Source organism: Ammodytes marinus (genome assembly GCF_949987685.1).
Source record: "Ammodytes marinus genome assembly, chromosome: 20".
NCBI lineage: Eukaryota > Metazoa > Chordata > Actinopteri > Uranoscopiformes > Ammodytidae > Ammodytes > Ammodytes marinus.
The window spans coordinates 11604418-11676307 of NC_137224.1; the positions used below are offsets into that span (position 1 = coordinate 11604418).

Here is a 71890-nt window from a genome sequence, read left to right on the forward strand (position 1 = left end):
CATTTAAATATCTTTTAAACAGCCTCATGTTTCCTCTGATAATCATAAATGACCTTTAACAGCAAATGAGACCATCAGTGCAAAGAAAGACGTTTTTAAATAGTTTTTATTACTCCTTTTGGTCTGGTCGCACAGCCAGTCCGATTTTCGGTTCGCTCGTGCAAGATCTATGGTCACATATCCGTATTGGTCGCAGATTTCAGTGTGGCGCTGCAACGTGAATTGAGAAGCCTATCCCTCCAGGTGAGGGAAGGGGAGCGTGAGCCTTGTTTGATACAGTTATTTGTTGTCATAATGACTGATAACGGGGCTGAACCATCAAAGAAAAAAAAGAGAATGCAATGAAGAAAAGCTAAAAGGGAGAGTGATATAGGCTACAGGGGACGAGGGCGTTGCCAAGCAACGTGTATACAATTTCACGAGAGCGAAACTAGACTGCAGTGTTTACTCCTAAATGAATGAGCGGTTGGTACTAACACAAAGTTTGCTTTGCTTCACCATCATCAGATAACCATTATCTGAAATAGTAATTATTTACAACAACATAAACACATTACCTCATCGTGATCCATACTAACTGCCGTCTATCGTTCATTCGCTTTCTGTGAGGAGTCGGACACGGTCGGACACGTAATCTTTCAGCTCCGTGAGAGAGAGTAGTTAGGTGACACTGCTCAACTCATTGCAATCAGGTGTGTGTGGCAGTGACTGGCAGTTGATGCAGTGTCAAAACCACTCTCACGGAGCCGAAAAGAGTCCTCACACTTTCAACACACGGACATGCACTATATTGCTCCCTTCTCAGTTCACACTCACGCGCCTGGCACGCGCTTTGCGACAGCGGGCGTCGTAAAAATACTACCGCTTTTGTCCAAAGGGGACGCCAACGTGCCATGTTACTCGTAGTGGCTTTAAGAAAAATGTGATGTGATTTAAAATGCTGGGACTGACTGACTGATTATTTGTTTCACTCAACCTGGTGGACAACTCAATATCATTAAAGACATGATTCTTTCAAAATCCGATCTTAATCTATCAAACAGTTGTCTGGACCGAAATGTTTAATCCTGAGAGTGATCTTGACCTTTGATTTTTCATACTGTGATTAAAAACCAATAACCCTTTTCATAAGACTAACTCACACTAATTGTCACTTTTGTCTTTTATATGCACATGTAAGTCAGCAAAGTCAATATTGAAATGTAAAGGATACCTGCCAGTTAACAGACTAAAACGATCTGAACAGTACATAATTGTATGACATTATTATTTGATGCTTAAGGATCAGATAGTAAACCGACCGAAAAAGGCACATTTGTTACCAGGTGGTGACAGAGTTGGTGAGAGTTCCCTTTTGAGCAGCCAAGTATGTGAGAGGTCTGGGGGTTAGACGTTAACCTCTCCTTGACCCCATAAGAAGAGGATTTGGACTTTAAGTGAGGAATCTATGTGAAAGGTGAGAGCTTTTTTACTCTTTTTACTTTTTCCCTTTAAATATACAAGGGGCTGCTCTCACTCAATGTGTGTGTTTATGCTGGGACCATGGAGACATTATAGACTTTATGGGGCGTGAGTGGATGATCAGGCTCACTCAAAGTTTCCATCATCTCTCTTTAAACTAGCTCCTCTTCATCTTGGAGTGATGTCATTGCTGTCAAAATGTCAATGCAGAAATAAAACTGTGGTCCAGATGGTTTGCATGTTGAACTCTTTGCACACTATATATGTTTTAGTCTAAATAAACAAAGTGCCTGCAGAAGCTGTTCTTAAAAAACAAATATTGCTCTTAATTGATGACTATGGCAATCTAGGATGCATGTCCTTAATGCCTGAGGGTTTTCTGAAAAAATAGTACGAATTGTCAAGTCTACCAAAACCTTAATATCTAAGCCTGTGTAGCACATAGAAACATGAAATAAAATACATTTAAAAGTTAAGGTTCACAGGTTTCATTTAAACATGCTCCCTTAGCGCTTACAAACCAAAAAATATTTCTAAAAATCGTCAAAATTAGATGAATTAGAAAATTATTAAATATTGTTAATAAATAGATGCAATGTGTTGTGTGATTTTCGTCAGTAGTCTATAGTAGACCTTGATTCTGCGCACCAAACGCCACTAACTGTTCTGTCGCCGACATAGCCGGCGTATTTTTTTTAATTATTTTGTTTTATTTTTTTATTTTCTATTTTTTTGATTGACGTGATTTTCGGCAAACCACACAACTTTTGGGTGGTCACGTGGTCTTAAAAAAATCAACAAAACCCACCTCATGTGTATTTGAACCAATGACGGTGCATTCTATGCTGGGAATGCCATGAAAAATAGATAAAGTAATAATGCTGCGCGACGCAGCATCAGGCAGGAGAGCCAATGTGGCATCGCGCAGCAGCCGTCATCAATGGGTAGCTGCCAATTCATATCATTCCACGCATTTTAACTTTTATGGCTCCTGTCACTGTGGTGCAAACATTAAGAATTATTTATGTCTGCAAGATGTATGATTTCATGGTTGGACTGATTAATGTCAGTTCCTTTCCAGGGTTGTTTGATATTCTTTATGCGAGAGGGACTTCTGTCAACTACTACATGCTACAATATATTTGACTTGACTGCAGCTCATTAAAACATTTTGAAGCGTAGTTTTTTCAATGCACACACATTTATTTATGCTTTGCAGCCTTGGATGACTTTAAGAAGGGAACGTCATCATAGTCAACACCTTGACCTAAAACACTGCTGGATTAATTTCCTGTAAGGATATGAAGAAAAAGGAAGTTATTAGAAGTTATTTAGTCTATAAACCGCTTAAACTATACTGAGTCCGAAGTTCATCAGTCAATATCCAATCACACAAACTCCCTCTCTTTGCTTCTCTACTTCTCTCTTTGGTGCTAATGGACTTTAAGTGGCCAATTATTTAGTTAGTGTGTGTACACCCCGGGTGTCTCCTCCAATGAGTGGGGGAGGGTCTGGAGAACAGGAGCATTTATAGGCAGAAGGAGGGGCGCCTCTTACCAGAGTGTATATTAGACCCTCACAATCAGGATATTTTACCCACTTCAGATCATCATTACTTTAACCGCCTCAATCTCCAGCAGGGTCTAACACATTCTGGACTTCTTTCCACTATGTCGGGACAACTACTTCTTCGGAGTGTGGTGATCCTTTGGCTGGTGCAGACAGTGCACATGTTGGGTGAGTGAGGTGCAGAGGTGAAGGGCCCATAATGCTGGGAGTCGTAACATAACTGTGATTTCATCTCAATGTTTTACATTTATAATTAATTGGAAGTAATTTACATGCATATGTTTGGAGTGTATTTTGTAAGTTTATTAAAGAATATATCAACTTGTATGGCATGAATCCATATAAATTCAATATTGTCATTGTCTTGTGTAAAGGGAATGTTTTGTTAAAGCAAATTCAAACATGAAAGGCAACAAGAAATTAGACAATTAAGTAAAATGGGCCTATATATTTATTGTAATACTTTAAGAAATTGATCTGTATAAACATACATAATATGTATGTGACATACTGATTCAAACAAGAACTAAATTTGCTGAATATTTATCCCTAACTTTGCTTTGTTTTCCTCCTAAAACCAGAATCTGTCATTGCATTTAATTGCATGACAAGGCGAGCAAATCCTTAATCAAAGAATGTCTGTCTGAAGTCCATCATATTAATGTTGTTTCCTCAGTCAAAACCAATTTGTACTCTAGTATTGTATGCAACATTTTCTATCATTGTTTGTGACGATTTTACATTTGAAAAATAATTTGCACATCAAAAATAACCCTTTAATGTCATCTTAACCGTTTGATAGAGACCTATAAATAAAAATAATTTGGAGTATTGTTTTTATTATTGATCCAAGGAAAAAAAATGCAAGGGAAACTATTTTCCATTGTTTTTTTTCTAGTTGGGAACATTAATGGGTTAAAAGAACACAATCTACTCTTATAACGACAAGTTAATGATGTGAACAAAAAACACTTGAATGAATGATTCTACTCTCTGAATGAATTGGAGGATGTTGTTGTTTTTAATACGCATATGGTGTTGCATTTGGATATTCTCTATATTGACTCCCAAACTGTGTTAAAAATGTTGCAAGGCTGCATGTTCCAGTCTTGTGTGCTGTGTGTAGAGTCCTGAAGAGATGGAAAAAAAGATGAGACAGATGTCTTTCAAATGCTTTGGTTTGCCTGTCAAATTTTAAACGATCATGTGAAACAGGAATCTTAGCAATGCTTGCTCTATAGCTCTTACGTGTGCTCGGCATCTGCCAACCCTTCTTGTGATGATGAGAAGCGGCTATATATTTTTTCCTTTTTACCAGCAGCCTCAGTTCTGGAAAATCAAAGGCAGTTTGGCTTCAGTGGCAGCAGCCGTCTAAATTTAACATCCCCCTGTGAGAAGGGAAGAGAATAGTTTTACTGCTTGTAGACAGTCACTCCATTGACTTCTGGAGAGAGAAGGCTCACCTCCACCCAAAAATGTTTGAAACATGAGACTGGGTTGGATTTTTTAAAGCTGAGTTTGTAATTGAATGGCCTAATTTAGGGACTGTATGAAAATGATTGGGGAGTACGAGGGGGCTGAACGTTACTGTATGTTCACTTAAAATATAAAAATAAAAGTCGCCCCTTCTGAGCTTAAAAGGATTTCCTTTTGGCGCTCTTCTTGACTTGGAAAAAATACCCAACAGTTTTTTTTTTTTTTTAATAATTCGAACTGTTTTGGATTTTCTAATTCATACTTTAATATGTGTAAATAACAATAATCTAAACCATAACCACCACATTAGAATATAATTATAAATGACCGAATTATTGACACACAGCATAATGTTGACCATTACATTAATGACTATTACTGACTCTCCATTTTTATTTTTTAATGAAAAGCTTCTACAACAGTTACTGTAACTGAAGGAATGAGCATCTCTGTTACTGCTGATGGACCTTATATTCACCCAAACACCTGGCTTACAAATAAAGGAATTAAAAATAAAATAATTCTAATATATACAGTATACACATGAAACTATTTTTACATTTCCTCTGTGTTTTATTATCAGTGTGTGGACCCAAATTGTAGGAGAAAAGGGCAAATATAAAGGATTTCCAAATTTGTGGAAAAATAGTACTCTGACTTTTCAAATAATTAGTATCTTCGAATTCTCGACCTTTCCTGGCCATCCTTCTTCCCCTACTAATTTGTGTACATTCCCTGAACAAACAATAAGCGTATCTGTGACATTGAAAAAGCATTTTTCTTTTGGTGAAAATCAACAATTACTTTTATGGTCATGCTAATAAGGTTAGTTTACATTCTTTGGAGAAAAAGATTGATGCAGCCAGTGGATATGTCGCAAAGCTAAAAAAAAAATTATTTTACATTAAATGTGCTTTGTTTAAGGTTACGGTGCTGCAGCCGGGGTATCAAACGGACACTGGCCACAACCAAATGGTAAATCCATCACAACCCAAACAATTCCAGTCTCCATTAAACATATAATCAACTTTTGTATTTGTGGAAATTTCACACAAGAAAAAGCTATTATTCATGGTGATTTTTTTCTAGGAAGGAACAATGGTGGTATAGGAAGAATGCTGATGCCATCAAAAGGTATACTAAGAGCAACATTTCTCCCCTCCCCCCCCCCCATAGAGGCTCAGTCCTCAATAGCAGCAGACAACGGGTTCATATCCGGCCTCTGGTCATATTCCCCTCTCTGCCCCATTTAATCTCTGTTTCCCCGACTGTCTAATAAACCTCATTTAAAAAAATCTTTAAAAATAAAAAAGTGTTTCCAAACCATTATGTGCCAAATAAGAGCTTATTCTAACTTAAAAAAATCAACCATTTATCTAATCTTTGTTAGGCTATGGAGCAGCAGCTGGACCGAATAATGGAAGAGGAACAAAAGGCAAGTTCACTATACCTGTGTTCACTCTAATTAGTTAAATACCATGACTTATCTCTCTGTAAAAGTTTAGTTGAAGAGTGTAAATATTATGATGGATCTATTGGTTACGCTTCCATCTTGTTCTTGAAGGCTATGGAACAATTGATATTCAATTTAATGATTATTTGCTCTAATAATCTGTAATCTAAAACTGTGATCTTTGTTGCAGGATATGGTGTTCAAGCTGGACCGACCAATGGACAACAAATAAAAGGCAATGGTATGATCACCCACGTTTTATCATTGAAAACACATGCAGTCTCCCCCCTCTCTCTCTCTCGATCTCTCTCGATCTCACTCTCTCTCACACACACACACACACACACACACACACACACACACACACACACACACACACACACACACACACACACACACTCTGCTGGATCTCCTGGTTATGTTTTTCCATCTTGTTCTTTAAGGCTATGGAGCAGCAGCTGGTGTAAACAATGGACAAGGTGGCACACCACAGGGTATGTGTTCCAGCATGAACTTAAAGTAAATTCAGAAGTTTATTTTTTTTGTTGCTCCCTTTGATATAATGTTCATTACATGAACAACTGCAAAGTAGTAGTAAGAGCGTAATTGTCCTGCAGCATATTTACTTGGTGTTTAAACCTAGAATCCCTGTTTTCCACTCACTCTCCTCCAACCTCTCTTTGCATTGTTTCTAAACCAGGAGGAAATCCAGCCGTTTTACCCAATGGAAATGGAGCAAAATCTAATGGTAATTGTTACATGCATCTCCAGTTTGTATCCATTGTGTAATCAAATCAAATTCAATTGAAAGATTATTTGCTATAAGGAAGTCGCTCTGTGATCTTTGTTGCAGGATACGGTGCTCAAGCCGGACCAACCAATGGACAGCACATGAAAGGCAACGGTATGACTCTCGTCTTCTCATTGAAAACACATGCTCTCTCTCTCTTTATCTCTATCTCTCTATAATGATTATTTGCTATAATGAAGTTGCTCTGTGATCTTTGTTGCAGGATATGGTGCTCAAGCCGGACCAACCAATGGTCAGCACATGAAAGGCAATGGTAAGAATCACGTCTTCTCATTGAAAACACATGCTCTCTCTCTCTCTCTCTCTCTCTCTCTCTCTCTCTCTCGCTCTCTATCTCTATCTCTATCTCTCTATAATGATTATTTGCTATAATGAAGTTGCTCTGTGATCTTTGTTGCAGGATATGGTGCTCAAGCCGGACCAACCAATGGACAGCACATGAAGGGCAACGGTATGAATCTCGTCTTCTCATTGAAAACACATGCACTCTCTCTTCTCTAACACACACACACACACACACACACACACACACGCACACACACAAGCGCACGCACACTCTCTGATGGATCTTTTGGTTATGTTATTCCATCTTGTTCTTTAAGGCTATGGAGCATCAGCTGGTGCGACAAACGGAGGAGGTATCAAAGGTACATTTGCCTTCACTCACAGTATATCCTTTCAACAAACTCAACCACTGTACAGAGTGATAAGAACTACACTGGATGTTTTTTCATGTTTTTTTTCAAGGTTATGGAGCAGCAGCTGGTGTAACCAATGGACAAAGTGGTAAATGGTACATGCATCTAGCCTGGCATTTCCGGACCTGCCACTGGGCGCTGGCAAATTAAATTTGCTGCGCCTGTTGGTCTGGACACTCTCCATTGAAGCTTTTTCAAAAAGTCGGGAAATCCCGACTCACGTTTCAATTGGTTCTATCTAATATGGGCGAGCCAGAGCCCTATGTATGGTGCTCTGTGGCGGACGTAACCGAATGACGAAGTGCTGGGCATGCGCCGTCGAAGCCGTGATAGTAAACATCAAAGATGGCTGCGGAGATGTTGTTTGAGTTTGAGACTGCTTTGGCCTCGACACTTAGCGATATGGAAGACGGCACTCAAATCTTTCATTAACAAGTAAGAGGAATGTTCTGTTTTGCCTACCGACCACAGCAAAAGTTTAATTTAACAGTTTAACAACTGTTCGCTAAACGAACAGGGCTTAATACGTCACCTTGTTCATTGGTTGTAGTGCTATCCAATTGCGTGCAGTGGCATTTGAAATGCACGAGTAGGAGCCGCCCCTTGAGTTGGGAATTACTATTGATCGTGGCCAGACCCTCTATCGTTCAAGATATCAGGATCTGGATTTCCAGGCTAACATGCATCTCCAGTTTGCATCAATTGTGCAAACAATTCAACTTAATGATTATTTGCTATAATGAAGTCGCTCTGTGATCTTTGTTGCAGGATATGGTGCTCAAGCCGGACCAACCAATGGACAGCACGTGAAAGGCAATGGTAAGAATCATGTCTTCTCATTGAAAACACATGCTCTCTCTCTCTCTCGCTCTCGCTCTATCTCTCTCTCTCTCTCTCTCTAATGATTATTTGCTATAATGAAGTTGCTCTGTGATCTTTGTTGCAGGATATGGTGCTCAAGCCGGACCAACCAATGGACAGCACATGAAGGGCAACGGTATGAATCTCGTCTTCTCATTAAAAACACATGCACTCTCTCTTCTCTAACACACACACACACACACAAGCACACGCACACTCTCTGCTGGATCTTTTGGTTATGTTTTTCCATCTTGTTCTTTAAGGCTATGGAGCATCAGCTGGTGCGACAAACAGAGGAGGTATCAAAGGTACATTTGCCTTCACTCACAGTATATCTTTTCAACAAACTCAACCACTGTATAGAGTGATAAGAAATACAGTGGATGTTTTTTCATGTTTTTTTTCAAGGCTATGGAGCAGCAGCTGGTGTAACCAATGGACAAGGTGGCAAACCACAGGGTAGGTCACTAAACTAAGCTTAAAAAGTCAATGTTAAATTAAATTCAGAAGTTTCTTTTTTTGTTTCTCCCTTTTGATATAATGTTCATTACATGAACAACTGCAAAATAGCATTGAAAGAGGGTAATTGACATTTTCTGATGACTGTCCTGCAGCATAGTTTACTTGGTGTTAAAACACAGAATCCCTGATCTCCACTCACTCTCCTCCAACCTCTCTTTGCATTGTTTCTAAACTAGGGGGAAATCCAGCCGTTTTACTCAATGGAAATGGAGCAACATCTAATGGTAAATGGTATATGCATCTCCAGTTTGCATCAATTGTGCAAAAAATTCAACTTAATGATTATTTGCTATAATGAAGTCGCTCTGTGATCTTTGTTGCAGGATATGGTGCTCAAGCCGGACCAACCAATGGACAGCACATGAAAGGCAATGGTAAGAATCACCTTCTCATTGAAAACACATGCTCTCTCTCTCTCTCTCTCTCTCTCTCTCTCTCTCTCTCTCTCTCTCTCTCTCTCTATCTCTCTATAATGATTATTTGCTATAATGAAGTTGCTCTGTGATCTTTGTTGCAGGATATGGTGCTCAAGCCGGACCAACCAATGGACAGCACATGAAAGGCAACGGTATGACTCACATCCTCTCATTGAAAACACATGCACTAACTCTCCTTAATACACGCACACACACAAGCGCACGCACCCTCTCTGCTGGATCTTTTGGTTATGTTTTTCCATTTTGTTCTTTAAGGCTATGGAGCATCAGCTGGTGCGACAAACGGAGGAGGGATCAAAGGTACATTTGCCTTAACTTAAAGTATATCCTTTCAACAAACTCAACCACTTTACAGAAAGACAAGCATTGTGCTGGATGTTTTTGTCCATGTTTTTTTTAAGGCTATGGAGCAGCAGCTGGTGTAACCAATGGACAAGGTGGCAAACCACAGGGTATGTATTCAGCATGAACTAGAAAGATTTTTAAGTGACTGAAGTTTAATCGTAACGGCCTCCATTTAAGTTATATACTATGAGTTTAGGCATGTAAAGTGCCCACCAGGCATGCTCCACGCTTGAGACCAAACCCAGCAGTGACGTCATATTGTATTACAATGTGTTTCTTGCAAAAAGGTGTAAACCTCAGCTTCTTTTTGACACTCAACTAAAAGCAATGCTTAAAAAGTAGATGTTAAAGTACATTCAGAAGTGTCTTATTAGTTGTTCCCTTTATATACTTTTCTTTTTAAATTAACAACTGCAGTAGCATTTAAAGAGCCTAATTGTCATTTTCTGATGACTGTCCTACAGCATATTTTACTTGGTGTTTAAACCCAGAATCCCTGTTTTCAACTAACTCTCCTCCAACCTCTCTTTGCATTGTTTCTCATCCAGGAGGAAATCCAGCCGTTTTACCAAATAGATATGGAGCAAAATCTAATGTTAAATCTTGCATGCATCTCCAGTTTGCATCAATTGTGCAAACAATTCAAACTCAACTTAATTATTAATTGCTATAATGAAGTTGCTCTGTGATCTTTGTTGCAGGATATGGTGCTCAAGCCGGACCAACCAATGGACAGCACATGAAAGGCAATGGTAAGAATCACGTCTTCTCATTGAAAACACATGCACTCTCTCTCTCTAACACACACACCCACACAAGCGCACGCACACTCTCTGATGGATCTTTTGGTTATGTTTTTCCATCTTGTTCTTTAAGGCTATGGAGCATCAGCTGGTGCGACAAACGGAGGAGGTATCAAAGGTACATTTGCCTTCACTCACAGTATATCCTTTCAACAAACTCAACCACTGTATAGAGTGATAAGAAATACAGTGGATGTTTTTTCATGTTTTTTTTCAAGGCTATGGAGCAGCAGCTGGTGTAACCAATGGACAAGGTGGCAAACCACAGGGTAGGTCACTAAACTAAGCTTAAAAAGTCAATGTTAAATTAAATTCAGAAGTTTCTTTTTTTGTTTCTCCCTTTTGATATAATGTTCATTACATGAACAACTGCAAAATAGCATTGAAAGAGGGTAATTGACATTTTCTGATGACTGTCCTGCAGCATAGTTTACTTGGTGTTAAAACACAGAATCCCTGATCTCCACTCACTCTCCTCCAACCTCTCTTTGCATTGTTTCTAAACTAGGGGGAAATCCAGCCGTTTTACTCAATGGAAATGGAGCAACATCTAATGGTAAATGGTATATGCATCTCCAGTTTGCATCAATTGTGCAAAAAATTCAACGTAATAATTATTTGCTATAATGAAGTCGCTCTGTGATCTTTGTTGCAGGATATGGTGCTCAAGCCGGACCAACCAATGGACAGCACATGAAAGGCAATGGTAAGAATCACCTTCTCATTGAAAACACATGCACTCTCTCTCTCTCTCTCTCTCTCTCTCTCTCTCTCTCTCTCTCTCTCTCTCTCTCTCTCTCTATAATGATTATTTGCTATAATGAAGTCGCTCTGTGATCTTTGTTGCAGGATATGGTGCTCAAGCCGGACCAACCAATGGACAGCACATGAAAGGCAATGGTAAGAATCACCTTCTCATTGAAAACACATGCTCTCTCTCTCTCTCTCTCTCTCTCTCTCTCTCTCTCTCTCTCTCTCTCTCTCTCCGCTCGCTCTATCTCTATCTCTATCTCTCTATAATGATTATTTGCTATAATGAAGTCGCTCTGTGATCTTTGTTGCAGGATATGGTGCTCAAGCCGGACCAACCAATGGACAGCGCATGAAAGGCAACGGTATGACTCACGTCTTCTCATTGAAAACACATGCACTAACTCTCCTTAATACACGCACACACACAAGCGCACGCACCCTCTCTGCCGGATCTTTTGGTTATGTTTTTCCATCTTGTTCTTTAAGGCTATGGAGCATCAGCTGGTGCGACAAACGGAGGAGGGATCAAAGGTACATTTGCCTTAACTTAAAGTATATCCTTTCAACAAACGCAATCACTTTACAGAATGACAAGAATTGTACTGGATGTTTTTTGTTTTTTTACATTTTTTTTTTAAGGCTATGGAGCAGCAGCTGGTGTAACCAATGGACAAGGTGGCAAACCACAGGGTATGTGTTCCAGCATGAACTAGAAAGATTTTGAAGTGACTGAAGTTTAATCGTAACGGCCTCCATTTAAGTTATATACTATGAGTTTAGGCATGTAAAGTGCCCACCAGGCATGCTCCACGCTTGAGACCAAACCCAGCAGTGACGTCATATTGTATTACAATGTGTTTCTTGCAAAAAGGTGTAAACCTCAGCTTCTTTTTGACACTCAACTAAAAGCAATGCTTAAAAAGTAGATGTTAAAGTACATTCAGAAGTGTCTTATTGGTTCCCTTTATATACTTTTCTTTTTAAATTAACAACTGTAGTAGCATTTAAAGAGCCTAATTGTCATTTTCTGATGACTGTCCTGCAGCATATTTTACTTAGTGTTTAAACCCAGAATCCCTGTTTTCAACTAACTCTCCTCCAACCTCTCTTTGCATTGTTTCTCATCCAGGAGGAAATCCAGCCATTTTACCAAATAGATATGGAACAAAATCTAATGTTAAATCTTGCATGTATCTCCAGTTTGCATCAATTGTGCAAACAATTCAAACTCAACTTAATTATTAATTGTTATAATGAAGTTGCTCTGTGATCTTTGTTGCAGGATATGGTGCTCAAGCCGGACCAACCAATGGACAGCACATGAAAGGCAATGGTAAGAATCACGTCTTCTCATTGAAAACACATGATCTCTCTATAATGATTATTTGGTATAATGAAGTTGCTCTGTGATCTTTGTTGCAGGATATGGTGCTCAAGCCGGACCAACCAATGGACAGCACATGAAGGGCAACGGTATGAATCTCGTCTTCTCATTGAAAACACATGCACTCTCTCTTCTCTAACACACACACACACACACACACACACACACACACACACACACACAAGCACACACAAGCACACGCACACTCTCTGCTGGATCTTTTGGTTATGTTTTTCCATCTTGTTCTTTAAGGCTATGGAGCATCAGCTGGTGCGACAAAAACACATGCTCTCTCTCTCTCTCTCCCTCTCTCTCTCTCTTTATCTCTATCTCTCTATAATGATTATTTGCTATAATGAAGTTGCTCTGTGATCTTTGTTGCAGGATATGGTGCTCAAGCCGGACCAACCAATGGACAGCGCATGAAAGGCAACGGTATGAATCACGTCTTCTCATTGACAATACATGCACTCTCTTCTCTTCTTTCTGTGTCTCTCACACACACACTCTCTCTCTCTCTCTCTCTCTCTCTCTCTCTGTGTGTTGGATCTTTTGGTTATGTTTTTCCATCGTGTTATTTAAGGCTATGGTGCATCAGCTGGTGCGACAAACGGAGGAGGGGCGAAAGGTACCTTTTACATCCTTTCAACAAACAATCTAATGTACAAATAATCCACTTAATGATTTTTTGCTATATTGAAGTTCCTCTGTGATCTTTGTTGCAGGATATGGTGCTCAAGCTGGACCAACCAATGGACAGCGCATGAAAGGCAACGGTATGAATCTCGTCTTCTCATTGACAATACATGCACTCTCTTCTCTTCTTATTGTGTCTCTCTCTCACACACACACACACACACACGGCTCCAACTGTGTTTAATAAAACATTTCTTTATGTGGCAGGCTACGGTGCGCAAGCTGGTGGATACGGCGGACAAGGAACTAAAGGCAATGGTATTATGGATGTGATGATGAACTACATCAGAAAGATTAAATATTCCATTGTATATAAACTCCTTGGAAACAGCAGGGCTTAGCATTATACATTCAAAATAACATGCATCTACACTTGACAGCTCTACATTGTTTTCTAGGAAGATATTCATTGTGCAAATCGAGACTGAGTGTGTCATACAGATTGTGAAGCCTCCTGAAGCAAATGATAATTTGAGCTTTTGGGTTATGCAAATACATTTGACTTTACTCTTACTTGCTGGGATAATGGAAATAATCAGGTCTAAAAGTGGTCTCTTTAAACTCCAGGTTATGGATCTCCTGTTTCCGTAGCACCAAATGGAAACGGAGGCCATTCGAATGGTTAGTAAACTTTTTTGTGAAGACAAACTGTAGGCTTATTACAATTATCCTTGAAATATATAGCATGTGTTTGAGGTAATTTAACAGTGGTGCTGCATTTCCAAAAAGTCAGCAGACCAAATGAGCCTTTCTGAGTTTCTCTTATTGGCTTTTAGGTCATGGTACTGCAGCTGGTGTTGGGAATGGAGCTAAACCCAACGGTTAGCTACCATTTTAATTGAACATCATTTCTCTTTCACTTATTTGCTTCATATATAACATGATGAAGATTTTACATCAGAAATAAATGGCTTTAACTAATGTACTGTATAAGTGTACCAAGAATTGTTGAATGTCCATCACAGGTTGCCATACTCAGTAATGTCTCAAAATGACATGCAGCACAAAAACACCCTGAAAAAGGTCACTTAATAATCATGTCTAAAGTTAGACCAAGTTTTTTTTATATTATTTCTTCAAAACAAATGTGTGAAGATGGTGAACATTTTTGTGTTTGTTCATAGGAAATGGCGCTGCAGCTGCACATAATGGACATGGAACAAAAGGCAATGGTAGGTTACTTCCTACAGCATTCTTATGAAATGTACATGTAATAATTCAAACTGGTTGTGTAGGATGAAACAGCTATATATATATATATATATATATAAGTATAGATATCCATGTATGTACCCCAATTGATTTTTTCAAATGGGTAAAAACTGTCAGAATCCTGCCATGAATCACATTCTCATAAAAAGAAGGGAATTTGTTTCTTAAAAAAGCCTCTTCACCATCTGAACATGTAAATCCAATTGAAATGATTGATGGTTGATGGTGGCATAAAAAGGCGAAGGACCTTAAACTGAGTGAGTTCCTATACCTACTGTTCTGCATGTCTGTTTGTTATAGGCTACGGTACTGGATTTGGTGTACCTAATATAAATGGGGCTAAAACCAATGGTAATGTTTGTTTAAACCCCACATTAAATAAAAGCCCAATGTAAATGGAATAAAATCTTTGAATATTATAATCACTCTTTAGGTCAAGAAGCTGCAGCTGGCCCATCCAGTGGCAATGGGCAGCATGATAGTTACCTGTTCATCCATTTTGTTTACTTAACCTAAGCATGTCTCTGTATTTAACAGGGCAGGGGGGAGCTGGAAGTAAACCAATGAAAGGATATGGCCGACCATCTTATGGGGCAGGTAACTCATCTCCTGCCGACTTGTTCTCTCTGGGTCATCATAATGAATAACTCTGAAACAAAGTTGATGCTTATGTACGTCTGTGATTTAAGGTCCAGGTGTGGGGATGGGAGGCCCCAGAGGTATGGGGGTACCTCAGCTTGCCAGTAACCAAGGTGAGCGAAGGCCATGATTCAAGGTCAAGGTCAAGGTCAAATTTATTTATAAAGCACATTTACAAACAGCGGGTACTGCCCCAAAGTGCTGTACAGGTTAAATTATAATAAAATAATCCACATGTATTACAAATAATAAACCAAAAGAAAAACACATAAGAAAATTCCGAAGGCTAGTGCAAAAAAATGTGTCTTCAGCAGACATTTAAAATTTTCCAAAGAAGTGGCAGATCTGATGTATAAAGGAAGAGAATTCCACAACTTAGGTCCAGCTACAGCGAAGGCTCTGTCTCCCCTGCTCTTCAGCTTAGACCTGGGACAGTCTAGAATACATTGGTCAGAGGACCTCAATGCTCTGACAGGACTGTGCAGAGAGATCATCTCTGGCAGATAAGGTGGCGCTAGACCATTTAGACATTTAAAAACAAACAAGAGGATTTTAAAATCTATTCTAAAAACAACAGGCAGCCAATGAAGAGATGCCAGGACAGGAGTGATGTGATCATATTGTGATGCTCCTGAGAGCAAGCGTGCAGCTGCACTCTGAACCATCTGGAGGCGCTGAATTGAGGACTGGCTCAAACCAAAATTAAGTGAATTACAGTAGTCCAAGCGACTAATTACAAGAGCAAGGACTAGGGGAGAACGGGGTAATTTGTCACACGGGTTGGTTGTCACAATCGTTATATCTCGGAACCAGAAGGCGCTGTCTGTGAAATTTTGGTATGTAAATATCCAGAATTGGGATGAGAGGTCACCTACATAGTCTTCCTTGGAGTTAGACTGCTGAATTTGAGGTGAGACGACTGTTTGTGTTTTTCATGTCAAATTGAAAATATTTAGCTCCTCAGTATTTTTCTTCTAGGCTTTTACACAATGGGTTTATAACAAAACACTTGTTACCCATACAAAGTGTGAAGGGTAAACTATAGTTTAGATTGTGGTTAGCAAGCTAATTAGTTGTCAGATGGTTGTTGGCCTTGATGCTAGCAAGAAATTCAAGTTGGGGTTGGTCGTCAAATTTTTTGGGGGGTTGGTTGTCACATGTTATCTCAAGGCTGCAGCCAGAAAAGGAACCCAATAACAAAATAAATTGTCAAGCTGTATCCTCACTGACACCCCAGAGAAGGAAAGAATAGAGCAGGAAAAGGCAGCTAGCATGCAAAAGAAAAAGGACAACAAAATCAAAACAACCCAGTGCATCCCAAGCTAGACCAGCTGCCAAGGCTACAGTAAGTTATGTAGGCCTATTTGTCAACTTGACAATGCAATTAAACTTTCAAATTTAGTTCTACTTTCTTGCCTTCTTTTTAAGATTATTCCCATTAAGATAACATTGTGACAAACAACCCCATAGTGTTTGACAACCGACCCCTTGATGGGGTTGTTTGTCACAATGTGTAAGGGTGTCTTTGATGATTAATTTCTTCTTTATTACAATAAGATAGAAAAAGTGAGGGGTACACATTTCAAGCCAACACCTTAAGCTTCAATTTAATGTAGGAATGACTATTGAAAGATGTTTAGGTGATAAGCAATTCTCACTAGAGTAAAAAGTGTGCCTACTTACCCCGTTCTCCCCTACTGTCTGGAATTGGTCAGAGGGCAAGTAACACTTCACCTTCCCAAGAAGCCTAAGATGAAAAAAGCCAGCTCTAACCACTGTGCTTAGCTGCTTTTCCAGCTTAAAAGAGCTGTCAATAAAAACACCAAGGGTTTTTCCACAGGACTGAGAACGAGACGCTAGTGGACCAAGGGCACTACTGCAGAGACCGGGCTTGCCAAAAACAACAATCTCTGTTTTGTCTTCGTTCAAATTTAGAAAATTAAAAGACATCCAGTCCTTCACTTCCTGAAGACATTGATGTAACTTGTTTGGTGAATTGACACTAAGGGGAAGATACATTTGCACATCGTCTGCGAAACAATGGAACTGAATGCCATATTTTTTAAATATGGAACCCAAAGGCAGCAAGTACAACGCAAAAAGAATTGGTCCTAAAATTGAGCCCTGTGGCACACCGCAAGATAGGGGGGCACTTTTTGAACTGAAGGAATCAACGTTCACAACAAAAGACCGATCTGACAGATAAGATTTGAACCAATTGAGCACTGTACCTCGTAATCCCAGTACCAAGGTCACTCACTAAGATACCAGTAACAATGTCTTTATTCATTCTTCCAGGATACGGCAATAATGGTAATGGAGCTCAACCCATGGGAGGTGAGTCATACACAAGTCATGTCCATAATTGACATCACTTATGGGCTGCTGAATAAAACATAAATGCTATTTGTTGATATGTGTATTCTGTATGTATAGGCTACAATGGCAGAGCTGGTTTGGGTCTGGGACCTCGCTATGGAAATGGAGGGATGAAGGGACCAATGAAAGGTAGGAATTAGATATCTCTAAATCTGGTTATTTTCATGTTTTTAGATTACATGTTCCTCTATACAATCTTTTGGACAATTCCAGGCTCTAGTGCTGCAGCTGGTGTGCCCAATGGACATGGTGCAAATACCAATGGTAATCCTATAAATAATATCAAATACAGTATTATGATCAAGTCCTCTGTTAAAATAAGATAAAAGCATTGTGTTGTGAAACATAAAGGTGATGCTGGAGCCAGAGTTGCTAATGGTAATGGAGTCTTGCCAAATGGTGGATCAATATGCAAGATTTATTAATCCCATTGTATTTATTCCATTTACAGTAGCAGGTCATTTTTCTTTCTGTTAAGCCATCATGAAAACAAATCAAATATTTTGAATCTTACTGTTGGGTTTGTCGCCATATCCATTGAGAGTATTCCCATACCCTGAAATAAATAAATCAGTATCAAATCAAAATAGAAGTTATTGTTTCCAAACATTATGTTATTGCTTTTCTATCAGAAAGATTTATAAACCATTCCCTTTAAACAATGTAAATGATGTAACAACTGGAACTAGATGCTTAAAAAGGTGTACATAGTTGACAATTAATTAAATAAAAACTACATACAGTCATATGAAAAAGTTTGGGAACCCCTCTCAGCCGGCATTATAATTGACTCTGCTTTCACAAAAAAACATTTAAAAGTGGTATGTCTTTAATTTACCAGGAACAGCTAAGTACTGGGATGTTTTCCAAACAAAGATTTTTTTAAAAGCAGTATTTGGTTGTATGAAATAAAATAAAATGTGAAAAACTGGCCGTGCAAAAATATGGGTACCCTTGTGGTTTTGTTGATTTTAATGCCTGTAACAGCATGTAAAACTGATGACTTTAAACACAAAGTTGGTTGGATTATGTTGTTAAGCCTTGAACCTCATAGAAATGTCTGTTTAATCATGAGAACATTTATTTTAGGTGCCTAAATGCAAGTTGCACTTCTCTTTGACTCTCTGCTGAAGTGAGACATAATGGGATCATCAAAACAGCTCCCAAAAGATCTGAAAAACAAAGATTGTTCATTGTCATGGTTTAGGGGAAGGCTACAAGAAGCTTTCCCAAAGGTTTCAATTGTCAATTTCGACTGTAGGGAACGTTGTCAGGAAATGGAAGGACACAGGCATAGTGGCAGTTAAACCCAGGAATGGCAGACCAAGAAAAAAACAGGAGCGGCATAGGTGGAGGATTGTGAGAATGGTTGCACACAACCCACAGATCACCTCCAAAGACCTGCAAGAACATCTGGCTGCAGATTGTGTATCTGTACATCGTTCAACAATTCAGCGCAATTTGCACCAAAACATCTGCTTTTTATAAAGACCAAATAACTTAATTTTTGTCTCATCAGTCCAAAGCATTTTCTTCCAATATGAAGCTGGCTTGTATAAATTAGCTTTTGCATACTCCATGCAACTGTATCTGTGGCGTGGGCGCAGAAAGGGCTTCCTTCTCATCACCCGGCCATACAGATGTTTTGGTGCAAATTGCACTGAATTGTAGAACCATGTACAGATACACAATCTGCAGCCAGATGTTCTTGCAGGTCTTTGGAGGTGATCTTTGGGTTGTGTGCAACCATTCTCATAATCCGCCGCATATGCCGCTCTTGTACTTTTCTTGGTCTGCTAGACCTGGGTTTAACTGCAACTGTGCCTGTGTCCTTCCATTCCCTGACAACGTTCCTTACAGTAGAAATTGACAATTGAAACCTTTGGGAAAGCTTCTTGTAGCCTTCCCCTAAACCATGACAATGAATAATCTTTGTTTTTAAGATCTTTTGGGAGCTGTTTTGATGATCGCATTCTGTCTCACTTCAGCAGAGAGTCAAAGAGAAGTGGAACTTGCATTTAGGCACCTACAATACCTTTTATCATGATTAAACAGACCTTTATATGAGGTTCAAGGCTTAACAACATAATCCAACCAATTTTGTGTTTAAAGTCATCAGTTTTACATGCTGTTACATGCATTAAAATCAGCAAGACCACATGGGTTCCCATATTTTTGCACAGCCAGTTTTTCACATTTTATTTAATTTCATAAAACTAAATACTGCTTTTCAAAAAATCTTTGTTTGGAAAACATCCCAGTACTTAGCTGTTCCTGGTAAATTAAAGACATACCACTTTTATCTTTTTAGTGTGAAAGCAGAGTCAATTATAATGCCGGCTGAGAGGGGTTCCCAAACTTTTTTATATGACTGTATATGTGACCACATATTTACCTGGCTTTGCTGGTTTGCTGGCTCCAGCACTGGGGTTTCCATAACCTTAAAAGTTTAAACAGAATATTACGTACTTATTTAGTTTTACTGTGTTACAGGTTATGGAGCCAACAGAGGAGGAGCAATGAGACCCCAACCAGGTATTACTCATATTGTAATCATGTCACAAAATGTGATTCAAAACTATGATATGGATGTTTTTGTAATGGTTTGCTTAATCTGAAGGTTATGGAAATGGAGCTGTTCCCAATGGATATGGAACTAAACCCAATGGTAACTGATCAAATGTAATATTAAGGGGATACAAATGCTTTGTTTGTTTCAATGCAATGGTATATTTACGGTATATACCGTTATGTTTCATTTAAGGTTATGGAGCAACAGCCGGAGCTGGATCTAGAGCCGGAGCTGTTGTTTCCAAAGGCAATTCTGCAAAACCCAATGGTGACATCCTCTAAACCATTACACCTTTCATATCCAGTTATACTTTTTTAACCACTATTATATGGAAGATATTAAATGGCTATACTGTATTGAAACAGTCAATCAAAGAAATACAATGAAACGCAACACACATTGTTGTATGTATTTCAAAATATTTATTAAATTCAAAATTCTATATTTGAAGGGAAATTATTTAGCTTGTTATCTTTAGGTGGTTCCACCCCCAAGCTGTGATTGGACAGTTGCTTGTCATGTTGACATTGACAGTGAGTTTCCAATTCAAAAAGGAAAAATGGGCAGCTCCTTGTGAAAATGTAATTGTTGTATTAGCAGGTCTACACTGCTATCTGCTGGACAACACTGAAATATAAGACCACTTCACTTTGTTTTCTGTGTGGTGGTTTGATTTGAATTAGAAAATTCAGCAAATACAAAAAGAAAAGCCAATACCAAACACATACCATATGGTATAGTATTTCACTTTATATCTTTGTTAAATGTATATATTTTAGATCTTCAATAATTACCAGCTTTGCTTTCTTTTTCGTCTTTTCTCTTTCAAGGTCATGGAGCTGGAAATGGTGCTGCACTTGGTGGATACGAAGGTAAACTTAAAGGTTAAACCTATCTAGTGTCACATATATTTCTGAAATCCAAGAAAAAATATTCCATAAACTTGAAAATGAATTTGTCGAAGTTAATCTTGTGTTTTGATTTATCTGTAGCCTGAAACAAGTTTCTTGTACCTGCACTGACATTTATAAACAATTACTTGCAGGTTACGGAGGACCGAGCAGAGGCTCAGACCCTCAAACTACCGAAGTAGTGACGCCCAGCGAAGCTGCTAAAGCACTCGGAAATGGTAAGAATTCTACATAGGAAGAGAATAGCGATGTTATGTACACAGAAACTAAAGCAGAATAAAAAACAAAATGTTTTAAAAACGTGTGTTTATAAAAATATTTTCTTTCAGAGGCTATGTTGGACCTGTTGGTTTTTTGTCATACAAGTCTCTGTCATGTGTCATTCCATTCCATTGGATTTTGGTTTTACATCTCCGTCTGGTTCTCAGGTTATGGCATGATACCAAATGGGAAAGGCATTAAGGGTGCAGGTGCGTCCAATGGAAAGGGCCCAAAAGGCGCAGTTCTCCTTCCAGAGCAGCCGAGTGCAGCTCCAGAGGAGAGCCTTGCACCTCATCACGCATTTACTCAAGGGTCAGCACCTGTTACTCCTGAGCCCACGAGCGGTATCCTTGTCATGGTGACACAAAGCAAATATCAAAAGATGCCCTCGCCTGTGACGCAGGGAAAAAGCTACAAGCAGACAGCAGAGATCCCTCAGGCTACACCAGAACCTGCACCAGCACCAGAGAATCCTGAACCTGAACCCACACCCTTGGGCCCACAGGTTACGGCTCAGGAGGCAACAGTGGTTTCTCAGACTGACCCAGCACCAGTTCTTCCTCAAGGCAAGTACCCTCAACCTGACATTTGAATAGACATTGCGCTAGGTGAATGCTCCTCTTAAGAGGCACAGACCGATTAGTAGATAGAACCACACGCTGAACATATTTTATATTAAACAAACATTCTATAAGTCCTCATTGCTAATGTTATTGGTATTTAAAAAATAAAAATAAAATATATATATATACAAAATCTTTGTTGCCTATGAAACCACTGATCAATTTCGCCTGGTCTTCATAGTTAGTTAACGTCTTAAAAGCATGTCAATATAGTTATACTTTATAAAAATATATTATTACAAACATGCCAGCATCCCATTATCTGTTTTAAGTCTACACTTCTTATAGGCACAGCTTGATATGTTTTATAGATATTCGTAGGATGATACTGAGGGGAGGGGGAGTTCTGTGTTCCAGAAATTCTGTGTATAACTGCAAGGCCGTCTCCACGGTGGGAGGGGCGGGGTTGTGGGATGTAGCTGAAACCAGGGGGAATGCTTGGTTGAGGGAGAAAAAAGAATTGGGTTGTTGCCAGGTTTCAGTGAGCAGAATAACGTTAACTTGGTAAGCATCAGTATACACTTTACATTATATTCAGAATGTTTTGCACTGGTGTACAACAAAGTGCCAGAATGTCACTGAACTAGATCATTTTACTGTAAACAATTACCAATATTTGTGTTAAACATTTGAAAACATCATCTGACTAAATTCTGCTCAGCGAGAAATTCACTTCTGTGTATAGCTGATGGAATTACATTTCCATTTCAGATTCATTGATAGCAAAAGAAATATATGCCTGGGAGAAAAAAGGCAAACTTTATATCATGAGGTTTTGCTATTTCATGCTTTGAATGTATACACATTCTGTTAATGCATTTTAACTCAGATGTTGAGGAAAAAGGACTGGAAGAATCTGGAGGCTTTTCATGTTATTGTTCTTAGGGGTAATGATTTGGAAATGATATGTATAAGTAATACTGATCAAATATATTATATGACCTCTAGGGTATGTGACCGGAAGCGCTTTGCCTGAGCAAACAGATGCTTTGGCAGAGGTTGTATTCGGGGTGGACAGCACTGGTGAAGCGGACGCTGCCCCTGAGAGCAGCACATCTCTGAAAACCAAAGCTGTTCCTGAAACAGTGGCAGCTACAAGCACAGGCAGCATCACCCCTGAAGAAGCGCTGGCTGTGGGTGTGCCAGAGATTGCACCGGAAGAAGCAATCTTCAAAAGTCAGCCTAAGGCGGGACCTGACAGGCATGGGGTTAAAGGTCTCCCTACAGGAGAAACAACAGGTAAACTAAATCTTGATTTGGGTGTGTTTTTAGCTGGTGCTTATGGTTATAATAGTTTACATTACTTATATGTTTTACCTATTTATGTCTGATGTTTACATTAACATTAACGTTTCCGGAAATATGTAAAGTAAATTTCTTGCTAAGAGTTGTATAAGATTATATCACTTTTAAATATATGCACTAAGTAAGTGCGTTATTCTGCCCCTTGATATTTATTATCCTAATCGTTTTAACTAATGCATTCAATGCATGTCAAAAGTGTAACCCATTGATATTTTAACACTTAAAGGAGAGGTTGTACCTGGAACATTTCCAACAAAGCCCTATTCAATCACCATGTCCATTTGATTTTCAGAGAGCGGAGGACAAGGTGCAAACTCCAAGGGACAGGGAGCTAAAGCTGCCAAACCTGGTAAAATAACATTTCTCTCTTTTCTTTGAACAACAGATAATCTGAGAGCTGAACTTCCAGTCTCTTACAACATTGGTGATTGCTCAGCTTTTAATGTAGCCCCATCATTACCTCATCATTTATGCAGTATTTGTCTTAATGATCATGATAATGAATACCTGAAAAAAAGAGTGCCATTCTAAATAAAGCATTATTGTAATGTTACTACTGATGCTAAAATGTCAATTGCTAAAATTTTACTAATGATTAAAGAGTGATTCATTTGTTGGTAATTAGTGTCTGCCTAATCTATTAGAACATAATAGCATCTAATGAGTCCAAATACATAAACAAGATTGTGTGTGTATGTGTGGTTCCACCCAATAAACTCCTTATTCCTATAACATTACACTAATACAAAGTCTGCTTGTATTGTGCCGGTAAACATGTTTAATTGGCATTTTAGACTGTGGACCATCAGGACTACCAAATGGACAATGGATGAAAATACCCAGACCAGGTAAACTGAGAGTATTACATGTTAACACCGATGATGTGTATGATCACCAGGGTGAAGGGAAGTTAAACTTAATGTTAACCCACCGATGAGCAGTTAATGAAAACTTAGAGCACACATTGTTTTGTCATTTAAGGTTATAATACAGGTGCTGGAGCATCCTCTGGCACAAACACAAAAGGTATTTGTACACCAGTATCTCTGTTCATGACATCACACAGTGTCTTATCACACATACAACAATACTTATTGTTTATCCTTTTCATTGTGATTCTTTAATTTGTTTTGAGGTTACGGAGCAGGAGCTGGTGTACCAAACGGATTTGGTGCCAGACCCAATGGTAAATCTCCTCTAGTCTTCATTCATTTTAGATGTTCATGTGAAGCATTTTGCAGATGATAAACGATTGACTGATTTGATAATTATGTAGAAGGAGAAATAACTGCAGCTCTGATCACGGTTATACGATGTCATTGTTTAGGATATGGTGCCAGTGCAGGGGTATATTCCAATGGAGGAGCAGCTCAGGGAAACAAACCAGGTAAAAAAAAGTCTGATATAGTGGCTTATTTGTTTATGAGCTGAATAAACATTTGACCTTTTTTCCTATTCTGATGTACCATCAAACTATTTAAAAATATCTACTGAGACATTTGGAAGAGGATGATGATCTCTGCTTCAGGCCAAGCAATAAATGGTTCATTTTAAGTTTTGTCTATCCAAAGGTTACGGAGCAGGAGCCTACGCTGTCCCTGGAGTTGGCAATGGATATGGAGCTGGTGAGATTTACTGTCAATATAAACACACAGTTGAGACTCTTTCATTTTTGTATTCTTTCGTTTACAAGGATTCAGATGTGATTTTCAAAATACCTTTTGGTTATTATGTGTGCAGGATTTGGATATCCTTATGCAAGGAATCATCAGCAACCTAGTGAGTGTCAAACCAATTTAACTCATATAAACATAGGACTAGTTACAATTTCAAATGTGATGATTGTTCTGTATGCCCCCAGGTTACGGACAAGGAGCATACCCAGGAGCTGGATATGGAAATGGAAATTCATATGGAGGTGCATTTTAAAAGGATAAGCTTTTAACATGGTCTTTAAAATTCAACTAACAACTATTGTGAGCTTTACTTAAATTCTTCCATTTGTTTCTCTGGAAATGCAGGTCTGGGTAGGGCAGGCAAGTCAAGACAAGGTAGGCTTTGCTGTTTACATACATCTGGAATATTATTATAGGCCTTTTAGCTCATCTTTTCAGAGCACTGAGGAAGTTTATGGTTATTTGTTTGCAGGATATGGAAATGGCTATGGTGCTGGTGTACAACCTGAACCTGCAAGTATGTATCCTTTTATATGAAATTGTATTTAATTTCAGAAAATCTCATTTGCTAGTTTTGTGTGTGTCAACATTTATCTTATTTTCCAGGTCTTGGCCAAGCAGCTTATGGTCAGATATCAGGTATGATATTGATGGTGGATGAGGGTACTGTTAAAGATTAATATAACATAAGGGTCAATTAGCCTATCAAGACATGGGGACTAAAACTATGAAAATAATCCATTATTGTCCAATTTACTGTTGATTCTGCAGGTGGTGCCAAACAGACTCCTTACAATGGAGCCCCAGTGGTTCCTGTTGGACTAGACGGTAAGATTATGGTCCAGGTTCTAAGTGTATTTGCATTCTCTTCAGTAATCTGAGGAGGTAATGTCAGAAACAGCCATGTTCTTAATACTATACAGCCATGGACAAAAGTGTTGGCACCCCTGGAATTCTGTCAGATAATGCACCTGCAATCGCTTTCTGTATCCAACAATACATTTTCTACACCTCTCCACTGGAATTTTGGACCATTCTTCCTTTGCCATCTGCTCCAGGTCGCTCAGGTTTGAAGGGTGCCTCCTCCGAACAGCTGTTTTCAGATCTCCCCACAGGTGTTCTATGGGATTCAGATCTGGACTCATTTCTGTTCACTTCAGAAATATCCAGCACTTTCTCTTAAATCCTTTCTGAGTGCTTTTTGAAGTATACTTTGGGTCATTGTCCTGCTTGAAGACCCATGACCTATGAGGGAGACCCATCTCTCTGACCTTGGGCCTTACATTGCTCTCCAAAATTATTTGATAGTCCTTGGATTTCATGATTTCATGCACACAGTCAAGGAGTCCTGTGCCAGAGGCAGCAAAGCATTCCCAAAACATATTTGAACCTCCACCATGTTCGATTGATGACTTTTACCAAATAAATTATATCCGATTTGGCTTTTTGTCTATTCGCTTTTGTGTTTGTTTTTTCATTGCAAACAAATTACATAAACATATTAATGCCAAAATATTTGTACTTGCAAACTTTTTCTGGAAGAAGCAGTGCATTGTCTGACAGAATTCCAGGGGTGCCAACACTTTTGTCTGTGACTGTACATGAAATTAGGGTATTCATCTCAAGGTGTATAGGTCAATAAGTCAAAATACACCAACATTTCCTGTGAACTTGTGCAGGAATGAGCCAATCTGAGCCCCAGTATGCGGGACTTGGTCCAAATGGAAAATTAGGCAGCATGTTTGGCGGTATGTATATCTTAATTTCTTGCAAATCTTTATTTATACAAGAAACATATTTTTTTTTATGCAACACACCAAAATTGTCTCCAATGTTTCAGGAATGGGCAGCTTGCCTTATGCAGGTCAGACTCAGGGAATGGGTGCAGAGAAGTCGAGCAAAAAGTATGGTGAGTGCTCGTTGGGTGGTATTCTATCACTACACTGTAATGTCGCTTGGAAAGGGGGTTTGGGTTTAAATTGGAAATTAATCATGTGCCTACTTACTTTATACTCTCGTCACCCATTGTTCACCTCAATTTAGGCATTGGTGGGTTGCAGTTTGGTGGACATCCCCTCAGTTCAGGCACTCCCGGAGCAGGAAATTATGGTATGTTGTTATTGCACTATTCAATATGAGCATGCATGGTCAGTTTTATGAGTCCATGTGTGTCCTAACTGTCTAATTTCTATCCAGGATATGGTGGAAGCCCATACGGACCTGCTGCTAACAGAAAATCAACTGGAAAATATGGTAAAAACAAGCAGTTATGTACAGTCCCCTCCATAAGTATCGGAACGGTGAGGCCAATTCCTTTATTTTTGCTGTAGACTGGAAACATTTGGGTTTGACACCAAAATATGAATATGAGACAATGGATCAACATTTAAGCTTTCATTTCCAGGTATTTACATCTGGATCTGATACACAACTGAGAAGATAGCATTATTTGTAAAGGAACACCACATTTTTAGGTGAGCAAAAGTATTGGAACAGAAATGTATTAAAGTACATTAAAGTGAATAAGACTTAATATTTTGTTGCAAATCCTTCACCTGCAATAACTGCATCAAGCCTGTGACCCATTGACATAACAAAACTTTTGCATTCTTCTTTTGTGATGCTTTTCCAGGCCTTTACCGCAGCCTCATTCAGTTGCTGTTTGTTTTGGGGGGTTACACCCTTCGGTCTCCTCTTTAGCAGGTAAAATGCATGCTCTATAGGGTTTAAGTCTGGAGATTGACTTGGCCAGTCTAAAACCTTCCATTTCTTGTCCCTGATTAACTCCTTTGTTGTTTTTGCATTTTTTTTGGGTCATTACCTTGCTGCATGATGAAGGATCTTCCAATCAGTTTGGTTGATTCTTTCTTTAAATTGGCAGACAGAATGTTTCTGTAGACTTCTAAGTTCATTTTGCTGCTGCCATCATGTGTTCCTGTGTTGTTGTCAAGATGAACCTTTACCAAAGTGATGGAAAGGCTAAAGTTTGGGGAAAGAAAGGATCTGCTCATGACCCCAAGCATACAAGCTCATCTGTGAAACATGTCATGGCTTGGGCTTGCATGGCTTCTTCTCGGATGGGCTCATTAATCTTCATTGATGATGTAACACATGATGGCAACAGCTAAATGAACTCAGAAGTTTACACAAACATTTTGTCTGCCAATTTAAAGAAAGATGCAACCAAACTGATTGGAAGATCCTTCATAATGCAGCAAGATAATGACCCAAAACACTGCAAAAACAACAAAGGAGTTAATCAGGGTCAAGAAATGGAAGGTTTTAGACTAGTCAAGTCAATCTCCAGACTTAATTGCTATAGAGCATGCATGTTACCTGCTAAAGAGGAGACTGAAGAGAGTAAACAAACGTCAACTGAATAAGGCTGCGGTGAAAGCCTGGAAAAGCATAAAAAAAGAAGGATTCAAAAGTTTTGTGATGTCAATGGGTCACAGGCTTGATGCAGTTATTGCAGGTGAAGGTTTTGCAACAAAATATTAAGTCATATTCACTTTAATTTATTTTAAGTCTATCTGTTCCAATACTTTTGCTCACCTTAAAATGTGGTGTTCCTTTACAAATAATGCTATCTTCTCAGTTGTGTATCAGATCCAGATGTGAATACCTGGAAATGAAAGCTGAAATGTTGATCTATTGTCCCATATTCATATTTTGGTGTCAAACCCAAATGTTTCCTGTCTAAAGCAAAAATAAAGGAATTGGCCTCACTGTTCCGATACTTATGGAGGGGACTGTATGTTGCATGTTGAATTAATGTGCAGTTCAATGAATATTGTTATAGTATGTTATGGTATTAAAGTGGGAAGCAAGCATATACTAATGCTGTCATGTTGATGCAAGCAAACAAAAGAGCTTAAGATATGTATGATAATATTGATTCAAAATCCCTGCAGGTGGTCTTGGTGCCGGCATGGGAGGAGATCTTGCCCCCGGAAATTATGGTCAGTGTGATGGGACAAAAAGCAGTTTGCTGTGTAATATGTGTTTTGACTATAGTACTTGAAATACAAACACTAATAGGCTAATTAAATGAAATCTAAAATCAACACTTGAATATGAAAATACTTCTGATGAGCATCCATTTAATGCTTTTTTCCCTCCATCTCTGATCAGGATACGGTGGGTTCCCCATTCATGGGCAGCCTCTTGGACACGGCAGTAACGGAAATATAGCTGGCAAATATGGTGAATAATAAGCTGTTAGCTCTTGCTTTGATTTGTCATTGTCCTGTAAAAGTTCACACCTTAACCTTTTTTTTATTTTATCCAAATTTTTCTCAATTTCCTTTACAGGTTATGGAAGAATGCCATATCAAGCTCAACCTGCTGGATTGGCCCCAGAGGCCGTATCTACTGGACAATATGGTAAAAAATGTAAAGGAAAAATACTCTATTCTTAGTTAGTTAGCTGCTGGCTTTAGCTTTATATTTATTGTACAAGAAACCTAATATAAGGCTTGAAAAAGGGAGAAACAGCTAACCTGTCTTGTTTGATTGATCTTGTGGTATTGATAATCGAATTCGAGGCTAGCTCAAAACGCAAGAAAGCAAATACCTGGTTTTCGAAGATATCTTTAAATGATCAGGCAATGAAAATATAAATTATGAATTTTTTATTGTAATAAAAAATGTTGCCCTTCAGATTTGAGTCAAAACCATAGGTTTTGTAGACAGGCATACTCACAACAGTGTGACAACAGCCTGTATGAATTTGTTATTTCTTTTTTATTTATTTATACATTCCTATTTTTTCTTCAGCTCCTGCTGCGTCATCGTATCAGCCCGAAGCTCTTGGACTTGGACAGAATGGAAAATCAACGGGCATTTACGGTGAGATTCAGCAAACATCACAGCTAACCTCCTAATGATTTTTTTTATTTTTATTGGTTTAATTTGTCATCTCTGTGTTTACCAACTGCTAAGGTGGTAGTGAAGTTCCCTTTGCACCACAAGCCTCTGGGAAATATGGTACAGTACATCCTTTTATCTGTTATTGTTGTCCCAATCAATCACTTCCTCTGCTTGTTTACTGATTTGACTCACGTCCATCTGTCAACAGTAAATCAGGGACAATACCAGTCACAGCCACTTGAAACTGCACCTGAAGGCAGATATGCTGGAGAATATGGTATTTTGTCATTTTTCCCTCTAATTATCAGACCAGATAGAAATGTATAAAGACATTTCAAATGAATGCTTTATATCTTAAACAGATACAGCTGGTGTACCTTACGAGCCCCTGCCTATTGAGCCAGATTCAGCTGGAAAATCCTACAGTATGTCAGAGAAAGAGTCACACCACGAATATACTGTTGAGCCAAATATCTCTTTGCTTCATGTTTTTTTAACTCCTGATTTGTTAGTGAATGGAGAGGCACCGACTCCAACTATTGCAGTCGAAGGCGAGGGGAAGTCCATTGATAGATACGGTAGGTAAAGTGTGTATTTCTGCATGCTTGTCTTTTGCGGCTCCATTGCATTTTGGTAACGTTAACTGTTTTTCACTTTCAGAAAATGAAGGCTATATAAATGGACAAGTGCAGCCAGAAGGTAAAACATGGGAGCACACAGTGCATTGACAATTAAAGAAAAACTGGTCCACAATTCACCTAATTTTGTTCCTGTATTTTCCCCATTTACTGCTCTCCCTCCTTAGTTGTTGCATTTCCTGCAGCTGCCACTCCCAGCCCCTCTTTCGCCTACCCCTCCGCTCCATCCTATCTGCATCTAGAGTCGGCCTTCACCCCTGATGTGGTGCCTGGAACGGATGTAGAGGACCTGCCCAACCCCGCAAGCACTGAAAGCCTCACCTTTGACTACGCACCTTCTACAGAAATGCAGGGCGTGGCTCGGGTGCCAGAGCAACCTGATGACTTGCCTCAACAGCAGCTGCCACGTCAGATACACATTCAGCAGCATCTCAAACTGCATTTTCACCAACAGGGAAAGTCCAGGGAAACTCCTAGCCTGTCCAAAGGTAACACAATATGCCCACCAGCACCTCCAAAGCAAACAAATTTACAAGTGCTATGAGGAACATTCTGATGATCATAAATTACATGTAACAGCAAACGAGACCATCAGTGCAAAGAATGCTATTTCTTTTTAGTTTGTCATGGGTACGCTCACCCAGGAGCAACAGCTGGCGTATTAAAACACTACCGCTTTTGTACAAAGGGGGTGGTAGAAACACAAACTGAAAGTTACTTGTAGCACCTTGTTTTGTAAAACTGTTGCATTCTTTCTATTCTTTGTCTCCAGAAGCAAAGAAAGGCAGGTTTGACTTAAGTGGCTTCTTTGGGAATAGTGGCTATCAAGGTAAGAGCACACGACTCAATCTTTAAAAAAAATATATATTTTCAGTGCTTAACTTTTTGCCTGCCATCCTACTCACCTCCTACTGCCTTGTTGTCTCCACACAGGTTAATCTTGCCGCAAATGCCAAGTATAATCTCTTCTTCCATTGTATAATATTTGCAGATTGTTTTCTAATTGTATATTATTTTTATTTTCTTCTGCCTGTTGAGTAGTCCTGATATGTTTTGTGTTTGTTTGTGCAGATAAAACATCTTTTAAAATTTTTTATTGGTCAGTTTTTCTGTTTATGTATATTTGTGTAGCCTATGCGTAACGCATTACCTCTTTTTTTGTCCTGCAGTTACTGTTCACTGTACATGCAAATAATTGATTGCTGGAGAAATGGTCTTTCTGCTGCATATGGTCAGTGTTTTTGACCTAATCAGTTTTTGCTAAAATAAAAAAAATCTGTCTAATTTATTTAGCATGGGAAAGGGTTTTTTACTACTTGTTGCAAGCATCTGTTTATGATTGTACAGTATTTGATTTAATAAAACCATCAATGAATACCATCACTGAAAATGTATTGCTCCGCTTATTAACTTGCGTTTCTATATTTTCAATTCACATATAGAATTATCAGCACCAGTGAATCTCTTTCATTGTTGTAATATGTCCACGCTTAAATTAAGGAAATAAGGATATATATCTACATGCAGCATTAAGTTAAGGTGTGACTCAGTTATGAACAATGACAAGGAGCAGCTGTGGGAGAGCACATGGCTTTTTGCATGGATTACCCCAGCTTAGGGATAAGACGCCTTTGCTGATTGGTCCTACTGAAAGCATGCCACTTTGCCAGCTCAACAGGTTGCTCGCCTGGAATTACAGTCCAATGATGGTGTTTCAAGTATCAGCATTTCTGGCTAGTCTTGGTCATAGCTATGCTGATTGCCGAATCCTGCTTGCGGCCTCGTTTAGGATGTAGATGGTGAAGAACTGGCGACTAAATGTGAGGGCGTTGGCTGCAGGAAATCGTGATGGGGTTGCTTCACAAAGGACAGCACCTGTTGGACTTCTCAAAGACCCCAACGCACCTTCAGTTCAACAAGTACGTCCTGACTGGTTACCGGCCGGTGTCCACAGCTCACGACTGCCTCAGGAGCCTCTTCTACCTGCACAATGAGCTGGGCAACATTTACTCCCATGGTAGGTGCAGAAATGAACTGTGCATTGCTCTTATTTCCCCCTCAGTTTCCCTCCAGTAGGTGTCATTCTGGACTAAACATAAAAAGGTCAAACATATTCAGTGGCAACTAATGATCTAAAAGGATTAAGCCATTGAGACATATCTTTGCAGGTAAATGCATAAGGCAAATTTTCCTCACTTTAAACCATACACGGGATATTCAAACTAAACTGGTCACAGATGTCCCCTACTCTCACTTATGGCTCGTTACAAGCAAACTTGTCAGAGGCGTGTAATGAGGATATGGGGTATTAGCTGTAATCTGCCCTGGGAATACCTGTGACCTGGAACTATCCCGCTGTTAACTAGGGTCAAAGGATACTTTTCGTCTAAAATAGTTATGTATAATTATGGGTTAAGCATCCTTGAGATAAACTTGTTTGCATTGATTGCAATGAGTTGCAGTATTACAGTATGTAAACATATTTAAATATGTGCTTGCTATGTTAAGACTCCAATTCTAACCTATGACGTAAACCATGCAAAGACAAGCAAAGGTGGAAATGTAACTGCATGAGCTAAAACCATGCAGCCTTGAACTTCCTTCCTGCTCCATTTTCTCTCTGGCTATCCCATAAGTTCATTAAGGCTAACACTCTTACTGAGGGCAAGTAAAGGGTATTGGCTTTAGAGCCCAAACGCTCATGTTTCCTTATGTCTGTAGAAAACAGCTGTTTCTTTCAAACCAATCACATACCATTACATTTCTCATTTTGTTTTGCATAAATTGGTATAATGCGCATTCTGAAAACAGATCATCCTCAACTTGGCATCAACTCTGCAAACCTTAAAGGTTCATTGCATAGATTCCATACAATGAACCAATAAGTTCTATACTATAGAATTTATTGGGATTCTTTAGAACTGACTTGGTACAAATGGAATATAATATTCATAAGTATGTTTTAAATAAAACATATTTTTTATTAACTATAAACTAAACTCTAATGTGCCTATTATACATAGGAGCGCGACGTGCCGCCATGTTGCTCCGCCATGGTTCTACAGTAGCACAGACCAGACAAACTTAATGGCCTTATGCATTTTCATAGCCAGAAATTCACTTGTTGGAAGACAAAGGAGAACTATAAGTAACTTAAAATATTTTCACCTCATCACTTGATATTGTGATAATAAGACTTGAGGCAATGTTGGAGGCCGCCGTAGCTTCTGTAAAGGGAGGACATTTAATATCTCATCACATGCCGCTAAACACATAATGGATATTAGATTTGGAGAAATAACTGTCTCCTACAATCAAATACTGAAGGGTAATCATTTAGCCTATATCTAGAGATAGACCGCTCCTGCGTGGGTTTCAAATATTTTTTAATTTTTTTTTCTTTACTTAATTTCAACTCATTTCTCTCATTCTATCCTCTCCTCTCCCTTTCAACTCCCAATCCTCCGCTCACCTTAGGAATCCCTTTTTTCCTTTTCTTGGTGCTTCTGCCTTTCAGTATCCCTTGGATGGAGGTGGACAGCATGTGGATCTGCATGGTGCACTACCTGGCCTGCCTCAGCCCCACAGTGGGCTCAGTGGTCTACCACGTGTTCATGAACCATGTTGGAGGAGAGCACGTATACGACACCTTGCTCTCCCTGGACATGTTGGGGGTCTGTCTAGTGAACACCCTGGGTAGGTCACTGATATGATGCTAATCGGTTAGGTCGTCTTCTCTCTGAATGCTTGGATTGGCTCAGTATGGAAGCCAATTATAGCTGTGCTTGCAATTATTCTTTAACGCTATTTCATCCTTGTTTTTTCATGAAACAAGGTCACTTCCTCCTGTTACTTATTGTCTCAAAAAACTAGCATTATCTCAAGAGAACGCAATAATTAACCCATTATCAAAAAAAGGTAGTTTCCTCTTATCATTTTATTGGAGTTCCTAATTTTTAATTTATCTTCTGATCTTGAATAAATAAATGCTAGTTTTTTCATGATAATGACTTTATTATTAAACGATCTTGAGCTAACAGAAAAACAAAAAAATTAATTGCAAACACAAAATGTTATGAGCTCAGAAGTCAGGTCTCATATCTGACTAACTGGTGTTAAATGTTGAACAAATTCAATATGTTACTCATGAAAAAGCAATCTTGAAGGAATCCTTTGTCATTTTGGAGAGAAAAAAGAAGCTCATTCTTGCCTGGATTCAGATGAGAAAACCAACACTACTTTCATATCTATGTGTTTAATATAAAGCTGGAGCCTGGAGATGGTTTACTTAGCATTAAAGACTGGAAACAGGGTGGAAATAAGATAGCCTGCTTCTGTCTAGGCTACCACCTTCTTGTTTATTTAATCCATACAAAAAAAAGTGTAAAAATAACTAATTGTGATTTTTTACGTGACTATTTCTTTTCATGTTTTATGCTGCCTATAGGGGTTGTAGCATGACTGTAATTGCACTTGAGACTTTTAAATGTGGAGTCAGTGATTCTAATTTAAGTCACTTTTTGTCAAAATCAGTGAAGATCTCTACATCGCCCACTACATGTCCGTACTCGGACGTCTGGTGTTTATATACAACCCAAGCTCCATAAACGGCCATGTATACAACGGGAGTTGGACCGAGACCAGGAACACTACTCCAACCAAACAGCTACAGGCAATGTTTGTGACGTTACTAACAACAATGCTATTGTCCAAGCTTTCTCTGGAATCCCTGACTCCACCTTTTAGGTTAAAACATAAGAACTAACTTAGATGTATTACATGGCCATTCGTTCTCTCTCGTCACCAGGGGCACTTCCCATCATCCACATCACACTCCTGTGCTACCCATCCCTACGACGTACTGCCTTGCTGGCATACATCCTCCTGTCCACCTACGGCATCTACTGTGCCACCACGGCGCATACCAACGTCCTGCGCCTGCGAGCTTTCGTCTGGCAGGGCCTGTTCCGCTTCTGCCTCTTCCTATTCAGGGTGTATGGCAGCGGGGTGGGCAGCCCAAACTCCCTGCGTCTCTTTGCCATCATGGACACTCTGGCTGTGATGGGAGGTCTGGTCAACATCATCCAGATCCCTGAGCGCTTTGTCCCGGGCCGGTTTGACAACTGGGGCAACAGCCACCAGATAATGCACATCATGGTTATTTGCTCAATTATTTACCTGCACTGGGGTACACTGGAGGATTTAGCCTGGATTAAGACCTACCAGTGTCCTACTGAGTGAGGCCAAACATTGACATGCTACGCTAAATGCTGATAGAAATTAAATGTATGACATAGAGGCAGGAAGCAGTACGGTATACAGAGATGAGGCAAGTTGTTTCAAAATGCACTTTGGTTCTAAATACTTCTCAGGGGATGTTTGCAATTTGGCGTTTTGCCAGAGCAGATTAAAGAGGAGTTTACAGTGTTGTAACTGTGGAACTCAAAAACGACTACATCATATTAAAAATCCTGAGCATACTTGATTTTTAGTTTGTTTAAATGCAGTATTTTTGGGTAATAATACCCCTAACCAAAATAGTTTATAAAATAAAATTATTGTATGTAATAAATTATATATATTTTTAAATTTTGCTCGAACTTGTGTGTCATTCATGCAGAAGAATGGTTCATGTGACAAAAGTAAAGTGTTTGAATGCTTCCGTTGTTTAATTGCAAAATTGAGATATATTGTATATACACTTGGAAAGAAAAATCACTTTTTTTCTATTGCTAAGTGTCAGTCAACATTAGACTGGCACCAAATGTTTATATTATCTTTGTTGGTTTTCACGCTTTAGCTTTACCTGCACCTTTCAAACCAAAAGAATCAAAACAAGAACGGTATCAAATTATCTGAAAAATTATTGCCAATCTAAGAAAACAGGTGTGTAGATTAGATTTGAAAGAAGTTGTTGAGGAGGTGGAGTACATAGCCCATAACACAGCAGCTTTATTGCTCTAACAATCTGAATCAAAGAGTTATAGCATTCAGTCTGCTTCACAACTTCCTGCTCTTTTCTCTCAATGAGAGCTCTCCGAACCATTTCTGCATCAGTCGTCGTCTGAGCTGCTTTCTTCCTCTGCCTCCGACAGGTCTGCAATTGGAAACCGCAAGATGGCAGCCACTCCGCACAGCTGAGTCAGTTCTGAGGAGACAGTCAGCGATAAATCAAAAGATGATAGTACACAGCCTGTCAAAGTACAAAAGTTCAAAAGCACAACTGTAGGTAGTTGAGGAACTGATTCTGAATTATGCAACAAACCCTGAAGAGTTGCACTCTTTTAAAAGGGTACCATGATATAAATGATTAATCTGACCACAGGGTGAGGGAACAATGAACGCAAACATTCTCTTTTTTGTTTAGAAGAGACTCCACTTTGTACTTTTAATCAGTAATTCACTAGATTAATTAATTTTATCATAAATACTTCAGATACATAAATGATTTGTCTTTTTAATGTAGAATTAATAAAAAGCAGAATGGATTTATAACTTACGTTCACCAGACACATGAAGGCTTGAGAATATTCTGCATGAAAAAAGAAGAAAGCTCATCAGCTGGGTTCTTGAAAAACAATATTCTGCCAACTACTGGTACATTTTAACACAGTCAGTATTTTTCAAAGATAATTAGCACCTGACGTTGCCGCCATTGTCCCTCACGTTGTCCACCAACCGAACGTAACGACTCCTAGTGGGGACTTCCTGATGTCTGCATTGACACACAAATCATTAGCAATCCATTGTCTGATTGTCAATAAAGTTGTAGGAGTAGGTGGAATATGCAAGTTGCTGAGAATTGAAGCACCTATGGGTGTGATTTGTAATTTGACTGTCAGGCACAAACACTCCCGCTGCATTGTGTATTTGAAATAGATGACCCCTAAAGATCTGGAACAAAAAACAAACAGTATCTCTCCACATGTACCTGAACAGATTATCGCTTATCAACAAGGTATCGACAGCGAGGGCGTCGGCAGCTTTTTCCACATGAGCCAGGCTGTCAGGGCGCAAAGATACAAAGGTTGTTGATTATCATTATAAATCATTACAAATGATCAAGGCCTCCTTGGGTCACTGCCTGTTAATGCATAATCGCTCACCCATAGAAAGCTCTGTCTGGCTCATGCTGGAGCATTTTATAGAAATCTTCCAGGGCTTTCACCTCTCCTGCTGCCTGAAAGTTTGACATAAAACTCCAGTTGGTCAATTTCTTGTCAAACTGAGAGAATTAGTTTGCAGGATGATAAACTGACCGATCACAGGACGCATAGTCACCTTGGTATCAGAAAGCCTACTTGTTACCGCTGGATCGGAAAGGATTTCTGCAAGAAAAAACAACAAGCATTTTACTCAGGTTTTCTCCCTGTGATGAGATTTGACCTTTTTATTATCAGACCCCACACCCGCCTGTACCTTTTAGGGAGTACTTATGACCTGATGACGAGTGAACCAGCATGAATTTGGGTCGATTCTCCAGAAGGATCTTGTTGTCCTGTCGCACTGCCTCTTTATAGAGGTAAGTGATGAACTGGTCCTTGACAAACCCAGGACTGGCGACCAGAATGCACTTCACCACTAGCAGAAGACAAAGGAGAACTTTCTTTTCTAATGTTTACCAATTAAAACCACGAGGGTGCCATAAAAAGTGTGTGACACAAAACAGGAACATAGTGTACGTGTATGTATGTGTTAATGTAAGCGTGTCATTGTCTAAACAGTAGCACTACCATCAAAACTGATGTGGCGAAGAATTGCCTGCATCACGGCCTCATAGAACCTCTCCAGCGCCTGCAAACACAGTTTGAGATGATCAGCCCTCATGACAAGGGTGGCTGTGTCATCTAATTACGGTATTACAGTTTCATATTTCAAATCTGAAACAACATCCTCTTTCGTCTTTGTAGCTCTTTTACAGCTGTGCAGTTACAGGCACCTGACCCACCTTCTCGTGCTGAGTGCAGCTTCCCCTTCTCTTGCGAGGAATGGTAACCTCCACTTTGGCACGGAGCAGAGTCATGGCGGGCGTCACAAGCACAAGGTTGGCGAGACCCTCCTGCATAACCACAGCCGCCACATCAGCCTTCTGGGTCGCATCACATGCCTGCTCTGAAAGGAGGACATGGCAAGGATAAATGGATCATCCCAGGTAGTTCTTAGTACTTTAAAAAACACTTTCTATTCGTTTTCATTACAGCAGCAATGACACAATGACTAGTATTCCATTCCGTCAAATACATGGAACAACATCTGTCAGTTGTTTCTCCCTATTCTGTACCCATGGAAACACTCACTCGACAATGACGCACCACCCCACCCCACCCCCATATGAAACGGTTAACGTGTAAAAGGAGGTACAACAAAAGCACAAACAGCCCATATCCAGTTTAGAATTCTTCTGCCAAAAGAATTTGAAGAACTTTCAAAATTAAATCTAAACCGTGTCACAAAAGCTTTTGACCATGGATGTGTTCTTACTCTTCAGCATCAGGAAATGGATGCTGAGATTTTAACAGCAAAATAAAAAAAGATAATGTAATCTCAGTCGAATGTACTGCACATTGCTCATTTGCACATCATAGTATTGTTATATTGTTATTTATTCCCTTTTTTAACCTTCTATTTTTACTATGGTAGTGGACCACACTCCCCCTGTGACTATGCTTGTTTTATGTTGTTACTGTATTCCTGTTTTGTATGTTGTACAGACTATGGTGGCAAACCAGTTTCCCCATTGGGGATCAATAAAGTAAATCCTATCCTATCCTATGTAAACAGTAGCACCTGCCTACCTATTCTATCCAGCACAACGCTGTCCCAGCTCTTTTTAGCAAGGGTGAACTTCCTGTTGAGCTCCAGCTCAATAGTGTGGTAAGCCCCCATCTGATGAATGAAAAGAAGAGAAAACATGATACCAGCAACTACGTCTATCAAGCAGTAGATAACATTAAGACAAACTGAATAGTATGGCTTAGCATTACCAAGAAAAACATCAAACTGCCCCATTGTAATCCTTTAAAATTGTACTTGTTTTAAAACCTAAAGAATAAAGTCAATATAAATATTGATTGTTCCCATCATTTGGCCCACATACAAACAAATGGTAAACAAGGTAAATAAGTGTAATATGTCTTAAAACCTTTTCATCTGTTTTGATTAGATTTCAAAACAAAATTAAACTGACATTCAGTGTAACTTTTCAAGTGGAGATTGAAGCTGATCAGACACCATCTACACATGGAATGATCTCTAACTATGGTTGCGTTCTGAATCGCATACTCTTTCTTTTTTCTATTCTACATACTACATCCGACGATAAAAATAATCTAGTTAGGATGCAGTAGGCATACTATTGGGACATACTTTTACTCTCTTATTTCATCACAACATTGCGCATTGATCTTGCCTCTTGCTTTTATATCCATCGCATCCCTGTTTGTTTTCATATGGAGGCTTCGTCAATGTGACGTCACTTCACGTGCACACTGGATTGTGGGTCAGAATCGCCCAAATAGGATACAGTTTTCAACACTAACAATCTTGGTCGGATGAAGTAGGACATCCGGGTTATTCCAACCATCCTAAATTTGGCTACAAGAATCGGGACATCCTAAGTCTTTTTTCTACATACTATATAGTAGAAAGTATGCGATTCGGTACGCAACCTATTTCTAAAATCTGAATTTCCCAATCATTCAATTCACATCACTCACTTTAAAATGTATATTAATGTCACATGACTGCAGATGTCAGGTGGCGGGGGAATATCATACCTTAACATACTGGTTCTCCTCTAAGTTAGTGCCCTTCACTCTCAACTGGCAAGCCTGCGAGTCAAAGTCAATAGTCTCCACACTTAAGGTCAGGGTAGTCCGAACTCTGGAGCTACCCACACTGCCAGTAGTAGACTCAGTCGTCACCTTCCTGTGGGGAAACAGGGGAAAGGGACTTTAGTTAGGCTCTAATGAACAAGTTATGTGCTATGTGACCAAAATTTCATATTTTTGTGTCAATAAATATAAATCTTTGAACACAGGTTTTCAGAAAGGTGGACGTGGAGAACAAGAGATATGGAGTCTCTATTCACATTGGTGACCAATATTAACGGTGAAAAAACATGAAAAAGTGTTTTTTACATAATAGGGGATCAATCTGTGATGCTGACTGCATTGATCAGGGGTTGTAATGAAGGTGGATGGTAGCAAAACTCTGAGTAGCTTTGCCTTGATATTATTACCAAAGCAAGACCAACGCATGCAATGGTTTTGGGAAATATGCAGCAGATCTGCAGTGCAGCAAGATAACAAAGCCAACATCTTTCTCCGTTGGGCTGGGAAACCGCCAGATTGTTGGATGTTTGCTGTGAACTACAGGGCTTCAGCTGTCACCTTTATGTAGTAGAAGTTAGTGGTTACCTGATAGTGGAGGCTCGCAGGCTGTCCCCCACTTGCAGAAGGTTGTAGGTGTGCCACATATCCTCCGCCTCCTCCGGCATCAGGGTCACCTGACTAGAGAGGAGTAACCATCGTTGCTTTGGTTGTCACAATAGTAAACAGTGGATACACTCTTTACATGTCAAGCCATTATTTGGGGACAATGACACAGATGGTGCCATGATGCAGAAGCAGCCATGCTGCCACAGTAAATGTTAAGTGTACCTAAAATATAATACAATCAGGTTTGTTTTTTCATAGCTCACACATGTAAAGCCAGCTGCATAGTAGCATGTTAGCTTGCTAGCATTGGCTATCGCCAGACACTCACCCGGCACTATCTTTCTCAATGTCTTTATGGAGCAACTTCATGGTCGGATGGTGGTTTGATATAAATAGAAGAATTATACGCCTAAAATAGACCGGCAACCGTTTAACCGAGTTAGGGTCATAATTATCTTACATTCATATTAGCAAAATAGCTAGCTAAGCCATTTCTCATTCAGAATGAACCACTCAGTACATGTTGCCAGGCGCTGGAGCATTGCGTCATGTGGCATGCGTCACTACGTCGACAGTAGTTCCCATATTGGTCACTTCCGTGGGTGTCACTTTACTGCGCAACAAATACAGAGTGATATAAACACGACTATTTGAGGAAAGGTGGACAAACACGTATTATATTGCATTGTTTCCTATAATCTTTTATTTGAGGCATGTAAAACGTGAGATACATCCGATAATTGTTGCCCTTTTCACATTATGGTTTGAGATAAGTAAATGCTGACCGACGTTGAAAACATCCAATCGATGAGAATATCAGCTCCCCACAAGCACCGCCTATATGCAAAATAGACCAATGGGAGTGCGGGAACTGTAAGACATTTTCCGCCCAGCTAATGCTCACCTAGCCTTTTTTTGTCGGTGGCATGGTGCTAGCTGCTACGGCAGAAATACGATTTTCCCGAGAAAACACGGATATTTAAAGTTAACTCGGACGTCTAATGGAAAACAGTTGATATCGGCGGATTGCTAAAGTAGATGAAAGCCAGTACATCTTGAACAAATCAGCGGCCAACCTCGAATTTTGAGGTTGCCAATTCTGACCCAAGGTTAGCGGGCTAACGATAGCCGATTAACGCTAAACTAGTTGAGCTAACGGTAACTCGGAAACCAGTTAACAGCTACGTCCTCTTCAAATTAGCGGGAGTTATTCTAAAAACGCCCAGAATAGAGGAATAGCATGGCAGAAGCCGACAAGTTGAACATTGACTCCATTATTCAACGTTTGCTGGAAGGTAAGAGTATTTCGCACGATATTTATTCACCGAGGTAGCCATTTTAGCTAACATGAGCTAGACAACGATAGCCACCTTTGCTACGTTAGCGCGTTCATCTGATCACTCTCATACCAAACACAGGGTTTGAATTGTGCAGGCGCTTGACAGTTTGACCGCCTCTAATGTTTCGTCGGTAGCATCATTCTCACTTCTAATTAACCTCCGTATTTCCACTCGGCCAACTTCAAATAGTTGGCCTCGTTTAACTTGAGTTATCACTTAAAATAAGGATGTAACGGGTCTAATGTACTTTACACCCCTTTTGTTTGGCAAATGTGTTGTACACAACACGCCTGCGTGAATATGAGCCATAGACACAATTTACTTTTCTATTCAGTCAAATCAGAATGGGTAAGATCATGGGGGGGGCATTGATTTAAAAATCTAAATATTGAGTCATAACTTCTAGCCTATAAACAAGATTTAAATCAATCTTTCCTAATTCTTTACATTGCTCCTTATTATTATTTGTTTCTGGTGTTGCAATGTATACACCTGAAAGAAAGAAAGAAAGAAAGAGAGTATGAACACAGCACGTAGAAAATAAATGTATCTGCATGAATGTAAAAATTGATAGTCCACAATTTGCTGCCTGACAATATGATCTTTGTGGGAGAAAATTACTTTTATCGCTAGCCAATTTTTTTTAACAATAAGATCAGAAAGACAGTAATACATGCATTGTGAGCTGGAAGTAGAATCATAGCTGTATTTTATTACTGTATGTCATCATCAGGTGGCCCTCTCAGTTCATAGTCTATAGCGACGCTGTTGTAATTTTGCTTGATATTTACGCTCAAATGAGGTACATGTATGTAGCAGGCTCGAATTTAATTTAGAAAAAACACCATATCAAATGAAGACAGGGCGGTTCATTTGAGTTGTTCCAATTGATACCATGGGGTAATTCTCATTCCCTGCTCTTTGGCTGAATTCAGGGACGTAATATATTAACATTCTTTCTGCTTTAAAACTATATACATGTATGAATGTTTTTGCATCAAACATTTCATATTTTTGAAGGTGGTTCTAGATGAATAATCAGCATTGAGACCATTGTACGTTTTTCTTATTAGAATTAAATATGAATCTCATTTGCCTGTTGTATCAAAAAAATATGTTTGTCGTAATTTTTTGCAAACCCTTTTTGAATAGCACATTTCTACTAGGGCCCGACCATGTGGATTTTTGAGTGCCTTAGCCGATTGTTTTCACAGAAAAATTACAATGACATTACTTTTTTTTTTTTAGTATTCCAGCAATCATGTTGAGTGAGATGCATTGCTGCCCCGGAGGTAGCCTTATAGCATATTAACAGCAGCAGCAGGTGTGTTGTAATACATTGGATTAATTCACAGTTGACAGTTCCCCCAGACACCAATAGCAGAGTCATTGGTCAACTCTTGACTGTTAATAGTAGTTGATATTACTATAGTTATTATATAGAATTTATATAGTGCTTTATTGGAGATCATTCAAAGACACTTTACATCAAACATATAGAACATCATACTTATAGAAAAAGAAAACAAAATACAGACAAATTAAAGATAAGGTTTGGAGTGGAGTCCGGTGTAATTATGCTTTCTGAAAGAGGTGAGTTTTGAGTTGACTTTTGAATGAGTTTATTTAGTCTGAGATGCTGATGTTTGGAGGGAGGGAGTTCCAGAGGGTTGGGTGCAGTTACATAAAATGCTTAATGTCTGAGTTTAAAAATGCATCATGTCACTTTAGACATATTTGTAACACTTTATTTATTTTTTTAGATAATGCATATTTCAATAAATAAAAAGTTCCTGTACATCTATTGACAGTAACAAGTATTTATATATATTTAAGGGTTTAAGTAATTTTTTTCAATATATATTTATGGGATTAAAAAATAATAATAATAGGCCGATTTAATCGTTATCGTAATTTCTCAGAAAATAATCGGCATTGGCACCCAAAAATTGATATCGGTCGGGCCCTAACACACACATATTTATATATACGTTTTTACTGTCAAAAATGTGTACAGGAACTTTTTCTTTATAGAAATATGCATTGTCTTAGAAAATGTAAGTGTTACAAATATGTCTTAACTCAGCAATCAGCATTTTATCTTACTGCACCCAACCCTCTGGAACTCCCCCAAACATCAGCATCTCAAACTCATTCAAAAGTCAACTCAAAACTCACCTCTTTAAGAAAGCATAATGACACCTGACTCCACTCCAAACCTTATTTTTAATTTTTCTGTATTTTGTTTTCTTTTTCTATATGTATGATGTAAAGTGTCTTTGAGTGACCTCCAAAAAAGCGCTATATACATTTTATCAATTATTATTATAATTAACAGTCAAGCGACGACCAATGCCTCTGCTATTGGTTGCAGGGGCAACTGTCAAGTGTAAATTAATCCAATGTATTACAACACACCTGCTGCTGTAAATAGGCTATAACCTTAATGCTATTAATTTAGGCTATAGCCTTAATGCTGTTCATTAAAGCTACCTCCAGGGCAGCAATACATTTCACTCAACATAATTGATTCTGCTTGAAAAAATTAAAAAATGGGCAAAGAAATCGACTAATTTTGCCGATGCCGATTATTCTGAGATATGCTATTATCGGACGATTAAATCGGTCGGGCCCTAATTTCTACTTATACTCCCGAGTCCCTAATAATGAGTTATTAACTCTCTTGTGTAGTTTTTTGTTTCAATTACTGACTTTTTTTCACTTTTCCTTCCACAGTTAAAGGCTCCAGACCTGGCAAAAATGTTCAGCTGACAGAGAATGAAATCCGCGGCCTCTGCCTCAAATCCCGGGAGATCTTCCTCAGCCAGCCAATCCTGCTTGAACTTGAGGCCCCCCTCAAGATTTGTGGTGAGGCTTTGTTGCATTGCTTAGAGTTGAGGAGAATTCTGAAATGTGGTCACATAGCATTTACAATCACTCTAAGATGGCTGTGTTAGCTTGAAGTGCTCCACTGTAAAATGTACGTTCAAATTACGATTTGCAGGGGGCGCAGAAAGCCCGCCTATAGATGCTCAGTCCTCAGAAGCAGAAGACCACGGGTTCGAACCCGACCCGTGGTCGTTCTCTGCATGTCATTCTCCTCTCTGCCTTAGTTCATCTCTCTTCAACCTGTCTAATAACGCACACAATTGCCAAAAAATTCTTAAAAAAAATATATATATACGTAATGCATCTATCATGCTAGATATTAAAGGATAGTTGAAATCAAACATGTGTTTAACATCTAAACATCTCATTCCAAAATAAAGAAATGTTAACATTTGAAGAACAAAGTGCATGGCTGTGACCTTGCCACATACCGTAATTAGACAACCACAGGAATACACTGATAATCGTGGTTTGCCAATTCAGTGCTGTTTTTCAGTCTCACTGGGATTACCCTCCTGGGTCATTGTGCTGATGCCACTTAATGAAGATGCTAGTTGAAATAAAAAAGCTTGCGCTGCAGTGAGAGTCACCAGCATCCTCACACTAAATGCAAGCTTGCACATTGTTATTTGTCCCATCATCACAATAACAAGTCAAGCAACACCAGAAAAACAGGAGTGTTCCTTTTAAAATAATGCTAAGCCAATCACGTGTTGTTCATTTTTAAGGTGCCAGTCGTTATTTTACTTCTATCCAGGTCTCTTGCCATCTGGTGTTCACATACAGGATAATTACACCATTGACCAACATTGCTGTTCCCACTCTAATGCTGCTTTTTTCACCAGGTGATGTTCATGGACAGTACTATGATCTGCTGAGGCTGTTTGAATATGGCGGCTTTCCACCAGAGAGCAACTACCTGTTCCTGGGGGACTATGTAGACAGAGGCAAACAGTCCTTGGAGACTATCTGCCTCTTGCTGGCTTACAAGATCAAATACCCAGAAAACTTCTTTCTGCTGAGAGGAAACCATGAATGCGCCTCCATTAACAGAATATATGGCTTCTACGACGAGTGTAAGTCATATGGCATGCATACAGACACAAACTGACATAAATCTTACTGCTAGTATCCATGATTTTCAGCAATTTGCTAAAAATGTAAGTCCAAACTTGTATGCTGTTGTATAATAATAGTCATTGATCATCCAGGTTTGACAAATGTTAAAACCGGTGGGAAAAAGTTATACATTATATATATCGGTAGGTTAATAAGCACTATGCTCTTAATATGATATAAATCTACATCATTGAATAGGGATGTTTTGGTGTAATCTTCAAATGTACAGTACATCGTTTTTTAAGATCCTAATTATTTTATTACAAACAAATTGTGTTTTTTGAATGTTATGATAGTTTCATATTGTCTGAGTATCGTTACATTTTTTGGGGAGTGAAGAAACAACTTTTTCACTTAAAATTTCACTAACGATCTATTTAAAAGACAATCATAGGGAAAGTGATTTATTAGCAAGTTATTAGGTAAGTAAACATGTATCACCCTTAACTAAATATCCTTTCCTGTGTTTATCAAATCAACGGTCACTGTTGCCAGATTTTTTTACGATGGTATTGGTATCATCAAACAAAAATGGAGATTGGAACTGTTCTCTTAATCTTGACAGGGAAACAAAAGCCGCAACATGTATAACCTCTTGGTACTCCAGGCTTTGGGCTAAAGAGCATGATCAGGCACTGGTGAATAATCACATGCCTTTCTCTGCTATTCAAATCCAGGATTATGTCAAATGCTGTTTATACTGTGTTGCAATAGGTGGAGATGGGGAAATTTGTATTGGTCTCCAGATTAGATTGTGACCCAGGAGTTGTGGTTTCCTCCCACAGGTAAGAGGCGATACAACATAAAGCTATGGAAGACCTTCACTGACTGCTTCAACTGTTTGCCTGTTGCCGCCATTGTTGATGAGAAGATCTTCTGTTGCCATGGAGGTATCCTTATCAAACAGTTCATCTGGCATTCTATCCAGAATGCACAAACACAAAGTCGCCTCTCAGTGTTTTTACTGTCAACATGTTGGTCAAAGACCTACAGGACTGTGTGGGATATTCATTTATTTGAGTATATTCATATGTCCCTGCCCTGTTCCACAGTAATGTAAACTCTTACTGCGAACAAGAAGGAAATGGTAACCTTTTGGATATGACTGACACAATGTGTACAAAGTTATTATAGGCATTGCCCGCTGTCCATTATATTTAGTGGTTTCTAGGGGTGTAACGGTACACTAAAGTCACGGTTCGGTACGTACCTCGGTTTTAAAGTCACTGTACGATACAGTACGGTACGGTTCATAGTTAAGGGAGAATGAACAGCTTTAGCTGTCAGTAACTAGCTGACAGTATGTAACATACAAATACAATGCATAACAAATCTAAAAAGAATACTGCTGCAATTATCCAATAAATGAAATACTTATTAAATACTAATGAAGGTGCAGCATGAACTAAAATTGCAGTGAAAAAAAAGCCAGTGTTAATGCTCATCAGGCTCTGTAAACTGGTATGTAAAAAAAGGGAATGTCATCTTTAAGGGTATTGTTGACTTTAAAAAATATATATATTACTGCAACTCTCTTAAGCTCTGAAGTGCTCTTATAAATATAACAATTATCAAATAAAAGTGCAACTGCAGCATTAAATGACAGCTTATGTATTTTCAGTATAAAAAAGCAAATACTGTCTGGGTTTGCACAGCTCGATTTTCTTCACAGTAACGGTGACCTGGATGGTGCCTTTTCAAATGCGTATGCATGTTCGACGTGTTGGCTCCCTTTATATGTCCATGGTTGGCTCCTACATAGGCGATCGCGGTGAAACAATAACCTGTGTGCCGACATTGTTCCACACGTTTATCACTGTTTTCATAATTCTACTGGAATCCAAAGTTATCCCTCAAACGGGATTTGAATGACAGGGGGACGCCTGCGAGCTACGGTTTCCTGTTGACTTTCGCCATGCAGTTCGCTCTGTTTGATAGCACTGTATAACATTTTTATTTGCACTACTCATAGACTGTAAAAGAAAAGGGGGGTAGCCTACTACAACTGCTAGTAGGGATGCAAACGGAACACTTGAGCGGAGAGGTGTGTATCTCCTGCTCTGACCGCAGCTGGGAGGTGCTGCTGCGCAAGTGTGTCAGTGCTCTGGGACAGGGGAGCTTATGGCCTCGTTTGAGATGTCGCCGTCTTGCTAAGACATGCGCAATTATGACGCTCGTCTTGCTGAGCGCACAGCATTTATGCAGCATTTTTGTTGCGTGCTCAGCAAGACGCGCGTCATAGTTGCGCAGGTCTGAGCAAGACGGCTCCAAGTCGAACGAGGCTTATATGTCCATGCGGGGGAGGTGCCTCGGAGGCAGCCGCTGCCCGTTAAGAAGTAAAGAGCGATACATGCTTTAGCGACAGAGTCTCAAAGTCACCAATAACACCAGAAAAAGTAGCTAGATTTGTCGCTAATCGCTTTTTTGAAAAAAAGCTGCCAGAGGGGTCTCAAAAGTCGCTAAGACTGCACCCTCATGCTGTGCTCACCATGGACATAACAGACTCTAAATCGCTGGCTGCTACTGCGCACGTGCGAGCGAGCCGGGGGGAACTCCGACTACAAGTTTTAAGTTCCACACCGCAAAACAAGCCTGTACATTCGCCATATATTAACGCTATGTACACCACGAACGGACCGCGGTCCACCTCTGTAACACTAAATACGTGCCTGTACCGTCACGGTACGGTACAAATACGTGTATCGTTACACCCCTTGTGGTTTCTGATCATAGACATTTATACAGTTCATACAGCTCATACTTGAAAAATTTACAAGAGCCAGTAAAGGTCTTAAACAACAGAACTTTTTTTTAGTCTTAGTGCTCGTCTCTGAAAGAAGCAAACATTTTTCTTGACATTTTAAAGGGCAGGACTGATAAAAGATTTAAAAAGCACAATGGAGACACCATTCTCCAGTCACAACTGTCTTGTGTACGTGAGATTCCTTTGGCAAAATACGTAAACCTGCACTAATGATCATGAATTTGCATCCCTTTTTTTTATCACAAATTATTTATTTTTTATATTTGAAAGCTGATTTTTTATTTTTCAATCGCTTGGTCTCTTCAAATACTACATTTAAAAAAGAAAATCCCATAAACCAAGTTGTTGGTATACTTTCTATAAAATTTGCCTGGCTTATGCTACATTTATGTTTTCCTGCTGTCTTAACATTTAAATGTTTTACATTGAACTTCCCCAGGCCTATCCCCTGACCTCCAGTCTATGGAGCAGGTTCGAAGGGTGATGCGCCCAACTGATGTGCCTGACCAGGGCCTTCTATGCGACTTGCTGTGGGCTGACCCAGACAAAGATGTGTTGGGCTGGGGTGAGAACGACCGTGGCGTCTCCTTCACTTTTGGCGCTGATGTGGTGACAAAGTTCCTCCACAAACACGACATGGACCTCATATGTCGGGCCCATCAGGTCAGTGCACAACCTCCATCTTTGGAGGTTAAAAAATGTTTGCAGTAGGAATATAAGGCAGAAGAGATGAGTAAAAAAGTTAATGCGTTTAAGGTATGCCATCCCCCTTCTCAACATCTGGTTAAACCAGAACTAAAGAGGTGGAGGTTACTTCTTATGGAATGAGAGAAATAATTTCTGTGGACCTAAAACAGTTTTGTAGAGATAATGACAACTTGTTTTACCTCTCATAATGTTACACAGGGTTGAAGGTCACTTTCTTATATTCAGTATTTTTAGGTTGTGAATCTTTCCTTCAGTTCACAACTCCTTTTGTACTAAGCACTTACATCAAACAAGCTTGTCCAGCTGTTAGTGAATATTTGAAGAAAAGTCAGTTGGAACTGTTGAAATACCTGGGATAGCACCTGGCCACTTCAGCACAGATGGATTTCAGCGCAGGTTTACTTTAACCAGGTAGGCAGTTTGAGTGATAGCAAGGTATTTGTAATGTAAGCCCTCTGTTAATAGAGTACTCTAAATTCACTGTCTTGTTCTGTTTTTGTGCCAAATTCATTCTATACAAGTATACACAGACGCAACAGTTAAGAAGTGCAGTCTTGCTCCATAAAGACATCTTGTTAACCTGTAGATCTGTTTTCAGGTGGTCGAGGACGGATATGAGTTCTTTGCAAAGAGGCAGCTTGTGACTCTGTTCTCAGCCCCAAACTACTGTGGGGAGTTTGACAATGCTGGAGCCATGATGAGCGTAGACGAGACCCTCATGTGCTCATTCCAGGTAAGCCAGAGACCAACCAGAACTATTCAGATAGTGATCAAACTGGTCCCCTGGAGATCAACATTTTCTAGAATTAAGAAAAGGTTGTTTATTTTTGCCTTATTCTTTTCCCTCTCTTACAGATTCTCAAACCTGCAGACAAGAAGCTGTTCTACGGTGGTGGAGGCGGCATGGGCTCTGGCCGCCCAGTCACTCCCCCACGGAAAGCTAAGAAATGACAGCAGTAGTTTGCCCTTGACCTCCAACCCAACCCTCTTGCCCTCTCTACCTCTCTTCTCCTTTCTTTCACCAAACAGCCAGAAATCAAACCTATACCCAGGGCTTTTTTCCTTTTTTATCTGTGCTTCTTAAAACATTTAATGTTATGAATTGTCTGAGTGAGTGAGTGCGTGCGTGCGCAGATGACCAAACTTGTTTCGTCTGCCGGTGAGCATTAAAATCATGTGTGCACGTGTACATTTTGTGTGGGAGTATTAGAGATTTATACTTTCCCCTCTCTCTTACCACTCTTCCCGTGGAAAGGTTGAAACCACAGTGTCTGTCTGTACAGTAATTTTGACTGAAATAGTAGGGTTTGGGAGACAGTGGGTGATTGCTGTCATGATGAATTTAGCGGAAAACCCCTGCCAGCAGGTGATATGTGTGTACTTGTGGAGGGGGGAAGTATTTTGTTTTCCCTGTCCTCTGTACTGTAAAATCTCAAACACCAGTGTGTGTGTGCGTGCGCGTGCATGCATGCAGTGTCTTGCCCTTCTGAATGTGGCGTCTCAGTATCTCTGAACAGTAAAAGTGTGTCACCTTGTCTCACAAGAGCAAGTACATGTTAACACACACACACACACACACACGCGTATAACTCTTCAGATTCATATGAGCCAGAGCTGTAAAAACCCCCATACAGTTTAGGTTTGTACAGATTTGATTACTTGAAAGAGATTTTTTGTGAATTCGTTTTGTAGTCTTTCATCAAGTTGACCAATAAAGCGAGAATCTGAGCTACAATGTGTACTTGTCATTTTTATTATTCTGTATCCACTTTTATGATATGGGATTACAGGTTGTGTATCTGGTAGTCTGGCTAACCGGATATAGACAACAGGTATCGCGCTCGCAACAAATAATTCCCCGCTGTAGCCCACCCAAACAGAATGTGCGCACATGTGTTTGATACGGTTTAAAAGTATCCTTCTCATAATGTTACTGCGTGCACACAGCGCTTGTCATGAACAATGTCGGTCAGCACCTTGGTCCATGGTCTGCACAAAATTGCACTATTTTGAAAGACGCGTTGCAGCTTCCTGGGCTTAACCCTGCCCAAGAAGATTATGATTGGTTTAAAGAAATTAAAACAGGCCAGCCCAGTTTTCCCCCCAATCCCTGAAACGCTATAGCGTGTCTAGACCAGACCATAATACTATTAGTTGTAGTTTGGTCGGGCTGTGCGAGACTGGTTGCTTTCCGAATCGCATACTTTCTACTATATAGTGTGTAGAAAAAAGATTTAGGATGTCCCGATGAAGTACCCGGATGTCCTACTTCATCCGGCCAAGATTGTTAGTGTGGAAAACTGCATCCTATTTTGGAGATTCTGACCCACAATCCAGTGCGCACGTGAAGTGACGTCACATTGACGAAGCCTCCATATGAAAACAAACGGGAATGCGACGGATATAAAAGCAAGGTTGCGGTCCGAATCGCATACTTTCTACTATATAGTATGTAGAAAAAAAAGATTTTGGATGTCCCGATTGTTGTGGCCAGATTTAGAATGGTTAGAAGTACCCGGATGTCCTACTTCATGCGGCCAAGATTGTTAGTGTTGAAAACTGCATCCTATTTGGGCGATTCTGACCCACAATCCAGTGCGCACGTTAAGTGACGTCACATCGACGAAGCCTCCATATGAAAGCAAACGGGGATGCGACGGATATAAAAGCAAGAGGCAAGATCAATGCGCAATGTTATAATGAAATAAGAGTAAAGTATGTCCCAATAGGATGCCTACTGCATCCTAACTAGATTCTTTTTATCGTTGGATGTAGTATGTAGAATAGAAAAAAGAAAGAGTATGCGATTGGAACGCAACCCAAGAGGCAAGATCAAGGCACAATGTTATGATGAAATAAGACAGTAAAAGTAAGTCCCAATAGTATGCCTACTGCATCCTAACTAGATATGCCTACTGCATTCTAACTAGATTCTTTTTATCGTTGGATGTAGTATGTAGAATAGAAAAAAGAAAGAGTAGGCGATTCGGAACGCAACCCATATATCTGGTTACTAGTCCCCTAAGCACGGAGGGTTGCCTGAACTTTAATACTTTTCTGAAGGTCGTCATTTCTGTATTATAAATCGTTTTTTGATTGGTTTTATGTAATATTTTAATTTCGTTTTTTGAATGGACTTTTCCATGATATTCAAATTGCTTTAGATGGGGACTGCTCACTGTCAAATATTTTATCATTGAACAATACAGTGTCATCAAGATCAGTTGGAAGAGAATACCACTGCTTTCTTGAAATGGAACAGCCCCCTCACCACAGTTTAAACTAGCAAGGCATTGTGAGAAAAATGGACATAATTTCCATTTCTGAATCAGTAAATCTGTGATCGATCTCAGGGTCTACCTGTGAAACCTATGGGCTGGCATTTAACAGAATAATTTACACCTGGCTTGACAAAGCAGCCCCATTTCATCCTGGATTGGCGTATGTGCAATTGACTAAGCCAAGGTGTCCAGACTATACTTGATCAAGGCTGGCTTTATCAATCAATATCCTGGATATCTCGATTCCGCTTTCGTGCAGTAGGCCCCTGGACGTACAGCAGAAGGAGTAAAATCCATTCGCGATCACTGAAGGCCTACCTCATGTAGATGCACTGACAGTGTTTTTGTAATAACTCTGAATCCCTTAAGGGGGAGACAGGTTTTGCAGTCTTGCTGCTATTGCTATTAGCAGGATGAAATAGCAATGTAGTGGCTGCTACTAAGTAAATGTAATTATTGATTAATCTGTTCAGACTCCATTCTCATTTATAAAGTGAACAATTTGGTGTGTAACATGCCCATCACAATTTCATCACAAGCCCGATGTGATGGCATCAAATGACTTGTTTTGACCTCCCAAGTAATGCAAATCAAGGATTCAGTTTACTATTGCACAAGACAAAATGATCAAATCCTCATATTTGCTGCAACCAACAAATGTTTGGAATCTTTGCTTGAAATCTGACCTCAACAATTAAACAGTCTTCAAAATAGTTACATTGTTTATCAGATAACTGGCTGATTGATTCGGTGTAAGGTAATTATACAGTTTTATTGTATATGTTGTCTATTTACATGTATTTAATATTGAATACTTAATAATTGACATTGATATTTTCTATCGGGACCCTAAGCAATTTTGTGTGTTGGTTTAAGGGTAAATGGTTCATTTAAAAAAAATATTGGATTATCATAAGTGATTAAAGGCTTTCTCCTCATAAAAATACATTTAAAAGCCTGAACTTAATCAAATTTAACAAAAAATGCTGAAATTAAGGATATTAAAATGCTATACAGCATAACTGCTTTCTAAAACATTCTGTAATCATGGCTATTTCTGTAAATATACAGTGTGTCTGGATATGTTCCGCTGTTATCCACTGGGAGGCACTCTTTTGACTCCTCCATTTGGAACAAACACATAACTGAAACAAAAACACTAGATCTTTGGTTAAACATATGTCCATTGGCTAACATTTCCCCAAAGTGAAGGATAACATTTCACAAGTGATGCATCTATGCTACCTAAAAGTAGCTTTGATGGGTGCCGAAGTTGCAACATTTGACATATATCCTATCTCCATGAAAAACTTGGTATGAATTTAAATAATATTGAATCAATAACAGTAATATTCAACTTCTGCTGCTAAGCAGTGGCTGTGTTGAAAACTATCTCTCATTCTATATTTATCAAAAAAGGGATCCCATTTCTTTCTTAGGCATTTATCTGTCTCTTTTTGCATTCATTTGTCTTCCTGTCATCAACACCCTTCTTCAAGGCGCTCCGTCCATCAATTGCCTTTACAGGGCTATAGAAGTAAAGCATATGGCTAAATGGTGGTTATATTAAGAGGGCAACTTTTTTAAATGTATTTAATTACCTGTCCTGTAGTGTGATATGAATACATCAATTTCAACGTTAAAAAAACCCTACCTAACCCCACTTTTTCATTTATTTCATGATATCCTGATACAGAAGCAGGTGTTGCCTGCCATGTGCAAAAGATAATGTGGTCAAGAATACAAAATGTTGGCCAAGCATAAATCTTTCGTCTGTAACTGCACTGCGTCGGACAGTAACCACGTTCTCCCTGGAGAACGGCTCTGACATCTGTTGGCCCTTGGGTGCCTTTTTCTCATTCCCTTTCAGGAGTACATTCCTCTGTACATTTACAGCGGGACGATTGACTTGGAGAGTCACACAGGCTCGTCACAATTTGTCGCTGGCTATGCCGTCTCAAATTGCAACAGCGGCTCTTCTTCAGGATTATGTTTCTATAATTTGTTGGTCTGTGAGTCTTGAGGACTTTGGCTTGTCCTTGTGGGTTCACAGTAGCTGATACTATTAGTTAGGGGTGAAAATAAAACTTTGGTTCATAGATTTAGGGATGCAGACCCTTTTTTGTGGTGGCAACATGTAGTCATAGCAATCGACCCAAACATAGTGTCCTGGTTAAATAAGTGTCCTCGAAATAGATGAGACATTGATGATGTATTATATTTCCAACACTTCACCTTACAGATGATACCAAATTATGTACATACAGGCACATAATCTATGCTTTCCGGAAATAATTAGTAGTTGTATTAATGGCTGCTATGATGTAACTGCAGAAGGATTTTTTTTCATGTGCAGATATACAAAACCCCCTAAAGAATGCTACTAATTGTCTACAAACTGCAAAGTTTGAATATATATATTGTTTGAATATAGTTTGATATCGTGTGAATACAGGATATTTGTAACTGAGCAGCAACAAGTGTTGTGAACTCCTCTGAAATGTTCTGTACATTGACGTAGGCTACTTGAGGAAGCTACTGTGATATGAATCTGAATTAATTTCAAATAGCAAAGCTAACAGGATGCCGTACTTGATTCAGGAGACCTCAAGTTTCCCAATAAAATGCATTTGCCTCGCAGACCCAGGCAAGTGGATGACACCTCTTCTGTAAAGGGAAAAGACACTTTTGATCAACGGGCTCACTTTCCTGCTGGCTCCCCCGGTTGCTTATATAGTACAGCCCTAAGTGTGTGGAATGGTGTGAACAACCGGGGACTCTTTGGCCCCAATATACCACATAGATAAGGATGACATTTGAGGTCATATACGCCCACCCAACATCCTATAGTTCGTTTTTTCTCCCAATAGATAAAAGCCGGACTCACGAGCCTGTGCTGAAGGTCCGGCATTCTGAAATAAAAAAGCTGCCATGGTGCCGTGCCCGGGCAGCCCGATGTCACCTGCTCTATTTATACCCAGTGAGGAATCCAGGATTCAGAGACTCAGCTGCCACTTCTATTATTACTATTAGCTAATGCTGTAACAAGTACCCAGCTAACACCGACACTGCAGCTCCTTTATCCACTGCTCTATTGCCTAGTACTAATTATGTCCTCACTGTCAATACCAGAGTGTCCTGAGTTATTTCATTTTGTGCTTTTGTGGATGCAAGCCAGACTTAAAATAATGCTACTGAAGTCCTATTGGTAGGACAGTTTTAATTAGCATTACAATCTGATCATGACAGTAACAATCATGTAGTTAAGGTTGTTTTACATAAGAATAGATGAATAAGTGCCAATACACTGTAAAGGAGGGTTTTCATTCACATAATAATTGGATAATTCTAACGAGCTGGATGGTGCAACTTGCCACCCACAGAATTTGCTGTTAATAATAACCTTCTTTAGGAAACCTGTCAGTCTACCCTGGCTCCATGTCTTTAAGTGACAATGTCGCCTTGTCCCTCTCACTTGCCTGTGCCGTGCAAGTCAGCAGAGACAGACTTAGTTTTTCAAGATAGCCGTGCGTACAGCTGTACCGCTGCAGCACTTAACACTTGTACAGAACTGGGAACACGTATAGAGTTCGTGGGTTGAGACGGCACATGGTGATCCCTCAGCCCGGCACGAGGGCGTGGCATGTTAGCGCCACGGTGGGCCTTTGAGGTGACGGGTGTCCCAGCTTGATGGGGTTTACGCAGTAGTAGTCCCTGCACCCAACGGGCCACTGACACCTCAGTGGTAGATATAGGCGGGAAGGTGGAGGGGAGGGAGAAACTCTATCCTTCTGGGATATTGAGTTAAATGTCACTGCTCTTTCCTGAGGGAGACACTGACAGGCTGACCCCCTTCACAGCCCCCAAATCTCAGAGGTCACAACAGCTGAGGCCTGGAGAAAGGCCGGGGATGGAACAGAGATGGGGAACAGTGGTAGAACAGGATAAGTGTCAATGTTTTTAGGAACATGCCTGGGAACTAAAACACAAACAGTTAATTGAACAAAAGCTAATGTCGAAATGATAATCACCCTAATCATTCTCTTGCCATACGGAATGCTGTTGAAATCAAAGAAAGTGTACATGATCACAATGCAGCATTCATAACTTAATTGAATCCTTAGAACACATGTTATCTAAATGTATTTATGACATAATTGATTACACTATATACTGTAAATATGTTTATGTTACTATATCAACAGCACACTAAGTGCACAAGTACTGCACTTATCCGAGGTTCAGAGCCATGCAATATATGTACAAATTCAAAATATAAATATACATTTGTTATATATAACAATATATAGACATTTATCCCATTTGTATCAGATCACACTCATACTTAGAACATAAGGAACCAAATCAAGGCCTAATTGGCGTAGAAATTATACTGTTGAGTCATAAGCGCAGTGTGAAGTAACAAATTGCGCTGTACTCAGTTAAACTGTTAAAATATTTAATAAGATAATATATTTTGCTTCATTTCCACACCATTTACTGACAACTCACTCACAGTCACTGAGGGTCATTGGTTGTCCTTCAACCTGAGTTAACCATCGATGTCCTTGAGCAGGTCGGTGACCTTTCTTCATGGCTACTTTTGCTTTGAATGTTCCTCTTACTATACATACAATATCAGTAACCATACATGCATTAACTGTCAGCATAAATGAAAATCCTTACAGAAAAACATTTGAAAATGTAATGGTAATAAATCACATACAAATTGCTTTAATATGATGTTCAATATAAGAATTGTTGAAAAATGTGTCGAACAGCTCGCCATTCGTTCTCTACCGGCTCGCTTGATGAATGATGTGAGTCAGGAACAATGGTGTAACTTCACAGGATTTATTGCTAAGTTAATATGTATTCAGTAGGGGAGAACGGGGTAATTTGTCACACGGGTAGGTTGTCACAATCATTATATCTCGGAACCAGAAGGCGCTGTCTGTTAAATTTTGGTATGTAAATATCCACAACTGGGATCAGAGGTCACCTACATAGTCTTCCTTGGAGTTAGACTGCTGCATTTGAGGTGAGAGGACTGTTAGTGTTTTTCATGTCAAATTGAAAATATTTAGCCCCTCAGTATTTTTCTTCTAGGCTTTTACACAATGGGTTTATAACAAAACACTTGTTACTCTAAAAAAGTGTGAAGGGTAAGCTATAGTTTAGATTGTTTTTAGCAAGCTAATTAGTTGTCAGATGGTTGTTGGCCTTGATGCTAGCAATAAATTCCAGTTGGGGTTGGTCGTCACATTTTTTGGGGGGTTGGTTGTCATATGTTATCCAAAGGAAAGGAACCCAATAACAAAAGAAAATGTCAAGCTGTATCCTCACTGACACCTCAGAGAAGGAGAGAATTGAGCAGGAAAGGTAGCTAGCATGCAAAAGAGAAAAAGGGCAACAAAATCAAAACAACCCAGTGCATCCCAAGCTAGACCAGTTGCCATGGCTACGGCACCCCAGTGCACTCCACCCCAGCTGGGGAAGAAGAAACAGAAGAGAAAGAGACAGGAGGAGGAATCTTCATCAGATGAAGAGGATAGTTTGTGTTTGGTTTTTATGGAAACGTTCTCCAGCACCTGTTCAGGGGAGGTAAGGGAGAAGTGTTGTATGTGCAACCAGTGGGCACACAATCTCTGCTTAGTTAGAGTGAGCAGACCCTACATTTGCCATCGCTGTAACTCAGATAGTGAATGTGTGTATCCTAGTTGAGTTGGCTATTATTGTTAGACCTATTTGTTTTGTTCTTTATGTTGTTACTTACAGTAGGTTGGTCTTAATATGGATTTCCTTTTTGATAATTCCTTGCTCATTTTGTGTTAAGATGCCTAAAGTTATGTAGGCCTATTTTTCAACTTGACAATGAAATTAAACTTTCAAATGTAGTTCTGCTTTCTTGCCTTCTTTTTAAGATTTTTCCCATAAAGATAACATTGTGACAAACAATCCCATAGTGTGTGACAACCGACCCCTTGATGGGGTTGGTTGTCACAATGTGACAAAGTTCTTCTTTATTACAATAAGTTAGAAAAAGTGAGGGGTTCACATTTCAAGCCAACACATTAAGCTTCAATTTAATGTTGGAATGACTATTGAAAGATGTTTAGGTGATGAGCAATTCTCACTAGAGTAAAAAGTGTGCCTACTTACCCCGGTCTCCCCTATGCCCTTATGAATGAATATAATGTATCTCAAAATCTATATCATACACAAGTAGCTATTTTCTGTTGGTTGGAACTGATCTTTTTAAATTGGCTGACTTGCCCCCACCCCTCCCCCCCCCCCCCCCCCCCACACACACACACCCTTGAGTGACAGTGGCAATCAAATGTAATGTGACACAGTAAAATCAATGTGCACTAAACCATTTTGATTTTCCAGATGGCTGACACTGAAAGCAGTTAAAAACTTACCAAAACTAAACTCTGGAGAATGTAACTTGTTATGCAATGAGTGCATTCTTAGAGTAAAGTTAACTGTGACACTGCACAATGACAGAATGCAGCAGTAAATAGATTGCTGAAAAAAAAAATGTGTCTGGTTGCTGTCAAACGTGTTGAGCAGTGACCACTGCTGCTCTTACAGGAACACTTGTCAGGTTATTGATTAGCAACAGAAACTAAGCCCAACTCATGTCCACAGAGGAACCTGCACCACCCAGCAGCCCTTTTACTGCTGTTAAAACAAGTTGTAAATCAACACAGTCTGTGCTCAACTTAATGCTTTACAGTTTTGTGCTGAATTTATATCCTAGTGTTTTAAGTTTTCATTATGAGTTTGGTCTTCACTATTGTGTTTTGTCAGAGAACAAGAAATGTTGAGACAAGAAAAAGCAAAAAAAAAAATCTCTACCATACGAATGTTCTTGAACAGATTGAGTTGAGTTAACTAATTATTTTATGTAAAAAAAAAAAAAACTCTGACAAATCATGTGTATTCTTAATTGCCAGTAACAAATTCAATGCTCTCAATCCACCACAAGAGGCCAATGTGCCTCACTAAATGGCATTTCTGTCTGGATCATTTGTCTTGCATCTAGTTAAGCTCTGCAAAATCTCATGACTCCCTTCCATTTCTCATTAAAAAAAAATATAAAACTTGATCCTCCTTTAGCTGAGGTTTGGGTTTTGACTCTGCTGTGCGATAGAATGACACATTGGCTCTCCCCTTGGCAGGCTTGCAACCCAGTGATCATTCTTTTGCTACAAGCTCAATATATTCTATCCTTTATCACTCAAGTATCTCACTTGTCTATATTCATTATCAGGTCAATTATGAGTGGTTATTGGCTCTGTGGAGCACATGCTTGCTGGCATTTGTGACACAGTCCTGATGCGCAGAGTTCTCGTTCTCCGGTTTGAACTGAGAACTTGATGTGTCGATGTGCTGACATGTCCAACTCACATTTTCCTTGTAAAAACGCCAACTCTTGTACTAAATTATTCGTCTAACGTCTACTATCACCCTTCTTCGGTCTCTGTCACCCCTGTGTGTAGTTTGCTCCTCTCTCTCCTTCTTCAGCATAAACCAGTTGAGCTGTCACTCAATTCACCCCATCCGCCCCTCCCTCCCCCCCTCTGGATGATCTCCTCACTCTCTCACCTTCTCCCTTCGTCTTATTCCACTGACCATGCATGTTCCAAAAACAGATCTCATTTTCATCCTTGGTAGGAGCCCCCCCAATCCCCCCCCCCCCAAGCCTTGCTCAACCACTCTCCTGTTCTCAGTTCCTGTCCAAGTCCATCATCTCACCTCCCCATTGCTCCACCTCCAAGCCCCAACCGCACCCCGCAATGTCCCCCCATGCTGGAATTTGGAGGCGTGTGTCCGCAGGATGCCCACCAATCCCGAGCCCTTGGGTGATATAAAACCCTGAGCGTGCCTTGGCTTATTCGCTCTTTCTGTCTGTCCAGCACTCCTGAATTGGAGGGTGCCGCACTTCTAGAGGGTGGTGGACCAAAGGTAAAAACTGCAAAGACCAACAAAGTAAACAACAGCACGGATAAGAAAGGTCAGACAGACCTCTCAACTCTCCAGCAAGTATGGAGACCGCATTCATGAAGGGCCCGGCTGAATGCCTGAGCTACTTCGGTGTGAATGAGAACACTGGACTGACCCCCGAACAGTTCAAGAAGAACCTGGACAAGTACGGCTACAATGGTGAGAGAGCGGGCATCAGGCATTTGGGGTGGGAGGCCTACAGAAATAAAATAAAAACTCACACACTAACTGTTAGGTAACTAGGTGCACACATAGAAACACTTCACATGTATAGAGAGATCTGATTGTTTGAATTCATAATACTTCAGGAAAGTAGTATAATGACTTTTGCTAGGATAGTTTTTTGCAAGCCACGATTGAGCCAACACCAGTTTCCAGAGAGACTTGTTGAGTCCGCTTGGTTGAGATTGTGTATGGGGATGTTTTTTTTAGAGAGAGGAGTTGCAACAGCTGGTAGAAATGCAGAGACATTGAGAAGCAGAGACTTTGAGGGCTTTGAAGAGCTATTTAAAGACAGCCAAAGAAGATGGCTGGAGAGCGAGAGAGACAGGTGATGGCTCAAGAAGCTTCCTGGGTGATATATGGGGCGGGCGTTAACAGGAGAGATGGATAATTTTAGGTCGACTACAAAGAGGGAGGTCCTTAGATGGCGTACTGCTAAATGATCCTATTATGATTGCTAATCAATAGCCAGTGGAATGGCAAATAAGATAGCAAAGGCACTATAATGCAATAATGTAGTTCAAAAGCAGCAACATTCTTGTATTCCCAATGACATTTCAGTCATCTTGGAAAATTAAAGAGAAGTTCTCATTAGGCCAGAAGCTAGTTTAGAAGAAGGAAGCTGATTCAATATCAAATATGTGAATACGCCACAGCAGCGTTTTAATTTCAGAGATCCAGGTACAGTCATCAAGCGTAAAGCACACAGGGATTCTTTAAAATTTGGAGCTTTGGGAAACCAAAGATCTTTACCATCTTATACCAAGAAGTATAATTTTTCTACCAAGGTTTTGTGGGAAAAGTTTTTATTAGTTCCATTTAAGCTAACCAACCTTTTTCCCTGTCTTTCTGTCTCCCTACCTGCCCTCCTTCAAATGTGTGTCCGACTCCAGAGCTGCCCGCTGAAATTGGTAAGTGCTGCATCTACAAAACAATCCAAACACGTGATTTGACCCAAATGGGAAAACCATCCTTAATACTACATCCTCCAAAAACAGGAAGACAGTATTTGATTTGATTTTTTTCATATGAAGGCAGTATTTTGACCATTGAAGTAATTCTAATGACAATTTTTTGTCACTAGACTCTACTACACTATACTCTGATCATCTTCAGCCATGGGGGTCACAAATCCATATCATACACTTTAAACACTTCCCTTTGCACGGTCATTTGCATATTCAGTAGTTCAGTTTACAGTCTGTGACAATTATCGGTTGATTTATATCTTTCTCGTCTTTGTCTCACTCAGGTAAGACCGTTTGGGAGCTCATTGTCGAGCAGTTCGAGGACTTGCTCGTCAGGATCCTGCTGCTGGCTGCCTGCATCTCTTTTGTAAGTAAACAAGTGTTATATATTTTAATGGTGTCAGTCATTTTAACCTGTGGTTATTCCCGTCACATTCATTTTAAACTCAAGTAACAGTAGGAGGGTTTGTAGTAGACATTATAGTAGCCACAAATTCCACGGTAAACTGATATCATGTGGGATCACACTCCTCACTCAACTTTTTTTCTGCAGAAGAACAGGTGCATACTTTTTGCAAATCTCATTACCAAGACTAAACTCTTCACATTGAGGTCTGGCAATCGACCACAATCGAGTTTTACTCACATAAAAATTGTTTGGCACATTAATATGTGGCCCCTTTTACATTCCTGGATCACATCTTGTAAACAGGTAGTTCCTTGCATTTTGCTTAAAAACTCCTTTAAAACACCCAAACTGTTCCAGTAAAGAAGCATGATTTAGTTGATCGTTTCTATCTGGTTACTGTTAAGATGACTTCTTACCCACCTCCACCCCCCCCCCCCCCCCCCATGTATTTTTGAGGATGACAACTTGAGAGAGGGAGATGGATTGCGAGGTCTTGTAGGAGGTGTATTAATTCCTATGCACAGCTTTTACCCCTTCGGGCAGCTGTCATGATGGCCTTAGAAGGCGAATATTGAGGAGCCAGTGAGAGACGGGGGTCAGGAAAGTATAGGGGGGCTTAGGGGGTAAGGGTTTATTTTAAGAAAGTCCCAAGCTGAGGACAGAAACTGAATCCTTCGGGAAAGGTCAGGCTTGAAGGAAGGAACGAAGGGCCTCCTCAGAGAGAGAGGGTTGAAGTCAGAAGGAGCGAAGAGTTATGGGACATTGAGATCCAATTAATAACAATGATGCAATCATATCATGAAATACGAAAGACAGGCATTAACATTGGAAACAAAAGGTTTTGTTAAACATTAAATGTATAAGTAAAAGAAGATAAGTTCCTGGAAATGGCCTGTTTCATTCAGCTTTTAAAATGATCATAAATTTAAAAACATTTTTTTACATTGGTTGCATAATATTATATACGTATTATTTCATATAGGCTACACACTATATGCAATGTGAACCACGTTTAATGGTCAAAAAATGTACCCTCATATTAATCAGACACATTGCAAATATTTAGCACAGAGTACATTCAAATACGTGTTAAATGTATTTGAATGCAGTTTCTCAGGAGTAGTCTTCTGTGCTCACACTAACATTGATATGCTCTTTCCCACTTTGACCTCAGGTGCTGGCCTGGTTCGAGGAAGGCGAGGAGACCGTCACTGCCTTTGTGGAACCACTTGTCATCCTTCTTATCCTTATTGCTAACGCCATTGTTGGTGTCTGGCAGGTCAGTGGCGAAGCCTGGAACATTGAGAAATAAGACATATCCATTGCAGTGGTGACAGAAAGTACACAGGTTCCAGTTACCAGCCAGTGGCTGCTTAAGCGTAACATTATCACTTTAACAGCCCTTGAAGCCTAAAATAGTTTTCCGTGTGCTAAAGCTGTTACAACATAAAGTGAATCTCAAATCAACAATATCAATCACTCTAACTTAAATCCAAAAGGACAAATACATCACTTATTTTAGTAGTTATCTGCAAATCCCATGTTCATGTTTTGACGGCAGTGTCTATTTGATGATCAAATTATGCAGGTCATGCTCTTCGACATGCATGCCGTGAACATTGGCAACAATGTTCACTATGGGAACATTGTTGCCAAGTGTCCAAATCAGCTGCTTCAACATTGGCACCCTGTTAATAGAAGATTTATGATCACGTATTATCTCTGAACACAGCATGTACTTTTCGCTGTCAGATAACATACATAAAAATAGATACATGCACATTCTTTCGACACAATAATGTGTGTTTATTTGAAAAAAAGACCATAAACTTGCCATGGTAACTTTGGATGGAAAAGTGTTCATCAGATCATAAATACTGATGTGTCTTCAGTAGGTTGTAGTGTGTCATTTCCTTACGCAATGACTCAAATCCTGCCAGAGGAAATTATTGGTGTCATTCCAAGGTCAAAATAAGCATTCAAGTATATTTCTCTCGGCTTATTTTTACTTTTTAATGACTGTTTGTGTGTTTTTTGTCTGCGTGTGCCACAGGAGCGTAACGCTGAAGATGCCATCGAGGCTCTCAAGGAGTACGAGCCTGAGATGGGCAAAGTTTACCGTTCCGACAGAAAGAGTGTGCAGATGATCAAGGCCAGGGAAATTGTCCCCGGAGATATCGTGGAGGTGTCTGGTAAGAAATGTCAATATTGTTCTTTAGTTTTCTGTGTTTGCTGATGATATTAAAAGCGGTGGAACCCCAATCTATCATCTGCAAACACCCATGTCAGGGGAATAATGTCCCTGTTAGTCACAGTCCATCAAAAAGGCTTCACTGTCTAGTGTCTTATTGCAATGTGGCTGGTAAAAGTTACACCAAACCTCCAGTGAGTTACTAGCATTTCTGTTAAGGGAGAGAAATTCAGTTTCAAATTCCGGATATATGTGTCTGGTGAAAGATGATGGCAAACCCTTGTGTCTTTTTAAGGCAATGTGAGTGAGGCAGGATGGAATAGCACTGCTGCAAAAACATGCTGACTGGAGGAAAGCAAAATCAAGAGTATAAATACCCTCACTAGCACCTGCCACACCTCCTCTCCCCTCCCTGCCATTGCCCACCTGTTGCCTCTCTAGCTGGCTGCGCCCCCGCACCACCACACAATCCCCCACCCCACCCCCCCCCCCCCACATACACACACACACACACACTCCGACAAATGCGTGGTTCATTGTCATTGGGCCATGCACTTGTCAATTTACGTTCGGACTCATTAGGAAATCCATGGATTAAGTTAACAATTCTTTGGATTTGGCTCTAAATTTAAAATAGCTTTTACCATATCATGAATATTTGTTTAGAAGGTATAATTTTTCAGTTTGGGCTTTTAATAAATTGTGCTACTCTAAACTTTTACAGCCTCTTAAATACTATGGAAGTGAAAAAATAGCCAACAATTAGTAATTTACTGTGAGAAAGTAGACCAGAACTCCACTAAAACTGCATTTATTTTATGTTTAATTTAAATAAAAACAATATTTATATATTCTATTAAATATTTAGACATATTTATTATAAAAAAAAAACACCACCAACAACAACAACACCAATAATTCAATTGATGATGGCTTCTCTGTGATTCCCACAGTCGGTGACAAAGTCCCCGCTGACATCAGGATTGTCTCCATCAAATCCACCACCCTGCGTGTTGACCAGTCCATCCTGACTGGTAAGCTTTCAAGAAACCTTAAATTTGCCGATAATTGTTTTTCTTTCTTATCTCCACTTGCAGTTTTGAGTAAATTGTTCTGGTTGTTTTCTCTCTCAGGTGAGTCCGTCAGTGTGATCAAGCACAATGAGGCTGTTCCCGACCCCAGATCTGTCAACCAGGACAAGAAGAACATGCTTTTCTCCGTAAGTGCTGCTGCTAATATTTTATCTTTGCTGTTGCAGCTGTTTAATTTGTTTGCCATTACCTATTTTCTTACATTTTTCTTCTTCCCCCGCCATTGTAGGGCACCAACATCGCTTCAGGCAAAGCCATTGGCGTGGCCATTGCCACTGGAGTCGGCACTGAGATTGGCAAAATCCGCGACCAGATGGTTGCCACCGAGCAGGAGAAGACCCCCCTTCAGGCTAAGCTTGATGAGTTCGGCGAGCAGCTGTCCAAGGTTATCACCCTGATTTGCATTGCTGTCTGGGCCATCAACATTGGTCACTTCAACGACCCCGTCCACGGAGGCTCATGGATCCGCGGTGCTGTCTACTACTTCAAGATCGCTGTTGCTCTGGCTGTGGCTGCCATCCCAGAGGGTAAGGGAACCAGAGTTAGTGCATGTTTTTTTTTCTCTCCGCTGTTTGTTTATCCCGCTCACAGCTTACACCAATGTCTCTCAGGTCTGCCCGCTGTCATCACCACCTGCCTGGCCCTTGGAACCCGCCGTATGGCCAAGAAGAACGCCATTGTCAGAAGCCTGCCCTCCGTTGAGACCCTGGGTTGCACATCCGTCATCTGCTCCGACAAAACCGGCACCCTTACCACCAACCAGATGTGTGTGACCAAGGTGGGTGAAATGTGTTTTCACACTTAAAAATAAGAAATATGTGTTGTTGACAAACTTGGCCTTCTTTCGTACACATTTGAAACTTTTGTTGTTTCCTGTACCACAGATGTTCATTGTCAAGACTGTCGAGGGTGACCATGTTGACCTTGATGCCTTTGATATCTCTGGCTCCAAGTACACCCCTGAAGGCGAAGTGTAAGTTGATTGACATCATTCAAAAGCAGTATCAGTCATACGATAAAGTGCACATGGCCAATCTCTTATTTATTTGTAATCCTCTCTTTGTCTTTCAGGTCCCAGAACGGTGCCAAGACCAACTGCAGCTCATACGATGGCCTTGTTGAGCTGTCTACCATCTGCGCCCTGTGCAACGACTCCTCTCTGGATTACAACGAGGTACAGACATATCAGTAGTGCATAGTTTCAACACTGAAACCTCACAACATTCAACATTTGAATCAATTCTCTTCGTCGCCCTTTCTTTTATCCAGTCCAAGAAGATCTATGAGAAGGTTGGTGAGGCTACCGAGACCGCACTGTCCTGCCTGGTTGAGAAAATGAACGTGTTCAACACCAATGTCAAGAACCTGAACAAGATCGAGAGAGCCAACGCCTGTTGCTCAGTAAGTTTTCTCTTTATTGTTAATACTGCTAATTGTAAACCACTTAAAACTGTTATTTTAGTAATGTGTTTAATCAAGGCCACTTTTTACTAATAAACACCCCCTTTATACCTCCAACAGGTGGTCAAGCAGCTCATGAAGAAGAACGTCACTCTGGAGTTCTCCCGTGACAGGAAGTCCATGTCCGCATACTGCACACCCACCAAGGGTGATGGTGGTGCCAAGATGTTTGTGAAGGCGAGTTTCTTTCTTTCTTTCCCCCACACAGCCTTTGGTCTGAACACCCGCACTCTGACTGCGCTGCATTCCCACATAACACTTAACAATCCTCCTGTTCTCCCCACAGGGAGCCCCAGAGGGTGTGATCGACAGATGCACATACGTGCGTGTAGGCACCACCCGCGTGCCCCTGACCAACACCATCAAGGACAAGATTCTGTCTGTGATCAAGGACTGGGGTTGCGGCCGTGACACCCTGCGTTGCCTGGCCCTGGCCACCCGTGACACCCCACTGAAGCTGGACGAGATGAAACTGGAAGACTCTACCAAGTTTGTCGATTATGAGGTAAAAAATCCAAACCGTTTGATATTAAAATGTGTTGACACAACATGACTGAATATAAAAACCTGGATTGAATGACTCCATCCCCTCTTCTCTCCTCAGACTGACTTGACCTTTGTTGGCGTTGTTGGTATGCTGGATCCCCCTCGTAAGGAGGTCTCTGGCTCCATTGAGCTGTGCAGAGCCGCCGGAATCCGTGTCATTATGATCACTGGTTAGTATTATGGGTTGGAGGAATTATCAAAACAGAAACGTGTGTTTGTGTGCAGATCGTTATCATACATTATTATGTATGATTTCATAGTTTTATTTGGAACAATAGCAGTATTTTGAATTAGCTCTTAAAGGGAAAATCTATTATCCAAATGTAAACAAAATATATCCCTATAACGATTTTTGACAGACTTTTTGAGACTTGCTGAGAGTAAAAACAATACACTTTATATTTATGTAAGAAGTCCCAATCCAGGATTTAATTTCCTTCACCAAACTTTTCTTTGTTCATGTTTCAGGTGATAACAAGGGAACCGCCATCGCCATCTGCCGTCGTATTGGCATCTTCAAAGAGGATGAGGATGTTGAGGGCAAGGCCTACACCGGACGTGAGTTTGACGATCTGCCCTCCCACGAACAGCCCATCGCTGTTACCAGGGCTTGCTGCTTTGCCCGTGTGGAGCCATCCCACAAGTCCAAGATTGTGGAGTTCCTGCAGGGTAACGACGACATTACTGCTATGGTGAGAGCTCAGCAGCACAGGATGCAACCTTAACTTGACAGAGACAAAGTCATTTGTCTGTAGATGCTTGTAGTTTGTGCGTAGTTTCACCTCTGCTTACGCTTCTCCTTCCACAACAGACCGGTGATGGTGTGAACGATGCCCCTGCCCTGAAGAAGGCAGAGATTGGCATCGCCATGGGCTCTGGCACTGCCGTTGCCAAGTCTGCCTCTGAGATGGTCTTGGCTGACGACAACTTCTCTTCCATTGTGTCCGCTGTTGAGGAGGGCAGAGCCATCTACAACAACATGAAGCAGTTCATCCGTTACCTCATCTCCTCCAACGTTGGTGAGGTCGTCTGGTGAGCAGCTTGTGTAGCATATGCAACCAAAACACAGTCTATCAGCCATTTTTTTTTCTATCTGTCTCTGGCTAACCCGTTTGTTGTATTATTTCACCCTCTCAGTATCTTCTTGACTGCTGCTCTGGGTCTGCCAGAGGCTCTGATCCCTGTCCAGCTGCTGTGGGTCAACCTGGTGACTGACGGTCTGCCCGCCACCGCCCTGGGCTTCAACCCCCCAGATCTGGACATCATGGACAGGCCCCCACGTTCCCCCAAGGAGCCCCTGATCTCTGGCTGGCTGTTCTTCAGATACATGGCTATTGGCGGTAAGTGAACTGGCCTTTTGTTGTGGGCGAAACACTGCAGGTGAATAGGGTAAAGTATTTAGTTTGATGACTTACATTAAAACAATATTTTTTTGTATTACAATTTTGCAGAAATGTTTGATTAAATACAAATGCATATTTGGCAATATCAAACTAATTATGTGTTCATTTGCATCCATTTAAAAACTAACTTTGGATTTTGGGAAAAAAAATAAAAAAATCAGTTCCTAGTTTTTACACAACAGATTTTGGTTACAGGTTTTTTTCATTTTATAGATCAAAGGAATACTATGTACAAGTCTTAATAAGCATTTTCTAAATTATATGCAGACAATTAACAACTTAAGAACACTTCTTTCTGCTACCTTCAGAATAGTGCTAAGAATTAATACGGAAAGTTTAGTTACTGTAAGTGCTTCGGAAGTTGAGATTTGTTGAGAAAATGGCCGAATAAGATGGTTGTATTGGAGAAATATATGCAAACGGACAAGGTTTAGTATCATAAACACCTAAATGTACATTTGAGACCTTACATTTAAACTTGTATGAAATTAGACATGTTATGGAAGCTAAAGAGCAAAAGATCTCAAAATGTACCAGTGCTTGGAAAAAAAAATACCGTTGTTGCCTGCGGTGTCTCACCTTAAACGTAGGAAATTCACTTGCCTACATCAACGCTGTTATCTTTCCCTAACAGGATACGTCGGTGCTGCCACTGTTGCTGGTGCTGCCTATTGGTTCATCTATGACCCCAATGGCCCCGGTGTCAGCTACTACCAGCTGGTAAGTAATCGCCTCTCTTTCATGTTTCATGTCACAAAATGCTCACCTGCAAACGTGGAATGACCTGGCCTCTCCTCCGTACAGTCCCACTTCATGCAGTGTCACGGTGAGAACGAGGACTTTGTCGGTGTCGAATGTGAGATCTTTGAGGCTTGCCCTCCCATGACCATGGCCCTGTCTGTGCTGGTCACCATCGAGATGGCCAACGCTCTCAACAGGTAATACTTACACCAATAGACCAGGCTTCCAGTTATGCTTTGGATGCTACATTTGACAATGACTCCACTGGTTTTCTCCAGGTAACACAGACATTTATTCCCATGATTCCTTCTTTTTCCAGCTTGTCTGAGAACCAGTCCCTGCTGCGCATGCCCCCATGGAGCAACTTCTGGCTGCTTTCAGCCATGACCCTCTCCATGTCCCTTCACTTCGTGATCATCTATGTTGACCCTATGCCCGTAAGTCAGCCACCTTCGTTCCCTAGTTTTATTTCAAGAGCTGCGAACACATTCAAATCTCCCAGTTTTAGGAATTATATTGAAGTGTTGTCCTCTGCGTTGTGGACTTTTTGTTGTTGTTACTTTTCTCTGTAGTTTCCAAACAATTGTAACACCCGCTCTTTTGCACTAATCCCCCCAGATGATCTTCAAGTTGGCCCATCTGAACGTCGAGCAGTGGATGGTAGTCCTCAAGCTTTCCTTCCCCGTCATCCTCATTGATGAGGTGCTGAAGTTGGTGGCCCGTAACTACATTGATAGTAAGTACTCTGGCACACTTCATTGTTATATAAATTAAAGATTAAAAAAATAATATAAGAAGTAACTTATTTCCTAGCATAACAGTTCTGCTTTCTTTTTAAATCCTTAAGGTGATTTGATGTTATTAATACTATCATCTTTAATGTTTATGTATTAATTCATATTTTAAGAAAGTGTAATCCGTCCTCATCCTGAACAGTCATTTCCGTTTAATACATCACCTCTTCATCTACCTATGGATCCATAATACATTAAAAAATGCCTGTTTTTATCTCATCCCTCCCTCCATTCATCATTAACTCACCTAACCCTTTTTGTTGATTTACAGACCCACAACCAATTCACTGAACTAAAACCAGGTATTCCAGTCTGCACTATTAGTGGCAATCTCTGTCTATATACAGTATAGTTTGTTTGTGTCTTTGTCGGTGTTGGTCATTTTGTGTGTTCGTGCTCTGGTGCAAATCTGTCATCAGTCCTCCTGTTAGATGTGGAGCGCTGGCCTCTCTTCGCTTCTTAATGACCTAGTTGAAAAATCTAACGTCTGCCAAATATTGACAAATTGTGGCACGATGAATTAAGAACGGGGAGATCCCTGAGTGCTGTATCTGACGCCCTCCTCGTAGTGCTCGCTTTCTTGTTATTTCTGATGTGGTACCTTCTCAAGAGACGCCTCAGAAGGCTCCATCACCTCTGAGTTGCTGCCGTCAGAGTCTGCACAGCAGCGTTTTGTTGGTTGTTCCTTTGTGGTAGGAGTGTGACATATCCCTGTTCTGGGACCACTTTTATAGAAAGGCTTGATATTGTCTGTGTCCCACAAAGGCCTCCCAAAACACTTTATTCCAACCCTCCTATTTAGCTTTCATAAGCAGTAGGCTATACAAACACTGAATAAATAATTCTACACTATTATAAAGTAGTTGTAAGCAGATAAAAGGTATGTTTTACTTCTCTATTAATGTAGTTATGAACAGATGTATCTATTGTATACAATATGTCTTTATAGGAGAAGTTATGTATATTTAAAAAAGTACATCAATAAACACAATCTTTATATTTGCTTATAACTACACTATAGTGTATAATAAACATGTGTTACATTTGTAGGTACTGTGTAGAAATGACAAACAAGGGGGGATAAAGTTGAGTTACCAAACTTTTTATAAAATATCAGGAAGTTTGAAATTAGCAGGCAATACTTTTCATTTACA

At 39.9% G+C, this 71890-nt stretch overlaps 5 protein-coding genes across 6 annotated transcripts in view; 4 read left to right on the forward strand and 1 right to left on the reverse strand.

Annotated features, from left to right (window-relative positions):
* Nucleotides 1-26528: 26528 nt before the first annotated feature.
* Nucleotides 26529-31295, forward strand: cmn (calymmin; the record flags this gene model as incomplete). Its single annotated transcript, XM_080048475.1, has 13 exons — nt 26529-26595; nt 26688-26756; nt 26891-26956; nt 27044-27100; nt 28762-28809; nt 28982-29053; nt 29162-29233; nt 29627-29698; nt 29792-29836; nt 29928-29996; nt 30525-30845; nt 31130-31186; nt 31291-31295. The coding sequence occupies 13 exons, from the start codon at nt 26529-26531 to the stop codon at nt 31293-31295; spliced, it is 1020 nt and encodes a 339-aa protein (XP_079904601.1).
* A 910-nt stretch (nt 31296-32205) lies between these two features.
* On the forward strand, nt 32206-35598 carry paqr4b (progestin and adipoQ receptor family member IVb; the record flags this gene model as incomplete). The annotated part of the gene is made up of 3 exons (XM_080048476.1): nt 32206-32374; nt 33835-34053; nt 35165-35598. 3 exons carry the CDS (start codon nt 32206-32208, stop codon nt 35596-35598), a joined length of 822 nt encoding a protein of 273 aa, XP_079904602.1.
* Nucleotides 35599-36008: 410 nt separating this feature from the next.
* On the reverse strand, nt 36009-41327 carry pelo (pelota mRNA surveillance and ribosome rescue factor). The gene is made up of 13 exons (XM_080048607.1): nt 41125-41327; nt 40776-40868; nt 40134-40284; nt 39153-39243; nt 38306-38469; nt 38091-38151; nt 37777-37938; nt 37639-37685; nt 37464-37537; nt 37289-37360; nt 36998-37072; nt 36858-36889; nt 36009-36505 (listed from the first exon to the last, which is right to left on the reverse strand). The coding sequence occupies exons 1-13, from the start codon at nt 41163-41165 to the stop codon at nt 36411-36413; spliced, it is 1158 nt and encodes a 385-aa protein (XP_079904733.1). The 5' UTR covers nt 41166-41327; the 3' UTR covers nt 36009-36410.
* A 367-nt stretch (nt 41328-41694) lies between these two features.
* On the forward strand, nt 41695-51342 carry ppp1cab (protein phosphatase 1, catalytic subunit, alpha isozyme b). The gene is made up of 7 exons (XM_080048888.1): nt 41695-42091; nt 44873-45004; nt 45871-46101; nt 46930-47034; nt 49348-49571; nt 50215-50349; nt 50472-51342. The coding sequence occupies exons 1-7, from the start codon at nt 42037-42039 to the stop codon at nt 50565-50567; spliced, it is 978 nt and encodes a 325-aa protein (XP_079905014.1). The 5' UTR covers nt 41695-42036; the 3' UTR covers nt 50568-51342.
* A 9476-nt stretch (nt 51343-60818) lies between these two features.
* The window catches only part of atp2a1l (ATPase sarcoplasmic/endoplasmic reticulum Ca2+ transporting 1, like), an 11673-nt gene continuing 601 nt past the window's right edge, over nt 60819-71890 (forward strand). Inside the window, exons 1-23 of one of the 2 annotated variants that reach the window (XM_080049164.1) lie at nt 60819-61069; nt 62026-62043; nt 62385-62467; nt 63684-63788; nt 64563-64701; nt 65654-65734; nt 65834-65919; nt 66021-66318; nt 66403-66569; nt 66676-66764; nt 66863-66965; nt 67061-67192; nt 67313-67433; nt 67543-67757; nt 67857-67968; nt 68267-68490; nt 68610-68830; nt 68936-69138; nt 69836-69921; nt 70006-70139; nt 70262-70379; nt 70561-70678; nt 71008-71038. In XM_080049164.1, coding sequence (XP_079905290.1) covers nt 60952-61069; nt 62026-62043; nt 62385-62467; nt 63684-63788; nt 64563-64701; nt 65654-65734; nt 65834-65919; nt 66021-66318; nt 66403-66569; nt 66676-66764; nt 66863-66965; nt 67061-67192; nt 67313-67433; nt 67543-67757; nt 67857-67968; nt 68267-68490; nt 68610-68830; nt 68936-69138; nt 69836-69921; nt 70006-70139; nt 70262-70379; nt 70561-70678; nt 71008-71027 — 2991 coding nt within the window. In that variant the 5' untranslated portion in view covers nt 60819-60951 and the 3' untranslated portion in view covers nt 71028-71038. The remainder of the gene's footprint in view (nt 61070-62025; nt 62044-62384; nt 62468-63683; nt 63789-64562; nt 64702-65653; nt 65735-65833; nt 65920-66020; nt 66319-66402; nt 66570-66675; nt 66765-66862; nt 66966-67060; nt 67193-67312; nt 67434-67542; nt 67758-67856; nt 67969-68266; nt 68491-68609; nt 68831-68935; nt 69139-69835; nt 69922-70005; nt 70140-70261; nt 70380-70560; nt 70679-71007; nt 71039-71890) is intronic. The other variant, XM_080049165.1, reaches the window with a different exon arrangement.

What these genes read in the sequence shown, in the direction of transcription:
- pelo (XM_080048607.1), bottom strand. Translation starts at nt 41,165, where the DNA reads ATGAAGTTGCTCCATAAAGACATTGAGAAAGATAGTGCCGG. An exon ending in CTGCGAGCCTCCACTATCAG is followed by an intron (nt 40,285 to 40,775) that starts GTAACCACTAAC and finishes GTTTCCCCACAG; the next exon opens with GAAGGTGACGACTGAGTCTA. An exon ending in TCGCCACATCAGTTTTGATG is followed by an intron (nt 37,939 to 38,090) that starts GTAGTGCTACTG and finishes GTCTTCTGCTAG; the next exon opens with TGGTGAAGTGCATTCTGGTC.
- ppp1cab (XM_080048888.1), top strand. Translation starts at nt 42,037, where the DNA reads ATGGCAGAAGCCGACAAGTTGAACATTGACTCCATTATTCAACGTTTG. An exon ending in ATATGGCTTCTACGACGAGT is followed by an intron (nt 46,102 to 46,929) that starts GTAAGTCATATG and finishes TTCCTCCCACAG; the next exon opens with GTAAGAGGCGATACAACATA. An exon ending in GATCTTCTGTTGCCATGGAG is followed by an intron (nt 47,035 to 49,347) that starts GTATCCTTATCA and finishes GAACTTCCCCAG; the next exon opens with GCCTATCCCCTGACCTCCAG.